Genomic DNA, 72,089 nt, shown 5'->3' with positions numbered 1-72,089 from the left:
CAGCAATGTTGAGCATTTTTTCAAATATCTCGGAATACACCTGACCAAGGAGGTAAAGGACCTATATGCCGAGAACTATAAAACTTTAATCAAAGAAATCAAAGAAGATGTAAAGAAATGGAAAGATATTCCATGTTCCTGGATTGGGAAAATCAATATTGTAAAAATGGCCATACTACCCAAAGCAATCTACAGATTCAATGCAATCCCTATCAAATTACCCAGGACATTTTTCACAGAACTAGAACAAACAATCCAAACATTTATATGGAACCACAAAAGACCCAGAATCGCCAAAGCAATCCTGAGAAACAAAAACCAAGCAGGAGGCATAACTCTCCCAGACTTCAAGAAATACTACAAAACCACAGTCATCAAAACAGTGTGGTACTGGTATCAAAACAGACAGACAGACCACTGGAACAGAATAGAGAATCCGGAAATAAACCCTGACACCTATGGTCAATTAATCTTTGACAAGGGAAGCAAGAACATCAAATGGGAAAAAGAAAGTCTATTCAGCAAGCATTGCTGGGAAACCTGGACAGCTGCATGCAAAGCAATGAAACGAGAACACACCCTCACACCATGCACAAACATAAACTCCAAATGGCTGAAAGACTTAAATATACGACAGGACACCATCAAACTCCTAGAAGAAAACATAGGCAAAACACTCTCTGACATCACATCATGAATATTTTCTCAGGTCAGTCCCCCAAAGCAATAGAAATTAGAGCAAAAAAACCCATGGGACCTCATCAACTGAAAAGCTTTTGCACAGCAAAGGAAACCAAAAAGAAAACAAAAAGACAACTTACAGAATGGGAGAAAATAGTTTCAAATGATGCAACTGACAAGGGCTTAATCTCTAGAATATATAAACAACTTATACAACCCAACAGCAAAAAAACCAATCAATCAATGGAAAAATGGGCAAAAGACCTGAATAGACATTTCTCCAAAGAAGATATACAGATGGCCAAAACAAACACATGAAAAAATGCTCAACATAGCTGATTATAAGAGAAATGCAAATCTAAACTAACAATTTTTTCATATATACTGCCTAAAAATACATTTATTGAATGGATATATGTATATGAATAACTGATTTACCTTGCTATACATTTAAACTAAAACAACTTTGTATATCAACTATACTTTAATAAAATTTTGAAAATAAAATAGGTAAGGTATGCAAATATTTGGTAAAGAACATTAAAAAAAGTACATTTTTCATAAAGTGCTAGGTGCTTTCAGAGCCACTTTACCTATAAGAGAACACTTGAGTTCTTGATAGCACATTGAAAAACTTTTGTTCTCTTATGTTATTCTTTTCTAAATGTCCTCATTGAACTTGCCCTTTCTTGACGCAGCCCATAAGATAGCATTTGTCTTGAATCCAAACCATATTATTGTTATTATGAGAACTGAGGCTACCTTACACCAGTCTTTTTCTCTTCTCTATGATTATGTGTATCTGCTCTATACAAAATACAATATATTTACCTAATTTTATATGTAAATATGAGACTAATTCTTCTGTAACCAGCATCTGAAGTGATATTTAAGGCTGTAGTGATGTTCCCAACTCTTGTCTATTTGGGAAATGAAGATGGAAGTAAAAATATTTTGAAGGATTTTGATACTTGATACATGTATAGGATATTATAATAGCAACTTCCTTTATTAGGCATATATTTCATTCCATAAGCTCTGACTTAGGTGATACCATAGGTGAATGAAGACAATCTGGTTTTGTTGCCTCTCTTTTCAGAGGCTTCAACCTAGACTTCTATTCTTCATGTATTTTCCTGGGACTTTTCAAAGTTAAGCTCTTCTGTTTTCAAAGGAGCAAGCCCCAAGCAACAGGGGACTAAAAAATGGAGCCCATTAGAATGGATGCTTTGGAGATATTCAAGTAAACTTATTGGAAAACTGACAAAAGAGATTTTAAGGCATTGTATAATCTTTAATAAAGTTTCACAAAATCTCTGTGCTAATTTGACATGAGGTAAACTAAAAATTAAAAGCTTTAAGTAGATTGATGTATTAAGTTTGTGTATTCTATGTATTGATATGCATAGAAGTAGAAATGCAAATATTATTATAGGAAAAGAAAGATATAAAATACTGTATAAAATAAATTCCATTTATGTAAATATCAATTTTTCTGAATAAAAACCATTGTAGAAGGATAAAAAATGAATAACCAAAGAGTGAAATACTTTGACTTTATCCTTTGTGGGTTTTTTTTTTGTCTCTGTTATTTGGATTTCCATTGTGAAGCAGAATTCAATTTAAAAGCAGAAAATCAAAAAAGAATTTCCACTTCAAAGAAAAAAATCCCTCTTCACATCTCAGGTTATGACCTGTCAGGGGGAACAAGAATCTGGTAGGAAGGGTCAGGAGGAGGTCTCCCCACATCTCCTTCTGGGCTCCCATGCACAGGGCATCTCCCAGATGTTCTTCCTAAGGACACTGTTGCTTCACAGTCTGCCCTGAGAACCATATGTCTGACTGAGAGTTACCTGGCCCCCAGTCTCATGAATGAGCATCCCTGGCTGTGGAGCTGGGATCTGCATCTTAACAACCTCCCTGGGTGATTCTACAGAACATCCAAGTTTAGGGACCACTGCCCTAGGGCATCTGTATTGGAGGCCTGAGGAGGAAAACTGAGTAATTATCACAGATTTAGTGCATGTCTCTTACCAAGAGCATGGTGCCCTGTCCCTGTGGGTCCTCTCCCTGTTGGGTAGAGCAAAGTCTCCACCTCTCCATTTCTGAAGGGGGTGAATTAACTGTGGAGTAAGCTTTAAGCTCATGACTTTTCTCTCTGAAGCTGGTGAAATGTTCAGGACCAAAAAGTTGTAGCTGCATCTGATCTCAAGGTGTCCTACAGAAAAGGTGAAAATCCAGTCCATACTCCTGGCAGCTAGATCACTTGAGCATAAATTTCAGAGGAGAACAGCATATCCTTCACCAGAATCATGTGTGTGTGTGTGTGTGTGTGTGTGTGTGTGTGTGTGTGTGTGTTTGTCTGCACATAGGTGCCCAATACCTCTCTTGCTCTTGCTTAAGCCACTTTTCATTTCTTGTTCCTAAAGGTGGGGAAGTGAACATAGCATGATTCTCTCTTTCAGCTTCCTTGACAACAACTCTTTTCTTTACAGATATTGGATGTTGACAGGCTCATGAGAGATTTATGAATCTGGAGGGGATTGGAGAATGATAAATATGAAGAGTAGTATAATATATAGCTGCCAGTAAAATCTGTAGCTTTTCAAGCAGTGACACTGCAAGACTGAGCTTTAAGACATTTTGGTTACATCAACAGATGTTTCTATTTCCTTCAATCTTTATACAAAATGGACATTCTGACTATTTATGATCTGCTTTGAGTGTATGTTGTTGAATCCTCCTCCATGTACTATTGATTAATTGGTTTCAGACTTAAAAGTTCAATAATTTACAGCAAGAAGGCCAACTCTTATGATTGTTTATTTTCATTTTTATTTCTTTGTTTTTTGGGGGCTGCCAGCCTACACTGCAGCCACAGAGATGGGGGATCTGAGTGGCATCTGTAAGCTATGCCAATCTCACAGCAATGCTGGATCCTTAACCCACTGATTGAGACCAGGGATTGAACCTGCGTCCTCATGGATACTAGTAAGTTTGGGTACCACTGAGCCACAACAGGAACACCTTATGATTGTCTTAAAATGTACAGAAACAGAATAGAAATTAGGGTCATTTTAATTTATGATTCCTCTGCTAAGACAGTGTGACACTTTCTCTTTACTGACTAGACACAGATGCAAATGACTTAGGGGCTGCCTCTCCCCTAGATGATGGAAAAATGCCACTAGTCCAGTTTCTCTTCTGTATCAAACTCTCTTCTCTGCTGGTACATTTGCTCATTTCACATGATGATACCATCCACTTTAAAAGATTTTTTCAGGGACAGGGCATTCATACATTGGCATATTCACCAGTAGAAAAGCCCCCCCTTTTTAATAGGCATGTTATAAATCAAAATATGTTGATTTCTGCTTCTCTTACTCTCCATCCTTCCCCAACAGACAGGAGAGGAACATGAGGAGGGAGAACCAGAGCCATGTGTCTGAGTTCCTCCTCCTGGGGCTTCCCATCTGGCCAGAACAGCAGGGTGTATTCTTTGTCCTGTTCCTGGGCATGTACCTGACCACAGTGCTGGGGAACCTGCTCATCATCCTGCTCATAAGACTGGACCCTCGCCTCCACACCCCCATGTACTTCTTCCTCAGCCACTTGGCCCTCACAGACATCTCCTTTTCATCTGTCACTGTCCCTAAGATGCTGATGAACATGCAGACTCTGGATCAATCTATTCCCTATGCAGAGTGTGTGACACAGATGTATTTCTTCCTATTTTTTTCTGGTCTGGATGATTTTCTTCTCACCTCCATGGCCTATGACAGGTATGTGGCCATATGTCACCCTCTCCACTACACCACCATCATGAGAGAGGGGCTATGTTCCTTACTAGTAAGTGTATCTTGGATTTTCTCCTTGGCCAATGCCCTTTGTCATACCCTCCTCTTGGCCCAGCTCTCTTTTTGTGCTGACTACACCATCCCCCATTTCTTCTGTGACCTTGGTGCCCTTCTCAAGCTCTCCTGTTCAGACACCTCCCTCAATGAGCTGGTCATTTTCACAGTAGGACTGGCAGTCATCACCCTCCCCCTCATGTGCATCTTGGTCTCTTATGGCCACATTGGAGCCACCATCCTCAAGGTTCCATCCACCAAGGGCATCTGCAAAGCCTTGTCCACATGTGGCTCCCACCTCTCTGTGGTTTCTCTGTATTATGGAACAATTATTGGGCTGTATTTTGTCCCCTCATCCAGCACCTCCAGTGACAAGGACATAGTTGCCTCTGTGATGTACACAGTGGTCACCCCATTGCTGAACCCCTTCATTTACAGCCTGAGGAACAGGGACATGAAGAGGGCCCTGGAGAAACTCTTCAAAAAGCCATCAGTCTTGTGTTAAAGATGTTTGCTTATCTTTATAACAGACACATATAGTCACATTGCCCAGTCCCTACACACCTTGTCTTGAGCCCAGCTGGTATAAAGGCTCAGTAAATATTTGGTAACTGAATTGCATTTTGCTACAGTTATTCTTTCTTTTCCTTGAAACTCATTAGTATAAATTGTGAATTCTTACTTGATATTATTTATTAAATCTCTTGTCTACAACATTTAGAAATTACATGCCTGATAGCACTTATGTCTTTTTATTTCCTGGAGTTTAATAGTTCTTTTATTATTATTTTTTATTACTCAAATGAATTTGTCATATCCGTAGTTGTATAATGATCATAACAATCCACTTTCATAGGATTATTAGTTCTTCATAAAAATATTTATTGAGGCAAAATTGCTCTAAATTCAGTACACATTTAAAGTGTTCTGATTCATATTCTGATATAGTATACACTGTGAAATAACCTCCACAATTGTTAATCAATATATTCATCACTTCCAATTTGTTACCATTTTAATTTATTGGTGTGTGAGGTGAGAGATCTTAAGATCCACTATACCAGAGAATTAAATATCAAGTGTACAATACAGTCTTCTTCACCAGAGTCATTGTGCTATGTGTTCAACCTCATAGAACCTATACCTCTTACATTATTGCATCTTTGTCCATTATGCTAGTGAAATGCCAAACTCAAAATAAGAAAATACTGCATAATCTCCCTTTTATGTGGAAACTAAAAGAGTCAGATTCATAGAGAAAAGGATAGGATTATGGTAACTAGGGGCTGGGGAGGAGGACATGAGAGTGCTTATGAATTGGTGGAAGGCCAAGGCTGACCAGGCTCCCATGGCATAGAAAGATGCCAGAACTGGGACTTGGTTAAATATGTCCTTTCCTTTCCTTTCTTTCCATTCAGTGTTCTTTTCATTTTTTTGCTTGTTGGTGGTAATGATGGTGGGTCAGGAGAAGAAATGGTATAGAAACTTTTATTGCTCCAGGAAACAATCCAGAACTATGAGTTCAGTTCCTCCACTTAGGGACTCAAGCCTTCTCCTGGATTTTAGAAACACTGTTCACTCTTAGACACCACTGTTCCCTTCCCTCTGCAGTCAACTCTCAGACTACTTGTCTCTGCAATGTTCTGGCAGCATTGTGAAATGCAGAAAATACTGGGTCCTTCCAGACTGGGAATGAGAAAGACAAAGAACACACCCATGGACTAGAGTCTTCTGTTGCCCTATTGAGTTTGGTGTCTGTCTCATTCAATGTCTTCATTATGAATCTCTGTGAAAGACATTTCTACTCAGCTTCATGATACCAGGTTTATGATAGGAGCCTAAGTAGTATCTCTTTTCTTCTACATCTATTGAAGGACCTCATAATTCTCCTTCTTCAGCCTATACTTAGTTATAGATGAATATATTCAAAACTGATTCTGAGGCTCTGCACCACATAGCTGTAAGAGATGAGTATTTGGGAAAACAGATCTCAATGGCAGGTTGAATCTGTCAGAGTGTGTGGCCCATGGCAACTCCCTTCCCTCCTCTGAATATACATTTCTTCTTCTGTGGAAATCAAAGACATTGCAAAACATCTAAAATATGTTTGATTTCAAAGAGATGTGCTAATAAATTTGGATTAACTTGAATGCTGACCAAGAATAATGAATATTTGCTTTCCCTGCCTGTCTATCTATATCATATTTGGCCCGTATACATGTTCATACTTATAGCTCTGCATCCAACTCTTTATGGCAAACCCTGTCTTTCCACAGGATTTTATTCCTTTTGCATAAAGTCCTAGGAGTGGAATTGTTGGATCGAGGGTTTGTTTAATTTTATGATAAATTGACCAACAATTTCTCAACAAGGCTCTATGTTGTGCTTTCCTTCCAACAATGTATGAGGGTTCCAGTTTCTAATAACATCTTCACTGCCTCTGGTATTGTCAGTCATCTGATTTTAGCCATTCTAGTGGGTATGTTGTGGTATCTTGCTGTGGTTTTCATTTCCATTTATCTAATGACAAATGATGTGTGTCTTTCCTCTGTCTTCTCTCATGAAATATCTTTTTAAATTTTTTTACACATGGTTTTAAATATAATTGCATTGCTTGTCTTTTATATATGTTCTGGATTCAGGTCTTTATCAGAATTATGTTTTACAAATATTTTAAGTCAGTCTGAAGCTAGTCTTTCCATTTTATTAAGACTTTCTTTTCAAGATAGGTGAATTTTATTTTTATAAAGTCCAAATCATAATTTTTTTTCTTTTCTAGTTCATGACTTTTGTGTCCCATTGAAGAAAATATTGTTTACCGCATATTTTCCAAGATCGTGTCCAATGAATTCTTCAAAATAGTTTTGTAGTTATAGGTTTTACACATTGGACCGATTTCTAGTTATGTTTTGCATGTGGTCCAATATAAGGGCCTGTTCATTTAAGATATATCGTTATTGACTCATGCTGGCACCATTTATTGAAAGAGTATCCTTTCCATATTCAACTGCCTCATTGCATTGGTGAAATATTAACTGACCTTATAGATACTGATCTATTTAAAAATTGTTCATTCTATTCAAATTATTCATTGATCTATATTTCTATCCTCACACAATTGTTGTTTTCATTGCTATGGTTTTATAAACAATTTTGCAATTAGATGAAGGAAATCTGGCAGTTCACTCTCTCTCTCTGTCTTTATTTTTTTTTTGATGGCTGCACCTGCAGCATATGTAAGTTCCCAATTTAGAGGTCTAAATGGAGCTGCATCTGCAGGCCTGAACCGGAGCCACACAACATGGGATCCAAGCTTCATCTATGACCTACATGGCAACTCATGGAAATGCTGGATCCTTAGTGATCCTTTTTAGAATTAGGCTGATGATATTTTTCCTTTGGTTGCATTGACTCTATAGATCAACTGAGGCAAGTTCTGGTTCCATAATTATATTGAGTTATCCAATTTACATGCAAGGTATATATCTATTTACATCCTCTTTAATTTCACCTGTGAAGCTTTGTGGCTTTTCACATAATTTTATTGCAAGTAAGTTCATACATATATATATATTTTTTTTTGTTTTTTTATGCTGATAATAGTACATAGAAATTCTCAGTTCTCAATGTTCACTGCGAGGTTATAGAAGTACCATTGATTTTTGGGTTTTGTGCATTAACTTTGTTTCCTGATAACTTGTTAAACTTTCTTAATTCCATGGGGAAGATTTTTTTCTTTTTGGATTCTCTCCCACCCTTTTTTGGCCTTTGTTTAGACAAAATTGGTTTGTATTATTCATTTTTTCTCTTTTATTGTGTTCTTAGGTATATGCTTTTTTTGAGCCGCAAGTGTTTACCTCTGTCTTTCTAGATTTTCATATTGTCTTGTTGTGTATGTGTGTCTGGCCATGCAGTAAGTTTACAAATTTTATACATAAATATAAGACTAGTACATAACTAGCATTTGGAGTGTCATTTAAGGCTGTGGTTATGTCCTAACTCTAGTCTGTTTGGGGTGTGAAGAAGGAAAAGAAAATTGTTGGAAGGAGTTTGATATGTGACACATAGGAAGAATATCACAATAGTGACTGCCTTTATTATACAATTACCAAATTCCATAAGCTCTGACTTAGGTGGCCCCATAGGTGAAGGAAGACAATCTGGCTTTGTTGCCTTTCTTTACATTATGTTCAAGTTGGATTTCCATTCATCATATATTTTTCTGGACATTTTCAATTGTAGGGTCTCCTTTCATGTACCACATCTTCTCCATTATTCAGCCCAGAAAAAAAAAATGAAATAATGCCATTTCCAGCAACATGGATGGACCTCGAGATTAGCATACTGAGTGAATTAAGTCAGACAAAGATAAATATCATGTGATACCATTAATGTGGAATCTAATAAAAATTTTACAAAGAAACATTTTCAAAACAGAAAAAAGCACACAGATTTCAAAAACCAAACTTCCGTTTACCCTAGGTGAAAACACTGTGGGGAGGGGAGAATTGGGAGATTGGAATAACATATACACACCACTGTATAAAGTAGATAATAAACTAGAACATACTGTTTAGCAGAGGAAAATCTACTCAATAGTTTGTAATAAACTTTATGGGAAAATAATGGACATATGAATATGTATGATGGAATCACTTGGCTGTACATCTGAAAGTAACACAATTCTGAAAGTCAACACTACTCCAAGAACATTAAATAAAAACAAACAAACCAAAGATCAAGCCACAGGAAGTCAGGCAGTAAGACAATGGAGCCAATTAAAATGGATTCTTTGGAGAGAGTCAAGTAAACTTCATCAAATAACTATCAAAAGGGATTTCAAGGCATAGTGTAAACTTCAGTAAAGTTTCATCATGAATCTTTGTGTTACTTCACCAAATGATCAGCTAAAAATTATAAGTAGACTGATGTACTGATATGCATTAAATTAGAAAGGCAAATGTTATTATAATAAATTATCATAGAAAAAAGGTATACAATAACATATAAGATAAATTCTGTTTATGGAAAATATAAAATTAATAAAAACAACTGTATGAAGATAAAAAATGAACAATGGAAGGGTGAAGTACATTGACTTCATTATTTGTTTTCTTGTCTGTTTTAATTGGATTTCCATCAGGAAGAAGAATTTATTTTATTTTATTTTTGCTCTTTAAAATTATTATTATTTTTTATTTCTATAATATGTTATTTTTTTTTCCTATGGTATAGCATGGTGAACCAGTTACACATACATGTATACATTCTTTTCTCTCATATTATCATGCTCCATCATAAGTAACTAGACATAGTTCCCAGTGCTACACAGCATTATCTCATTTCTTATCCATTCCAAAGGCAATAGTCTGCATCTATTAACCCCAAGATCCCAATCCATCCCATTCCCTCCCCCTCCCCTTGGCAACCACAAGTCTATTCTCCAAGTCCATGATTGCCTTTTTATGGAAAAGTTCATTTGTGCCATATATTATATTACAGATATAAGTGATATCATATAGTATTTGTCTTTCTCTTTCTGACTTTCCTCTGTCAGGGTGAGAATCTCTAGTTCCATCCATGTTTTTGCAAATGGCATTATTTTGTTCTTTTTTATGGCTGAGTAGTATTCCATTGCATATATATACCACCTCGTCCAAATCCAATTGTCTGTCAATGGACATTTGGGTGTTTACATGTCAGGCTACTGTGGATAGTGCTGCAATGAAAATGTATGTTCATGTGTCTTTTTCAAGGAAAGATTTGTCCAGATATATGCCAAAGTGTGGGATTTCTGGGCCTTATGGTAGATCTATGTATAGACTTCAAAAATACCTCCATACAGTTCTCTATAGTGGTTGTACCAGCTTCCATTCCCACCAACAGTTCAGGAGGATTCCCTTTTCTCCACAGCCCCTCCAGCACTTGTTATTTGTGGACTTAGTAATGTTGGCCATTCTGACTGGTGTGAGGTGGTATCTCATGGTAGGTTTGATTTGTATTCCTCTAATATTCAGTGATGTTGAATATTTTTTCATGTCCTTGTGGCCATCAGTGTATCTTCATTGGAGAAATGTCTATTCAGGTCTCTTGACCATTTTTCCATTGGGTTGTTGGCTTTTTTGATATTGAGTTGTATAATTTGTATATTTTAGAGATTAAGCCCTTTTCCATTGCATCGTTTGAAACTAAGTTCTCCCATTCTGTAAGTTATCTTGTTTTAATATTGGTTTCTTTGCTGTGCAAAAGCATGTCAGTTTGATTAGATTCCATTGGTTTACATTTGTTTTTTTTTTTGTTTGTTTGTTTTTTGGGGAGGCTGACCTGAGAAAATATTTGTAAGGTTGATGTCAGAGAATGTTTTTCCTATGTTCTCTTCCAGGAGTATGATTGTGTCTTGTCTTATACTTAAGTATTTCAGTCATTTTGAGTTTATTTTTGTGCATGGTGTAAGGGTGTGTTCTAGTTTCATCGCTTTGCATGCAGCTGTCCAGGTTTCCCAGCAATGCTTGCTGAAAAGACTGTCATTTTCCCATTTTATGGTCTTGCCTCCTTTGTCAAAGATTAATTGACCATAGGTGCCTGGGTTTATTTCTGGGTTCTCTATTCTGTTCCATTGGTCTGTCTGTCTGTTTTGGTACCAGTGCCACACTGTTTTGATGACTGTGGCTTTGTAATATTCCCTAAAGTCTGGGATAGTTATGCCTCTTGCTTGGTTTTTGTTCCTCAGAATTGCTTTGGCCATTCTGGGTCTTTTGTTGTTCCATATACATTTTTGTATTGTTTGTTTTAGTTTGTGAAAAATGTCTTGAGTATTTCAATAGGGATTGCATTGAATCTGTAGATTGCTTTGTGTAGTATGGCTGTATTTACAAAGTTAATTTTTCAAACCCAGGAACATGTAATATCTCTCCATTTCTTTATATCTTTTTAATTTCCTTTTGAATGTTTTAGAGTTCTCAGCAAAGTACTTTACCTCCTTGGTCAGGTGTACTCCAAGGTATTTGATTTTTTCAGGTGCAATTTCAAAAGGTATTGTATTTCTGTTTTCCTTTTCTTGTATTTCATTGTTAGTATAAAGAGATGCAACTGATTTCTGAATGTTAATCTTATATCCTGCTACTTTGCTGAATTTGTTAATCAGTTGAAGTAGTTTTTGTGTTGAGTTTTCATGGTTTTCTATATGTAGTTACATGTCATCTGCATACAGCAACAATTTTATCTCTTCTCTTCCTATTTGGATGACTTTTATTTCTTTTGCTTTTCTGATTGCTGTTGCTCAGAATTCCAGTACTATGTTGGATAAGAGTGGTGAGAGTGGGCATACTTGTCTTCTACCAGATTTTAGTGGGAAGGCTTTCAGCTTTTCTCTTTTGAGTATTTTATTTGCTGTGGGTTTAGCATAAATGGTTTTTATTGTGTTAATATATGTTCATTCTATACCCTCTTTGGTAAGAGTTTTGATCATGAATGGATGTTGGACTTTGTCAAATGCTTTTTCTGCAACTATTGAGATGATCATGTGATTTTTGTTAATGTGGTGAATGACATTGATTGATTTGCATATGTTGAAACATCCTTGTATAACTGTGATGAATCCCACCTGGACGTGGTGTATGATCTTTTTTATATGTTGTTGGATTCAGTTGGCTAAAATTTTGTTGAGAATTTTTGTTTCATTATTCATCAAAGATATTGCCCTATAGTTTTTTTTTTTTTTTTTGGTGGTATCTTTGGTTTTGGAAATAAGGTTGTGGTGGCATCATAGAATGTCTTTGGGAGTGTTCCTTCTTCTACTTTTTGGAAAATTTAAGGAGAATGGGTATAAGTTCCTCTTTCTATGTTTGGTAGAATTAGCCTGTGAAGCCATCTGGTCCTGGACTTTTATTTGTTGGGACTGTTTTTATGACATATTCAATTTCATTTCTAGTGAAATTGGTCATTCAGTTGATCTATTTATTCTTGATTCAGTTTTGGCAGGTTCTATGTCTCTAGTAAATTGTTCATTTCTTCTAGCTTTTCAATTTTTTTGGCATATAGTTTTTCATAATATTCTATCATGGTTTTTTGTTTATATAGTATCTGTTGTGACTTCTCCTTTTTCATTTCTTATTTTGTTTATTTGGGTTTTTCTCTCTTCTTCTTGGTGAGTCTATCCAGAGGTTTGTCTATTTTCTTTACCTTTTCAAAGAACCAGATCTTGGTTTAATTGATTTTGTCTATTGCTTTTTGAATCTCTATTTTATTGGTTTCCTTTTTGATCTTTATGATTTCCCTCCTTGTGCTGACTTTAGGTTTTGGTTGTTGTTCTTTTTTTCTAATTCATCTAGCTGGTGGGTTAAGTTGTCAAGTTGAGATCTTTATTCTTTATTGAGGAAGGCCTGTAATGCTATGACCTTCCCTCTGAGCATTGCTTTTGTGGCATCCCATAGATTTTGAGTGGATGTGTCTTCATTATCATTTATCTGTAGTTATTTTTAATTTCCTTCTAGATATCCTCATTGACCCATTTGTTTTTTAGTAGGATGTTTTTTAGTCTTCATGCAGTCAGTTTTTTCTCCTTTCTTTTCCTGTGGTTGATTTCTAGTTTCATGGCGTTGTGGTCAGGGAAGATACTTGGAATAATTTCTATACTCTTAAATTTGTTGAGGTTAGCTTTGTTCCCCAGTATGTGATCAATTCTTGAGAATGTTCCATGTGCCCTTGAGAAGAATGTATATTCTGATATTTTTGGATGTAATGTCCTGAAAATGTTGAGTAGGTCTTATGTTTCTGCAGGAGCCGAGGAGATGCAGGGACTCAAAAAAAGGACCTTGCCTGATGGCAGAAAAACCTGAAGGCAGGTTCCTAACCAAGGAAGGGAGCTTACCTGAACGGTACATGTCAAAGGTGGGCCTCTGGACAGGATAAAAGCTTGCCTGAATGATACATGCCGAAGGTGGGTTTCTGGTCAGGTTGAAAGCCTGTCTGTATGGTACAAGCCAAGAGCAGACCTAAGGTTATATAGCTCTCATTTTGATGTTTATGAGGAAGAATTGGGGCTTTTCTGGGAAAACTATTTCCATGTTTGTGCTGGAGAACATGATTTTTTCTTGGGTGACCTAATCTTTCCTGCTGTTTTATTTGTTATTCAGTTTTCCTCAGTCTTTCCTGATTATTTGCTTATTATTCTTATTTCCCATTCTTATTTTCCTGTGGTGATTTGTGATTTAACAAAATTACAATAATAATATAATAAGAATTTCATTCTAAAGGACTTTCCCCTATTTAAAACCAACTTAATTAAAAACATAGTGTTTATCTACTAAATAGTTACACAGTAAACTTTAGAGTTAGGATTTTAATAAAGTCTATAAAAGTTAGACATATTATTCTTGATCAAAAGAAACCCAGCTATGAGTTTTGTCCTTGATTTTAGAAACTTTTAGTGGTAACTAGCTAAGTTGATTTATATTTTCTCACACTGTCTCTCTGCCAAGGACGTTTTGAAGATAGACACTAGTCTGAAGATGATATTTTTTGTGTTTGTAACTTATTCAGCTTGTGGGAATTGGCTGGCCATGAGATGGTTTGTGCTGGGTCTCCTCTTTCCCACATGATATGCTGTGCCTCTTTGTCCTTGAATTGTACTCACTAAATTTACTTAAGTTGAAGATTTTAGAACATGATGTATTGCTACTGTACCATGTGATCAAAAAACAAAGCCTAATAGTTAAGCAATGTACTTTTAACACTGTGATGTAATCTGTAGTAAAAAACTGTCTATATAATTAACCACTTATGACAATAAAGTTTGAGCAGTCCAGTGCACTGAAAGAAGGGACAAAGAGGCTGTCTCCATTCTTTCACCAATGCAGTCCATCTCCTATCGGGATGTATACCCTGGCTCCAGGACCCAGTTGTTGGAGCTGTCCTCTGGAATGTTTCTATTGTTTACTTTAGTATCTCTATTGCCTTATTGTTTTTCTGTCTAAAAGATGTCACCCATAGATGTGGGTGTGGTGTTAAAGTCTCCTACTATTATTCTATTCCCATCAATTTCTCCTTTTATGCCTATTAGTATTTCTTGTAGGTACCTGGATGCTCCTATATTAAGGGTGTATATATTGATTATTGTAATAACCTCTTCTTGAATGGATCCTTTAGCCATTAAATACTGTCCTTCTTTGTCTTTCTTAATGGCCTTTGTTTTAAAGTCTATTTTGTCTGATATGAGTATTGAAACTCCTGCTTTCCTGTCTTGTCCATTGGCATGAAACATCTTTTCCAATACCCTCACTCTTAATGTATATGTTTCCTTTTCTCTAAAGTGAGTTTCTTGTAGATAGCAGATTGAAGTTTTTTTGCTTTTTTATCCAATCTGCCACTCTGCATCTTTTTATTGGAGCATTCATTCTATTGACATTTAAGGTGATTATTGATAGATTGTATTTATTGACATTTTAAAACTTCTTTTCCAGTTGATTCTATATTTCTCTTCTTTTCTTTTTGGAAGGTTTACTTTCATTTTATGCTTGAGTACTTTTTATTTCTTTTTTTTAAATGTAATGTTTGGTTTTGATTTGTAGTTGCTCTGTTTTTTAAGTATGTTAACCCCTTCCTATGTCTAATTGCTGGATAGTCATAAAGGCTCAATCATGTTATTACAATAAAAATTTATATATTCTTACTTTCCTTCCCCACTTTTTATGATTTTGATTACTTTTTAACATCTTCATATTTAGATATGTGTGCTGGCTTCTTTAAGTGATTGCTTTCCTTTTTTTTATTTAAAAAAAGCCCTTTCAGTATTTCTTTTAGAATGCATTTAGTATTGCCATAATCTTTTAGCTTTTGTTGGAGAAATTCTTTATTTCCTATTCTATTTTAGATTATATTCTTGCTGGATAGAGTATTTTAGATTGCAATTTTTTTTTTCCTTTCAGCATTCTATATATATCTTGTCACTCCCTTCTAGCCTGCAGTGTTTCTGTGTGAAATCAGCTGATAGATTTATGGAGATTCCCTTATGATTAACATTTTGCTTTTCTCTTGTTGCCTTAGAATCCTCTGTTTAACTTTTTCCATTTTTATTATAATATGTCTTGGTGTGGGCCTGTTTGGGTTCAGCTTGTTTGGGGCCCTCTGTGCTTCCTGTATCTTGAAATCAATATCCTTTAGATGTAGAAAGTTTCCAGCAATCATTTCTTCAAATATATTTTCCAATGCCTTTTCTTTTTCTTCTCCTTCTGGAATTCCCATTATGCATAGATTGGCCTGCTTTATATTATCCCATAGGTCTCTTATATTGCTTTCCTGTTTTTTTCATTTGGTTTTCTGTCTGCTGCCCTGATTGTTTGATTTCCATTATTCTATCTTCCCTTGTCACTAATTCGTTCCTCTGCATTATTCATTCTGCTCTTTATTGCCTTAAGCTCAGTTTGCATCACTGAAAATGATTTTTTTAGCTTTTCTTGGCTCCTTGTTATTTTTTCTAGCTCCTTTCTGAGGGAATCTGCATTACTGTTCATATCCTCTCTGAATTCCTTCAGTATTTTCACTATCTGCCTTTTGAACTCAATGTCTGTCGGACTGTAGAGGTCTGTTTCATTGTTGAATGCTTTAGGTGAATTTTCCTATTCCTTTAACTGGGAATGGTTTCTGAGCTTCTTCATCTTGCCCTTTTCTTCTTCTGTGAGTTTGGGGATGCCAATCTGTAGTCTTATAAGGCTATTTCCATGCAAGAATGAACCTTTGTATTTTTGTGGGAATTACGATTTATTTTTGGTGTGGGTATTTTAGTCTTTGCTCTCTCCTTCTACAGTGTGAGCAGGCTGTTATTCCCAGGATGCTCAGTGTGTCTTCAAGGAGAAGAGTCAGTGGGTGGGGACAGCTGTCAGTGCCTTCTCATTGGGCTCTGAACAGCAGCAAGGACAGGCAGGAAGGTGGCACAGACTACTCCTTGTTTCAGTGCCCTGGGAAGTGTTAATGAGCTCTAGGCAGATCTACAAAGTGACCAGAGCATTTGACAGTAGCAGCACCAAGCTGTGTTTTCCCAAGGCAGTGAAAGAAACAATAGCTAGTGTTTGATTTCAATGCCCTCCTCTGTGGTGATTGGAACAGCAGGTGGTGACTGTTCAGGGATCTTTAGTCATAGTGGGCCACAGCCATCTCTGGAGTCAGTGATAACTGTGGTGGTTTTCCTACTCCACCTTGCATGATGCAATCTTTCTCATTTATCCCACATAGGAGGTGCTGTACAGGTTGCTTCTAGTTCCAGGATCCTGGGAAGTGACAGAGATCAGGTGTGTGGGTACTGCCTAGAGCTCAGTGACAGTAGCAGGGCAGGTGTGTTCCAAGGGATGCTAGAGCACCAACAGGTGGCATTGGTCACAATGCCCTCCTCTGTGATGCCCTTGAGGTGAATGGAGATGCAAGTGGTATCTGTTCATGAACCCCTAGTGGTGGCAAACCACTCCCAACTCTGGAACCAGAGATAACTGCAGTGGTTTGCCCTCACCTCCTGTAGACCAGACAAGAAGCACCTCTTCCAGCTTAGCCCCCAGAGGAGGTGCTGCACAAGCTGCTACTAGTTTCAGGTTTCTGGAAAGTGACAGTGATCAAATGTCTGGGCACTGCCCAGAGTGTTTGGCAGTGGCAACAGCAGGGTGGGTGTGTTCCCAGGGGAGTGAGAGCAACAACAGGCGGTGTTCCATCACAATGTCCTTCTCTGTGGTGCCCTTGGAGGTGGTTGGGGTTGCAAGTGATTTTGGTTCAAGTATCTCCAGTGGCAGTGGCCCATGCCTACCTCAGGAGCCAGAGATAACTGCAGCAGTTTTCTCCCACCACCTTCAGACCATAGAAGAAGCAACCTGTCCCACTTAGCACATACAGAAAGTGCTTCACCAGCTGCTCCTAGCTGTAGGGGCTTGGGAAAGGACATTGACCAAGTGTCTGGGTGCTGCCCAGAATGTTTGGCAGTGGCAGCTGCAGGGCAGATGTGTTCCCAGGGGAGTGTGAGCAATAGTGGATGGTGCTTGGTTGTAGTGCCTTCTTTTTTTTTTTCTTTTTTTGCCAAGACCTGAGGTGACTGAGGTCACTGATGGAGCCCACTCACAGGCCCTCAGTGGTGTCATGCCATGCCACTCTCTGGTCTCTGAGACAACCAACACAGTCTGTCCCTGCCAGCTGTAGGTAATGCAAGAGGCACCACCTCACATTTAGCCCCCAAATGCCCTTAGCCCACACAAGAGGTGCCTGGCCACTGGTAGCCTACACAAGCAGTGCCCAGTTGCCCCTAAATGGTCCAGAGTCTTATCACCATGGGTAGCCTGCACTAGAGCCACCTTTCCCAGAGAGCCTGAGGGCATGTATGCTCCACGCAGGGAGTTTCCTATGGCATCTGCTCCTCCTCCTCTTCCCATCACAACAATGGTGACTTCCCTCTCCTGTGGTTCTGAACTTAATCCTGAGTTCCCTCTGCCTTGGCATTCCCTTCCTCAGCATGTGGTGTAGCGCTCCCCCACCCATGTGCACTGCTCCTTAGTCCTTCAGGCTGTCCCCAAAGAGCCAGCCCCAGTCCTCTCCCAGGACTGACCTCCAGGGCCTGAGTCTCAGTGCACAGCCCCAGCCTGAGTGTCTCAGGCTGTGGTGTCCAGCTGGTGGTTCAGATGATCTATGTGGCTCTCACTGTGCTTTGCTGTTCTCAGTCCAGCTGCTGCATTTTTGTTGGCGACTTTGAAGTCCCTCTGACTTGGCTGATCTTTCCATCAGTTAGGTGGCTTCCCAGGGTGTGGGTTCCTTTCTTCCTTCACAGATCCCTCTCAGGAACGCTAGTCCCATCCTGATTCCTTTTCTCTCTCTTTTTTTCTTTTGTTCTTCCCAGTTATGTCAAGAGTTTCTTGCCATTTTTGGATGTTTAAGTTCTTCTGCCAGCATTCTGTTGATGTTCTATAAGAATCATTTTACATTTAGATTTTTTTATCAATGTGTTTGAGGGAGAAGGTGAGCATGACCTCTTACTCCACTGCCATCTTGCTCCACCCCATCATGGTCTCTAAATGATCATTGCTATTGGAAATATCTCTTTCTCTATAGTCATATCTCTTGTCCATTTATCCTTTCATAACCCTAAATATGACATTACCCAAAACACACATTCAACTTGTGGTCCTTAGAGCCCTAAATTCCTTTGTGTGAATGTACTTAAAATTTTTTTCTTTCAATGAGTTATATTATTATTGAATTTGGCTTTTACATAGCTTTATATATATATATATATATATATATATATATATATATATATAAAATTAACTTATTAGGTCATATCAGGCATCAGTTGTCAAATTTTTAATTGATTAATTCATAAGTTAATTTGAAGTATAGTTGACTTATAATGTTGTGTTAGTTGCAGGTGTAGATCAAAGTGATTCAGTTTTAAATATACTATATACCTTGCATATTTCTCAGATGGTTTTCCCTTATATTACAAAATATTGAGTACAGGTCCAAGTTCCATACAATTTGTACTTGTTAGTTATCTGTTTTATATATACAGTGTTTATATGTTAACCCCAAACTCCAAATTTGTACATCCCTCCTTTCTTTTTTTGGTAACCATAAGTTTGTTTCTATGTATGTGGGTCTCTTTGTTTTTTGTGTATAAGTTCATTTGTGTCTCTTTTAGATAACACACAGAAGCAATATCATATGATATATGTTTTTCTCTATCTGGTTTACTTTATTTAGGGTGATAATCTATAGCTCCATCTATGTTGATATAAATGGCATGTTTTAATATTTGTAAGGCTGAGTAATATTCTATTAAGTACAAGTACCACATTTTCTTTATCATTCATCTGTTGATGGATGTTTTCATTGCATCCATGTCTTGGACCCTTGCCTTCCAAAGCTACGAATATTCAGTTACGATTACAATGTTTACTTGTAGTTGAGTCCAAAATACTTATCTTTGCAAGGCAGCATCAAGTTAATAATATACTTTTGATGGTTTGCTGTTTTGTGATTCCACCTCTTGCACTTAATTGTTTGTGTCATTGCTCAATTAAATAATATATACTTTTGTTTTCTTCTGGTTAAAATGTGTGGAAGAATGTTTATTTGAGTCACTGGAAAGTTATTTTTAAAGTGCATGTAAAATACTTGGAACAGTCCTGGAACTATTGACATTGGCTTTGAACCCTGGATTAGACATTTCTTATAACAGGGGAGTTTTTTTTTGTTTTTTTTTTTGTTTTTTTTTTTGTCTTTTTGCCTTTTCTAGGGCCACCCCTGCAGCATATGGAGGTTCCCTGGGTAGGGGTCCAATCAGAGCTGTAGCTGCCAGCCTACACCAGAGCCACAGAAACATGGGATCCAAGCCCCATCTGCAACCTACACCACAGCTCATGGCAACACCGGATCCCCAACCCACTGGGCAAGGCCAGGGATCGAAACCACAACCTATGGTTCCTAGTCAGATTTGTTAACCACAGCGCCATGATGGGAACTCCCATAAGAGGAGATTTTAAGTGATTCAATTCAGGCCAGATCCTGTGAACTATACCAAAAGCCCATGATATAGCTTCAGAAACTCTTCAAATGTAAAGCATTTCATATCCTTTTTAAGAGGAAATGAATGATTGATACCTCTTTCCTGGTGCCCTTTTCACATTTCGATCTTAGCAAATTATAGAGGTTTGAACCTGGCTTGATGTAAAGATGTAAACTTGAACATAGTGACTTCTCAGTTCTTATTGACACCTATGTACTCATTATGGGACAAAGCTGTTGTTCAATAATTATTTATTGAATGAAGAATAAATGTCTATTGGTTTCTTTGGAAGAAGACTTGGTTAATGTGAGCATTTGATGTATTATTGGAGCCAGAATTGGAAAGACTGATTCATTCACCAATAACTAAGAGAAATAAAGGAAAAGGTAGCAAAAATAAGACTCTTCATGATACAAAGGACACAACTATAATATTATGACATGTTCATTGACATATCCTATTTGCCCTAATTCCCAGCTGAGGCAAGAAAAACATGAGGAGGGCGAACCAGAGCCCCATGTCTGAGTTCCTCCTCCTGGGGCTCCCCATCTAGCCAGAACAGCAGGGCAAGTACTTTGGCCTGATCCTGGGCATGTACTTGACCACTGTTCTGGGGAACCTACTCATCATCCTGCTCATCAGGCTGGACCCTCACCTCTACACCCCCATGTACTTCTTCTTTAGCCAATTGGCCTTCACAGGATTCTCCCTTTCATCTATCACTGTTCCAAAGATGCTGATAAATATGTAGACTCAGCAAAAATCCATCCTCTTTGCAGGGCGCACTTCCCAGATGTGTTTTTTCTCAATTTTTGGGAATGTCTTAAGAAGTTACTTCTCACAGTGATGGCCTATGACATGTATGTGGCCAAGTGTCAGCCCCTCCACTACAGCACCAGTATGAGGAAGAAACTCTGTGTCTCTTTAGTAGCTGGGTCCTGGTTCCTCTGTTGTATCCATGCTCTGTTGCACACTCTCCTCTTGGTCCAACTGTCCTTCTGTATGGGCAGTACCATTAATCACTTCTGTGACCTCACTGCCCTCCTGAAGTTGAGCTGTTCAGACACCTCCCTCAATGAGCTGGCCATATTTCCTGTGGGAGGAACACTTTTCATCCTGCCATTGTGTAGTATCCTGGGCTCATATCCATATAGGGAGCACAGTTCTGAGTGTCTCTTCCACCATCGGACTCTTTAAAGTTTGTTCGACCTGCAACACCCATCTCTTTGTGCTGTCTGTATACTACAGGACCCTTGATAGTGTTTCCTTTTTCTCCTCAGCATGGGACTCCAATAACAAAGACATAAATGCTTCTGTTGTGTATGCAGTAGTTACACCCATGCTGAATCCCTTCATCTACAGCCTCAGGAACAGAGACATAAAACAGGCCCTAGACATATTTGTCAATAGGTCTGACTTCTTGAAGTTACATTCCCTAAATCCTCTTATTGCAGTTATGAACACATTGAGATGTATCTCCTAAAGTAATTTTATGCTTGGCAACTCTGTAACTTCAAATGAATTTGCATTCAGCCATCATATATAGTGTTAATATGTCAATAAGGTCCAGTTTGTTACTTTGATTTTTAAACAGTCTTGATTTGTAATTGTTCTTCTTCTTCATCATCTCTTACAAATATGTGAAAAATCCCATGCAAAATACATCAGACAATTTTGATGGGATTCTGTCTTTTTCTCATTTTAGATATGTCAATTTCTGCTTATTTATTTTTTATACTATGTTACTGAGAACATGCCAATTTAGCTTCATTTTCTGCTCCTTGTGAAATGATTCTTCTCTGTAAGATGTGCTGAAATTGGTGTTCATTGGCTTCAAGCTATTTGTGAACATCTCTTTTGAACTCCAAAGTCAATGACACCATGATTGTTGATTGAAATCATCCATGATGGGCATAATTACACTTTGGAAATTGGTAAATGTTACTAAGTAGTGATCTCCTATGATAGGGAGCTTTTTATTATTCATTGAACAGCACACAATTGCATTTATAAGGAGGGGGATTTCTCTTTATCCGTCACTTCTACCCTCATATCTCATTGACTTCTGATATTAGTTTGTATTTACCAGCTTTTTTTGTTTGTGTTTGCATGTATTTCTTTTTCATCACTTTAAACATTCTTATGTCCTTATATCTGGAAAGTGTTAGTTCTTAACATATAAAGTTGTGTTTTGCTCTATTTATGTAGTTTGACCATCATTGTATTTCTGGGTAATTTGATCTATTAACATCCAATATTATCAGAAAGTAATTGAATTTATGTTTTCCATGTCATTTTTTTCTAATTGAGACAACTGATTTCATGTTTATTCTCACTTCACCTTATATTTTATTATACCATGTCCCCTCCATTAACTTATTAATCTTACATTATTATTATTCTATTATTCTTTTCTGTGCTTTATGTAAACATTATGACTTACATTTTCTTTAAAAATTTCTATCATGGTATAATTTACTACACAGCATGAAATTTAATATTTTAACAATTTGAAGTATATGATTAGGTGGCATTTAGTACATTCATCATGGTTATTCTAGTCTAGGGCTTCCAAAGATAACTATGGAACATCAATGCAATTGAGTACTTCACAGCTATGAAAAAATAATTGCAAAGATATCTGTGAGTCAATATGGAGGGATATCCAAGATATGTTATCAAATGGAAAAAAAGAAATGTATAAAATAGCATCTATAGCATGCTCCTTCCTATGTGAAAAAGAAGGGAAAATAATATATACATATATCTTCCCATTGAGCAAGAAGATATACCTGAGGAATCAGAGACTTCTTACCGGCAAGGGGTGGGGTGAGAATAGGATAGAAAAGATGGAGGGATGAGTACATTTATTTATATACCATTGACTAGATTAACTTTTACCTACTAAAATAAAGAGAAAGTGAGGGAAAATTAAAGAAATAGAATAAGAGAAAAAATTAGCCAAGATATATATTGAGTTAATAACATAATCAGTCTAAGGGGAAAATAAGGTAATTAAGTAATTATTGAACACAAGATTTTCTTTATATACTACTCTCATAACAATTAAAAAACTGTAAGCACATTTTAAAATTTTATTTTATTTTCCAACTGTACAGCAAGGGGATCAAGTTATCCTTACATGTATACATTACAATTACATTTTCCCCCCACCCTTTGTTCTGTTTCAACATGAGTATCTAGACAAAGTTCTCAATGCTACTCAGCAGGATCTCCCTGTAAATCTATTCTAAGTTGTGTCTGATAAGCCCAAGCTCCCGATCCCTCCCACTCCCTCCCCCTCCCATCAGGCAGCCACAAGACTTTTCTCCAAGTCCATGATTTTCTTTTCTGAGGAGATGTTCATTTGTGCTGGATATTAGATTCCAGTTATAAGTGATATCATATGGTATTTGTCTTTGTCTTTCTGGCTCATTTCACTCAGGATGAGAGTCTCTAGTTCCATCCATGTTGCTGCAAATGGCATTATGTCATCCTTTTTTATGGCTGAGTAGTATTCCATTGTGTATATAAACCACATCTTCTTAATCCAATCCTCTGTTGATGGAGATTTGGGTTGTTTCCATGTCCTGGCTATTGTGAATAGTGCAAGCACATTTTTTTGTGAGCAATTTTTTTTGTGCTGAATTTAATTTGTCACTAAGAATGTTTTGGGTTCAAGATTCTGAAATTACAAGTATTCAAAGATTTAATATATTAGTAAACTTGTCCTGGAAAAGGGACTGACTACTCACTGGGAAAAAGTGATATGTATATGGAAAAAGAGAGGCTAGAAAGAACTGTATGGTGTCAAACTGAATTGAAAATACCAGTTGGAACTCATGGGTTATAGTGTGCACAAACAGATTGAAATTATATATCATTATCAGTCTGATTCCATCTCCCATTCATTCTGTCCCATGCCTGACCCATCTCCTATGGGTAAATATTCCTTTAGTTTGCTTTTTAAAATTTTCTACATCTTATGTTTATTTTATATGTTTCCTGGCTGTATTCTCTGAGATCACTTAGAATCCTTGTAATGAACAAACATACATATTGCTAAATTTGTTTGAATATTAGTCTCCTCTGAGAGGAACCAAAGTGACTTAGAAAAATGTCTGGTTCTAGGGTTGGGGCCAAAACATCAAGGCCAGGGACAAATTGCTGAGCTTGAAAATCAAAAATGCCTCAGTGAATCATGGGGACAAAGGAGCCAGCTCGATGGGGCTTCCATTGGCCAAATCTGGAATAATTAGAGCTTCAAAATAAATAACATCATTAGTGGGTTACAACTCAGTGAAAAAATAAGAATTCATGAGTCCATGATGATATAAATAAATCAATGAAAAGAGAACAAATGAATGTGGAGTAGGGGAACTTCCTTCTTATGAGAGTACAGCTATTAAACATAGAGGAAATGATGGAATTAGAAAATCATCATGTGGCCAACACATTACAATCGTATTTTCAAAATAAGTGTCATCAAAGATGTTTGATATAGTTGGTGAAATTGAGTTAAGAAAAGTCTACTGGTTATATAGTCTCAAAATATCTACCAAATTGTACTGTTTATTACAAAGATTAAAAGAGTAACTTACTCTAGAGAACATGGCAAACACTACCTTAAACTATTGATAAAGGATAAAATCACTAGTAATTTGAAATTTTTTTTTTCTTTTTAGGGCTGCACCTATTGCATATGGAAGTTCCCAGACTAGGGGTAGAATCAGAGCTGTAGCTGCCAGCCTACGCCACAGCCACAGCAACAAGGGATCCAAGTGGCATCTATGGCCTACAGTGAAGCTTGAGGCAATGCTGGATCCTTAACACAATGAGCAAGACCAGGGATACCAGCTGGGTTCACAACCTGCTGAGCCACAAAGGGAACTCCAAAGAACACAAATTCTCAATGAAGCTTCTGCAATTTTTAAAAAAATCTGGGAATGTACAACTGATGTTTGGTATTAATTAAGAAACATCTGTAAACCCTTAGCCTATGACCCAAATGTTAATGAAAATATTAAAACTTTTGAACAATAGTCTGAGGACAATTCTAGCACCAAACAGCTTTACTTATTTCTTCATTGAATTATAATTTGCAGGGCCTGGGTAGGTCAGTCTTTAGAGCACCAGACTTTTAATGTGAGGGTCCAGGTTCAAGTCCTTGTCCAGGCACTGTGGGAACTATTGTTTGTAAACAATATTATGTTACTTTCAGGTGTATTACATGGTGATTTGATATTTTCATACATTATGTAATGAACACCACAATAATTAGTAAATATCTGTCCCTATATGCTTTGACAGTATTATTGATCATGTTCTTTTTCTGTATATTACAGACCATTTTTTGGTCTTTTTGTCTTTTTTTATGGCTGCACCCACAGCATACAGAAGTTCCCAGGTAAGGGGTCTAATCAGTGCTACAGCTGCCACCCTACACCATAGTCACAGCAATGCCAGATCTGAGCTGCATCTGCAACCTACACCACAGCTCAAGGCAAAGCCAGATCCTCAACCCACTGAGTGAGGCCAGGGAACAAACCTGCAACCTCATGGTTCCTAGTCAGATTTGTTTCTGATGTGCCATGACGGGAACTCCCTACATGCCATGGCTTTTTATTTTATAAATGGAGGTTTGTTCCTCTTAATCCACATCACCTACTTCATCCCTCTCCCCCAGATACTGTCACCTCTGGCAACCACCAATTCTTCTATGTATTTATGAGTCTGTTCTCATTTTTTGTTGATTTGTTGTTTTTATTTTTAGGCTCCAGATATAAGTGAGATACCATGATATTTATCATTATCTCTCTGCATTATTTCACAAGGCATAATACATTCTAGATCCATCCAAGTTGTTGGAACATGGCTGTGAACTGTGAGATGCACTTGAATCATGGCTACCTTATGGCCATGTTGTTGACAAGATAGTGGGAAACATTTTTGTTCCCGTAATGGGATGGTACAGACCATTATTTTCACTGTTAAAGATTCATTTTCATGCTTTTGTGTGTGGATGACCAGTTTCCTGAAAGCATTTATTGAAGAGACTCAGCTTTCCCTATTGTGTGTTTTTGGCTCCCTTTTCAAAGATCAGTTGATCATATATGTGTGGGTTTCTTACTGGGCTCTATATTCTGTTCCATTTTTTTATATCTCTGTTTTTATGTCAGTAGCATACTGTGTTGATTTCCAAAGTATTTTAGTATAGTTTGCAATCAGGAAGTGTGATGCCTAGAGTTTTGTCCATTTTGCTCAAGATGGCTTTGGATTTTATGAGTCTTTTGTTGTTTCATATGGATGGAATAAATGATGGTGATGGGATGTGAGCTCCAACACACTTCAGGGTCAGTTGTGTGGGAATCTCTAGATCTGATACTACTCTGTTTTTTCCTTTCTGCAGTGAATGGAGTGACAGATTCCACTGTAGGTTCTTCAGAGGTCAAGGGTGTTCATGGCCTCTCCTCCTCATGAGTACGTAGAGGGAAGACTAATGTCTCACTGACATTAGAGACAACTTCTGGGAGACCTGTAGTTCAGTCCCTTTGGTCCCTGCACTGGATCTGTCTCCAGAGGAAGGCAAGAAATTGGGCAATTAACTCAGTTGTCTTCTTCTCTAAGCAGAAACTTGGGGGTGTGCTCCCTGGGGTCTCAGTCCTGTTGGTAAATGTGCATCTTCCCTTCTCATTGTTCTCATTCTTGTAAACAGCTGGGGAAGTGCTAAATATCTGCGGGCCATGGAGGAATAAGAGATGAGTCCTCAGGTCGTAGCCTGGATGTGCAGAGATCAGAGCATGGTGGGGAAGCATCCCTTGGCCTAGATGTGCATGTTGATGTGAGGACCAGAAAGAAGAATCTGTTTACATTGCTTGTATAACCATATGATTTTAGTGACTGAATCACATGCTGACCTACATTGTGCTACCAGCCTCAAATGGCCATAACATTAAAATTAATTAAAATGACCTGAAATTAAAATTTTGGTTCCTCATTTGCACTAGCTATATTTCTAATCTCCAGTAGTCACAGGATACTGGTGCTGCTGTATTGGACAACACAGTTCTATAGTATTTACATCCTTTTGGAAAGTCCTATTGTACAGTGCTAATAATAGACCATGGAGGCTGGAAATCTGCAATACACATGTGTGTTCTTGGGTTTCTGTGTGCATTTTGATTCTTTTTACGTTATTTGTGTGTTGTTGAGTTTGACCACACATGATTCTTAGTGTCTGTCAGGGAGTTTCTGTGTGTACGTGTATATGGATTGTGAGTTGAGTGGGTGACTGGATGTAGTCTTTGCATGTTTCTTAAACAGCTTGTGAGGTTTAACTAACATACAAAAATCTGCACATACTTAATGTACAACTTTTTATTTTTGTCTTTTGTCTTTATAGGGCTGCATCCACATCATATGGATGTTCCCAGGCTAGGGTTTTAATTGGAGTTGTAGCTGCTGGTCTATACCAGAGCCAGAGCAACATCAGATCTGAGCCACTTCTGCAACCTAAACCACAGGTAATGGCAATGCTGGATCCTTAACCCACTGAGCAAGGCCAGGGATCAAACCCACAACCTCATGTTTCCCAGTTGCATTCATTTATGCTGCACCTAGACAGGAACTCCTAATCTACAAAATTGTGAGGAGTTTGGACATGTGCATACACTTGTGAAGCTACCACCACAATCAAGGTTATAAACATATCTGTATCATCTCAAAATGTCCCTCTGTCCTTTTTATGTGGTAAGAAAACTTAACATGAGTTTTACCCTTTTAAGGAATTTTTAGGTGTACAGCACAGTCTTTTTGACTCTAGGCATTATTCTGTATAGCAGGTCTCTAGAACTAATTCATCTTGCATTCTGACACTTTATTTTAATTAAATAACAACACTGCATTTCCCCCAACCCTAGCCCTTGATGACTGCCAGTTATTCTCTGCTTCTATGAGTTTTCCAAAGTGAAGTTTTGCAATATTTGTCTTTGTAGGACTGGCTTCTTTCACTTATCATAACATCCTCCTGGTTCTTCCTTGTCAGAAATGTCAGGATTAACATTCTTAAAGGCAAAATTATAGTCCATTGTGTGTATATGCCACGTTTATCCATTCATCTGTTGATGGAAATGCTGCTTGTTTCCATAGCTTATCTGTTGTGCACAGAGCTGCAATGCACATGGGAGAGTAGATACATCTCTGTGCTCCTAATTCCAGTCCTTACTGGTATACACCCAGAAGTGAAATTGCTGGGTCCTGTGGTAGTTCTATTTTGAATATCTTGGGGATTTTCCATACTGTTTCCCACATTGGTGTCACCATTTTATATCCCCACCATAACTGTAGAAGTGTTCTTGTTTGTATGTTTTTAAAGTTGTGAGTTGGAGTTCCCTTTGTGCCTCAGTGGTTACCAAATCCATCCAGGAACCATGAGGTTGCAGGTTCAATCCATGGCCTTGCTCAGTAGGTTAAAGATCCAGTGTTGCCATGAGCTCTGATTAGACCCCTAGCCTGGGAACATCCCTAGAAAATCAAAAAGTGAAAATAAATTTTAAAAAAGTTTCAAGTGACAAAAGTTTTCATTTGAAAGTTGTAAATCAGTTGGTATGAATCTGTACAAAACTTACTTCCAAATAGAATGAGTATAGGTTGGAGGGGGACAAAAAAAAAGAAGCAGCACCTGGGTTTTTGTTCTTTTGTCACTATGTGTCATGCTGAGTGTCTGTTTCTGTGTATAAGGCACTCACAATCTCCTTGTCCTCTCCTTGGATGGCTGTAGAGCAGAGGGGGCCATGTGAGGGCCTGGGAAATATGTATATGCATTTGACCTGGTCAGTCAGCCTCACAGCCTGAGTCTTCCTTTGTCTCAGCTCTAGACATAAACAGGCAGCAAACTAAGTCTTCTTTATGCTATGTTGGTGGTAATTTGTTCAAGTGGCTTGAAGGCTGCTGAACTTCTTGCTATGTTCCTCATTGATGTTTAATGATTTCCACATTTCCACTCCTGGGAATAAGTTTGGGTCAATTTTAGAAGCTTGTTTAGTTAATCAGATGACTGTGAATTCTGATATAGGTCTTGGTATTCCAGCATCTGTAATATCTTGGCTCTCTGGTATTTAATCAATCAAATTCTCATGTCACTTGCATTACATGTATGCTCAGAACTGACCCATTTAAAGCTCTGGTGATGGAAGGGGAGAAAGAGACAAGGGCAGTTATGAAGGAAGCTATTTATTGGAAAATTTATGCAAAATGCAATGAGTCATGTGCTGTGGAGCTACTAAACTTCAAGGGCTATCCATGGGCTGGGCCTGTACCATTTCCTGGATGTGAAAGCAAGACCTCAGAAGTAAACACACATTTTCAGGAAGCTACTTGATATTGCTTGAGGGGCTCCTGTGTCTGCCATTTTTAGCTCCTGATGTCTGTTTACTCATCCTTCCCAAATAATGAGCTGGTTTATTTAATTTTGGGGTCAGTCTCCTTTTGATTGCTATTTTTGTCTATATTTGCTGACTCGTGATATATGTTCTAAATTAAAAAAATTGTATTGTGATAAAATTTTGTAACCAAATTTAACATTTCAGTAATTATTGTGTACATGTCTGTGGAAGTAAGTAAGCCCCGCTGTTGCACAACCATCACCACCATCCACCTCCAGAATTCTTAATCTTCCCAAATGGAATCTCTTTACCCACTGAACAATAACTCCTCCTTTTCCCCCCTGGATCAGCCCTGGGAAGTCTCCATTCTGTTTTTTGTCTCTATTAACTTGACTCTTCCAGGAATTTCATATTAATGGCATCTTACAATACTTATGCTTTTGTGATGAATGATTTTACTTAGCATAATGTCTTCCAGGGTCACTTATTTTGTGGCTGTATCAGGATTTCTTTCCTTTTTAAGGCTGAATAGTATTCCACTGTATGTATAGAGCACATTTTATTTATTCAATCATTTGCATCATTTGCTAAAGGACATAGTTTGTTTTCATCTTTTGGCTACTGTGAATAATGCTGTTTTAAATATGGGTGTAGAAATGTCACTTTGGCCCCTGCTTTCAAATATTTTGGGTATACAAGCAGAAGTAGAATTCCTTAATCATGCAGAAATTCTTTTTAATTTTTGATGAACTTTCTTTTTTATTTATATTTTCTTTGTCTTTTATTTATTTATTTTAATGGTTATTTCCCCAATACAATTTTTTATACTATACAGCATGGTGACACAGTTATGATTACATGTATACATTCTTTTTTCTCACTTTCTCATGCTCCATCATAAGTTATTAGACATAGTTCCCAGTGCTACACAGCATAATCTCATTGCTAATCCATTCCAAAGTCAATATTTTTTCATCTATTAACTCCAAGCTCTCAATCCATCCCACTCCCTCCTCCTCCCCTGTGGCTACCACAAGTCTATTTTCAAAGTCCATGATTTTCTTTTCTGTGTAAAGTTTCAGTGGAACTTCCTTAATGTTTGTCTTTTCTTTACTTCCTTCCTCATACCCTCTCTTCCTTGATTCCTTTAATTCTTTCCTTCCTTCCTTTATTTCTTCCTCTTTCTTTCTATCTTTCTTTCCTTCCTTCTTTCTTTCTTTGTTTCTTTTTCCTTTTGTTACTTTCTTTTGTATTTATTATATATATATTAATGATAAAAAGTAAGTATTTTGTTGAGCACATTATTTTCTAGATGGTACATTAATCTACATTAATCTCCCATATAATGCTTTAAGTGGTGTGTGTGTGTGTGTGTGTGTGTGTGTGTGTGTGTGTGTGTAGAATGTTGATGTGTGTAAGAGAGACATGAGCACATAAGCTTTCTAAGAGTAGAGCCATGGAAGGAACTGTTCTTATTTATTACTGTCTCCCTACTGTCTATCAAAATATCTACACTCTGTAAAAAAGATTATGAGTTTCTCTCTATTTCCACTGAAGGTTTTGATTGAACTCATAGACTTTCTTCATGTGACTGTGTCAAGTTCAGACAAATCAAGATGTATTCCTCTCATCATAGTGGATGAGGCATCAGTGTGTGAATGCAGTGCAGTGACACCTGTTTGTACACTGACACCGTCACTCTGAGAAAACCTGTAACCACAAGGTAACTGCTATGCTCATTATTTATAAGTTACATGAGTTTCTGATTTCTCTTCATTCCCAAAATAGTGAAAAGCAGCATGAGGCAGGACAACCATAGCCAATTTCATCCTCCTGGGGCTTCCCATCCAGACAGAGCAGCAGGGCCTCTTCTTCACCCTGTTCCAGAGCAGGTACCTGACCACAGTGCTGGGGAACCTGCTCATCATCCTGCTTATCAGGCTGGACCCTCGCCTCCACACCCCCATGTACTTCTTCATCAGCCACTTGGGCCTCACAGATGTCTCCTTTTCATCTCTCACTGCCCCTAAGATGCTGATGGACATGCAAACTCAGGATCAATCCATTTCCTATGCAGGGTGTGTAACACAGATATATTTTTTCATATTTTTGTTTGCATTGATAAACTTCTTGCAGTGATGGCCTATGACAGGTATGTGGCCATTTGTCACCCTCTACACTACACCATCATCATGAGGGAAGAGCTTTGTCTTTGTCTTTCGGCTGGATCCTGGCTCTTCTCCGGTGCCAGTGCCCTGACCCACACCCTCCTCCTGGCTCAACTGTCCTTCTGAGCTGACAACGTCTTCCCCCACTTCTTCTGCAACCTTGCTGCCCTGCTTAAGCTGTTCTCAGACACCTCTCTCAATAAGATGGTCATATTCATTGTAGGGCCTGCAGTTGTCATTTTTCCTTTGAGTACCATTCTGGTCTCTTATGGTTGCATTGGGGTCTCCATCCTGAGTGTCCCCTCTATGAAAGGGATCTGCAAAGCCTTGTCCAATTTTGGCTCCCACCTCTCTGTGGTGTCTCTATTCTGTGGGACAGTTATGGCACTGTACTTTTCCTCCTCATCCAGCCAGTCTCAAAACAAAGACATCATTGCTTCCATGATGTACACAGTGGTCACCCCCATGCTGAACCCTTTCATCTACAGCCTGAGAAACAGAGACATGACATTGGCTCTGGAGAGTATCTTCAGAAACAATAATCATTTTTGCCAAGTGAGAATCACCTACCCATGTGCTTATTTACCCTCTGACCTTCTCAGAAATGCCTTAAAAATTTGTGTATTGATAACCCATATCTCTAGCAATTTCCTAATTGTCCTTTAAATAGTCATTCTGATTGGATCAATTTATTTCCCTTTAGTAATATATCTTCTGCATTTATTCCTCAAAAACCCTAAATATATCCTTACTAACAACACATTTTTAATTTTGGGGTATAGAAACATCAAACTTCTCTGTTTGCATGTGCATGTGTTTTTAAATTTTGTGTTATTTTTCCATGTGTCATATTATTATTACATTTGGTTTTTTACACCATTTTTAAGTGTGTGTGTATATATATATATATATATGTATATATGTATACATATGCATATGTATATACATATTTTTAAGTCATATTATGGTCATATATTTGCCATTGTTTTTTAAATTTTTAGTTGATTTATTAATTATTTTGATGTATAGTTGACTACAATGTTGTGTTAATTTCAGGTATAGAGTGAAGAGATTCAATTTAATTATATAGTATACATTTTTTCCTATTGTTTTCCCTTACATGTTATTACAAAATATTGAGTATATTTCCATGGGCTTTAGTTGAGTTCTCTCTCTCCTCTTCTTAGTGAGTCTAGCCAGGGGTTTGTCAATTTTGTTTACCTTTTCAAAGAACCAGCTCTTAGTTATATTAATTTTCTCTGTTGTTTTTTTGAATCTCTAATTTATGGATTTCCTCTTTGATCTTTATAATTTCCTTCTGCTGACTTTAGGTCTTTTTGGTTCTTCTTTTTCTAATTCGTTTAGATGGAGGGTTAAGTTGTCAATTTGGGATCTTCCTTCTTTTTTGAGAAAGGCCTGTATTGCTATAAATTTCCCTCTGAGCACTGCTTTTGCAGCATCCCATAGATTTTGAGAGGTTGTGTCTTCATTATCATTTGTTTCAAGGTAGTTTTTTTAAGTTCCTTCTTGATTTCCTCATTGACCCATTGTTTTTTTTTTTTTGTTTTGTTTTTTTGTTTTTTTTAGTAGCATGTTGTTTGTCTCCATGTAGGAGGTTTTTTCTCATTGCTTTTCCCATGGTTGATATCTAATTTCATGCCATTGTGGTCATAGAAGATACTTGAGATAATTTCTATGCTCTTCAATTTGTTGAGGTTAGCTTTGTGTCCCAATATGTGGTCGATTCTTGAGAATGTTCCATGTGCACTTAAGAATGTGTATTCTGCTTTTTTGGATGTAGTGTCCTGAAGATATCAATTAAGTCTAACTTTTCTATTGTTTCCTTTAGGATCTCTGTTGCTTTATTGGTTTTCTGTCTAGAGGATCTGTCCATTGGTGTGAGAGGTGTGTTAAAATGTCCTACCATGATCATATTCCCATCAATTTCTCCCTTTATGTATGTTAATATTTGTTGTATGTATCTGGGTGCTTCTGTATTTGGGGCATATATGTTGATGATAGTAACATCCTCTCCTTGGTTAGATCTGTTAATCATTAAGTAGTGTCCTTCTTTGTCTTTCTTATGTCTTTTGTTTTAAAGTCTATTTTGTCTGATATGAGTCTTGCAACTCCTGCTTTCTTGTCATGTCTATTGGCATGAAGTATTTTTCCCACCCCTTCACTTTCAATCTATATGTATCCTTTGTCCTAAGGTGAGTTTCTTGTAGGCAGCATATTGAAGGTTTTTGCCTTTTTATCCACTCAGCCACTCTGTGTCTTTTGATTGGAGCATTCATTCCATTGACATTTAAGGTGATAAGTGATAGATGATTATTTATTGCCATTTTGAACCTCGTGTTCAAGTTGATTCTATGGTTCTCCATTCTTTCTTTTTTTGGTTGGGTGGTCTCTGGTTATTTTCTGCTTGAGTGTTTTTTTTTCTTTCATTTTTTTGCAAATGCAATATTTGGTTTTGGTTTGTGGTTGCCCTGTTTTTTAAGTATGCTAACCCCTTCCTATAATTGTGTTTTAGCCTGATGATCCTATAAGTTCAAACACTTCATTACTATATTAAAATTAAGAAGAGAAACAAACAGCAAAAAAAGGGTCTATTTATTTCCTAACATCCCTTGCCCACATTTATGGTTTCTATGACTCTTTTTTTGTTTTTAATTTTGTTTTGTTTGAAATATGTTCATGATTAAATCTGTATGCTGGCTTATTTGAGTGACTGCTCTCTGATTGTGGTCTTCTCAGTCCTAGTTCTTCCTCTTCTTTTTTTTCTTTTTTCTTCCCTTTCTTTTCTTCCTTTCTTTTTGGTTTAGAGAAGACCTTTCAGTATTTCTTTTAGCCTGGGTTTTGTATTGCTGTATTCTTTTAGCTTTGGTTTGTTGGAAAAAAAAATTTATTTCTCCTTCTATCTTAAATGATATTCCTGTTGGATAGAGTATTCTAGGTTGCATATTTTTTTCCTTTTAGCACTTTCAATATCTCTTGCCACTCCCTCCTGGCCTGCAGTGTTTCTGTAGAGAAATCAGCTGATAACCTTATGGGGGTTCCCTTGTAGGTAACATTCTGTTTTTCTCTTGCTGCCTTTAGGATCCTCTCTTTATCACTAACTTTTGCCGTTTTTATTATAATGTGTCTTGGTGTGGGTCTATTTGGGTTCAATTTGTTTGGGGCCCTCTGTGCTTCCTGTATCTTGAACTCAGTGTCCTTTAGATTTGGGACGTTTCCAGCGATAATTTCTTCAAATATATTTTCCATCCCCTTATCTTTTTCTACTCCTTCTGGAATTCCTATTATGCATAGATTGGCCTGCTTTATATTATCCCATAGGTCTCTTATATTGCTTTCCTGTTTTTTGATTCGGTTTTCTGTCTGTTGACCTGATTGGGTGATTTCCATTATTCTATCTTCCATATCACTGATTCGTTCTTCTGCATTATTCATTCTGGTTTTTACTGCCCTTAGTTGAATTTGTATCTCTGCAAATGAATTTTCTAGTTTTTCTTGGCTCCTCCTTATATTTTCTAGTTCCTTTCTGAGGGTATCTGCATTACTGTTCATATCTTCTCTTAATTCCTTCAGTATTTTCACTATTTCTCTTTTGAACTCCAGGTCTGTCTGACTGCAGAGATCTGTTTCATTGTTGAATGTTTTAGGTGAGTTCTCCTGTTGGTTTGACTGGGGGTGGTTTCTCAGCTTCTTCATCTTCCTTGTTGTTTTCTTTTTCCTGGTGGAGTTATACCCTCCATGGCTGGGCAGAGTTTGCCTTGTCACTGCTGTGGTATGTTTCCTGAGGGCTGGCATTGTTGGTCAGTCTTCTTTGAGGCAGCATGGCTTTTCCAGAGGGTGGGTCTGCACTGCAATGGAATAGATTTCATTCATCTGGGCAGAGCTTGCTCTAGTGTTTTTGGGCTGTGGGTATCTTGCAGGGGGCTTGCGGTGCTGGGCAGCTGTTCCACAGGAGTTCAGAACCCCCTGAGGCCTGGAGCAGCTAGCTGGGCAGCCTGACTTGGAAGGACTGCCTGAGAATTTAGGCAGATTTTTCACGGCCTGGCAGAACTTGTTCTAGCTTTTATGGGCTGCAGGAGCACTTGCAGTGGGCTGGTGGTGCTGAGAAGTTGTTCTGTGGGAGTGCAGCACCCCCTGAGGCCTGGAGCAGCTAGCTGGGGCACTGAGAACCCAAGAGGCTCTTTCCCTGGGCAACCTACCTTGGAAGTACTCTCTGAGAATGGAGGCAGATTTTTCATGGCCCAGCCAAGCTTGTTCTACTTTTTCTGGGCCCCAGGGGCTCTTGCAGGGGGCTGGCAGTGCTGGGCAGCTGTTCCACAGGTGTGCAGCTCCCCCCGAGTGCTGGAGCAGCTAGCTGGGCCACTGAGAACCCAAGAGGCTCCTGACTTCCCCAGGGAAGCCTGACTTGGAAGGACTGCCTGAGAATGGAGGCAGATTTTTCATGGCCTGGCTGAGCTTGTTCTAGCTTTTCTAGGCTGCAGGCCTTTTCCTGGTCGCTGGCAGTGTTGGGTGCTCCTCCACAGGGTTGTAGCCCCTCCAGAGGACAAGCAGGCAAAGGTAGGGAAAGCCCCTGTGGTGGTAGGCTTCTGGAAAATGTTGAGGCCTGCCCCTCAGGATAGCAGGCAGCCCAGGATCCACCAAGTGCATGAGGGGTAGGGGGAGGGGGATGCACTGGGAAGCACAGCTTTCTGATAGCTGGTAGGCCAGTGACTTTGCTGTGGCATGGGGAATATTCTATGGTGGCCCACCCCTTCTTCTCTCCCCTCCCCAACACTAGTGCCTTTTCTCTCCTGCAGATCCAGTTCTTTTCCTGGATTCCTCTGATGTGGCTTTCCACTTCCCAGCCCTTAGCCTATTGCTCCCCCCCATATTGCTCTGCTTTCTAGTCTTCCAGGCAGTCTCTGCCCCATCAAACCTGACAGACCAGTTCCTAGACCCCCCATGCAGTCTCTGCTCTGCCCACCCCAGCCTATTCCGGGGGACTAACCTCCAGAGCCGAGGTTTCAGTGCACAGCCCCCAACCAAGCATCTCAATTTTTGGTGACTGTGCCAGTAGTTCAGATGATCTCTTCAGTTCTCACTCTGCTTTTCAGAACTCTGACTTACAGCTGCAATCTTCTCTGCATCTGGAGATTCCTCCAATTCAGTTGATCTTTCCACTGAGTAGGTTACTTTCCAGGGTTTGGGATCCCTTTCTCCTCCACAGTTCCCTTTCGGGAGCTCCTGTCCAGCTTGGATTTCCCTTCTCTCACTCTCCTCTTTTCTCTTGTTTTACCCAGTTATGTCATGAGATTCTTGCCATTATTGGAGCTTAGGTTCTTCTGCCAGCAATTGATTGCTGTTCTTTGTGAGTCATTTAACCTGTAGATGTGTTTGTGTGTGCGTGTGTGTGTTTGTGGGAGAGGGTGAGCATGTCCCCCTACTCTTCCACCATCTTGCCTCCTCTCTTCATCTGTGTTCTTGAAAAAGAATCTTGTAACACTGGGTAATTTGTGAAATAGCTCCATGCATGATTTTCATCATTCTGCAGCACTTGTCACCATCCACATGCCATTCCTTTCGCATAAATAATATTTAATGCACCCCCCTCACTCTTGGATTTGTTTTCCAAGACAGGGATTTTTCTTGATATTATAAACTGTTATGAAGGATTTCTCTTGATATTATGAACTGTTATGAGGGATTTCTCTTGATATTATGAACAGTTATGGCTCTAGAGAATATATCAGTATTACATTTGTGGGGACCATAATGATTATTTAAGGGAAGGAATGAATGAATGAGCTAATTAATTCATTCAGAAATTAAAAATCACAATTACCTATTGTGAGCCATAGCTGAGCTCTAGTGATACAAAGACATGACAATAAACCTTAACATTTAGTAAGATTTCATTAGGTGCTCATTTAACCATCCTTCAAATTCAAATGAAGAGAACAAATATTATTTCCACTTTGAATAAATTGAGTCTCAGTGGTCTTTGATAAATTGCTCAAGTATCCTCTCTTAGTAGGAGAAGAAAACAGTCTTTTTTTCCAGAGTTTTATATTCAATTCCCCTTCTCCTGAACAAGGCATAGACACTGCCCTAAAAAACCTTCCAATGGAGTATGAAGATGGGCACATTTTAAGGGGATTTGTTCTAATGAAAGCCTGTGTCAGTGTTGGGGAAGCTTCAAAGCCTGTAGAAGACCTTCCACTGCATATGACATACACTACACTTGGGAGAAGCTCTACTCATGAAACAAAGGACAGGTGGAACAGGGCAATCCTCCTTCTCATCAGAGACCTAATGAGAAGCCCAAGGTACCACTCATATCAGGGACAGTTTCTACTCTGAAAACATGTGCAGCTCAGCCCCTCTGGACCCTAATCATCCTCCTTCCCAAGGGGGCAGGATGAAGATCAGCAATTGCCCCAGTGGACTGCTTCTCTAGTCGGGGCTCATGCTGGATTCCCCCCCTGGGTCTGTTTTGAATGTAGAAAAAGAGGTATCCTTGTTCATCATTTTGAAGGTGGAGAACCAACAGGAGAGACTGTAAGGTCTTCAGGCCACTGATATTTGCTCATTTTCTTTGGATCCTGGGTCTTCTGGAGAGAAAGTGAAGATTCAGGTGCCAGAATGAAATAGAGGGTATTTGAACCCAGAGTCCATGTACAGCTCAGAAGGAACCCAGAAACACTGATAGTCATTCAGGGCTGAGATGATAGTTAAGTTCCTCAGGGCCAAAAGTTAATGAGGAATGTAGCCCAGACCCAGTTCTTCTGAGTCCAAGACCAAGGACTCAGTCTATTTCATCTACCATTTCCTGGAAAAGGTTTCTGGAAAAGCTTTGTGTTTACTGGTTCATGTGTGTTTTCATGTATCAATCTCTATTCAAAGTCTGAGTTCATATATCAAATATGTGATTTTAGGTGTTTCTGGTGGTTTTTTTTTGAGATTATACAAAGTTGTTTGTTCATAGCTATGTGGATTATTTTGTGTGTGCACAATCTTTTGCATTATTTAAGAATATTTTTTGTGAGTGTTTGGGTAACTGAGCCACGAGCCATTGTTACTGTCCTTTAGATCACGGTGCTAATAAATTACAAATCAGTAATTTAAATGTGCACATTAGTGTGCGTTTCATATTCAAGTTTTAGGGTCTTCTGTTTTAATGTATATGAGGCAAAATAATCCTTTACCTATTGTTCAGCAGTGGCTGTAACACTCCATTGGTGGGCAGGTTCACATGCATTTCCACCCCTGGGTAGATGTCATATACTAACGGATATGAGCTCAGTGTCTGCACTGTCTCAGACTGGGGCCCAATCCTCAGTCTGGTCCTTAAAAGTTTTTGTGATCTTAGGAAGTGACTTCAATTTTCTGAGGGTCACAAATCTTCACAGGTGCAAAAGAAGTAACTCTTCCTACATCTCAGTGTTATTTTGAGGGTTAAGTGAGGAAAGCATACATTTTTTTTTTTCAGCATAAAGGCTGACACATAATTGGTGCTCAGTATGAAGGAGGTATTTTTATTATCTTCCTCTAAACTCCATATTTCTGTCATGGAGGTTCCTCTTTCACTCTTGTCTGGGGCAGGAAATATAGAGGTCTGTGAAAACAGGTCCATCTAAATGTTCCTTCTCAAACTTCAAAGTCACAGTCTGACCTACTTTTCAGGGCTCACAGCCTAGCTGCCTCCTTCACAAGGTCCTACCTGAATCAAGGTTAAATATTGCTTCTGCTTGTCTTGTTCTTTTTTGATTTCTCTTTGAGGGCCAACAAAATGTATGTCACTGAGTAAACATGCTTCTATAAATGGTCGTCATTGTCCTTCTTGAATGACATGAACTGAAATAACCAGTGACCAAGCAACTCCATCTTATTACTGAGTCCAAACTTGTATTTATGGCTGCATGCCAGGCCATTAAGTTGAGAAGCAATTTCTTCCAGCAAGAAATAGTGAATTTATTTGGAAAGCCAGCAGCTGGAGAAGAGTGGTATCATAAAAAAAAATCTTCCCTGAGTTAGAAATCAGGCTTCTCTTATACTAAAGTGGGCAAGGTTATGTTTGGTTGCTGAAAACTTCTTGGTGTTGGAATGTTTTCTTCTTGCAGCTGTCCACATAGGTCAGATCACAGTGCTCCTGAAAACCTCCAAAGAGACAAATGTTATTTTTTGTTCTGTAACTTATTATCTCCATATGAATGGGAAGTGTTATACCTTTAAAGATCAGAGGCTTGTGAATGGGCTCTTCTGTATACTTCAGGCTAGAGGCATCATTCCCACCTGTAGCAAACATAATGGAATACAAAGGTTAAAGTAAAAGAAACAGGTCCAATACAAAGTTAACTTTGTTATTCTATTTCAGTCTCAGAGATGAACTTGCTATCCCTCCCCTATACTTGAGTGAGAATGCCTATCATGAGTCTTTCTTCAGAGCTATGTGGTTTGTAATCCATACTTCTAACCTAACTTCTAAAGAAATATTAACCTGGAATTGACCATCAAAAAGCCAAGTCACCTGAGGTTAGCTACATTTTCCACATTTATTAAATGTAGACATAAGATTTGCCTTGTGTACCAAAGAGTCATAACATGTAATTATTGCTTTGAGAGATTAAAACATGTGAAAATCCTTTGTACGATATATAATAGGAGTTGTAAACGTTCCTTAGAGAGAGTTGGAATATTTTGGAGAAAGGTAGCTGACATAATATAGCTTCTCTGAACATTTTAACTACTGAGTATGTAATTTCCATACTGAGTAGTTAAGAGCATGGATCGTGGTCAGACAGAACTGTGTTGTGATTCCACCTGTTGCACTTAATTGTGTGTATCATTGCACATTTAAATAATGTATGCTTTTGTTTTCTTCTGGTTAAAATGTGTGTAATAATATTTATTAGGTTTACTGGGAAGATTTAACTTGAACAAGCATGTAAAACACTTGGAACACTGCCTGGAACTCTTGACATTGGTTTGTAAGCCTGGATTGGACATTTTTGATAACAGGGGATTTTAAGTGACTCAAAACAGATAGGATGCAGCAAACTATAATAAAATCCCATGACATAGCTTTAGTAATTGTCTTCAAATGTAATGAGTTTAATGTTCTTTTTAAGAGGAAATGAATGATTAGGACATCTTCCCTTATACCTTTTTCCTATTTTCATCTTAGCATATTACAGAGTTTTGAACCTGGCTTAATGTAAAGATGTAAACATGAACACAAAGACTTCTCAGTTCTTGTTGACTCCTACGTACTCACTATGGGAGAGAGCAGTGGTTCAGTAGTTCTTTATTAAACAAAAAAATAAATCTCCATGGTTTCATTGGGAAAAGATTTGGCTATTGTGAGGGTCTGATATATTATTGATGCTAGAATTTGAAGGACTGATTCATTCACCAAAATTAAGAGAATTATAGGGAAAGGTAAAAAAATTAAGTCTTTTCATAGTACAAAGGACATGACTATAATATTATGGCATGTTCATTGACATTTCCCACTTTCACCTTTTCCCAGCAGAGGCAAGAACAGCATAAGGAGGGAGAACCAGAGCAGCATGTCTGAGTTCCTCCTCCTGGGGCTCCCCATTGGGCCAGAGCAGTAGGGCATGTTCTTTGCCCTGTTCATGGACATGTACCTGACCACAGTTCTGGGGAACCTGCTCATCATGCTGCTCATCAGGCTGCACTCTCACCTCCACACCCCCATGCACTTCTTCCTCAGCCACCTAGCCTTCATGGACATCTCATTTTCAACTGTCACTGTTCTGAAGATGCTAATGGACATGTACACTGTGTACAAATCCATCCCCTATACTGGGTGCATAGCATAGATGTATTTTTTCATGTTTTTACTGATCTAGACAATTTCCTTCTCACCTCAATAACATATGATCAGTACATGGTCATATGTCACCATCTCCACCATACCACTATCATGAGAGAGGGACTATGTACCTTACTTGTAACTGTATCTTGGATTCTGTCCTGTGCCAATGTCCTTTGTCACACTCTCCTCCTAGCCCAGCTGTCTTTTGTGCTGACAACACCATTCCCCATTTCTTCTGTGACTTTGGTGCCCTGCTCAAGCTCTTCTGCTCAGACACAACCCTCAATGAGCTGGTCATTTTCACAGTAGGACTGGCAGTCATCACCCTCCCACTAACATGCTTCTTGGTCTCTTATGGCCACATCAGGGCCACCATCCTCAAGGTTTCACCCACCATGGGGATCTACAAAACCTTGTTCACATGTGGCTCCCACCTCTCTGTGGTTTCCCTCTATGATGGAACAATTATTGCACTGTATTTTGTCCCTTCATCAAACACCTCCAGTAACAAATACATAGTTGCCTCTGTGATGTACAGAGTGTTCACCCCTTTGCTGAACCCCTTAATTTACAGACTGAGGAACAGGGACATGAAGAGGGCCCTGGAGATACTCTTCAAAAAGGCAGAAATTTTGTCTCAATGACATTTTCTCATGTTTACAACAGACACACCTAGTCACATAACCCCATCTCCTACAAGTCTAATCTTGTGCCCAGCCTGGAATGAATACTTAGTAAATATTTGGTAACTTGAATTGCAGTATATATTTAATTTGTTACAGTTATTTGTCTTTTCCTATCAACTCCTTAGTATAAATTGTGGATTCTGAATTGACATTATTGATTTTTGCTCTTTTCTACAACACCGGGTAATTACATACCTGATAGTACTTATGTCTCTCTTCATATATCACAGGAAATTATTAGTTTGTTATTAAACCTCTTTATTGAGGTAAATTGTTCTATAAATGTAGTATGCATTTAAAGTGTTCAGATTAGGATTTCCCATTGTAGTGCAGCAGAAATGAATCCAACTAGGGACCATGAGGTTGCGGGTTCAATCTCTGCCCTTGATCAGTGGTTAAGGAGCTGGCATTGCAGTGAACTCTGTTGTAGGTCACAGATGTGGCTTGGATCTGGTGTTGCTGTGACTGTGGTGTAGGCTGGTGGCTATAGCTCTGATTCAACCCCTAGCCTGGGAACCTCCATATGCCGCAAGTGTGGCCCTAAAAAAGACAAAAGACAAAAAAAGTGTTCAGATTAGTATTTTGGCATGTATACATTGTGAAATAGCCTCCAGAATCAGGTTAATTAATATATTCATCATCTCCACTTAGTGACCATTTTAATTTATTCATATGTGGTGTGAGAGAACATAAACCACATGCATATTCTTATTCCACATACATCTGCTGCTTGTGTGCTATACGTAAGACTGTGTACTGCTTGTGATTCAAATATGAATCACTTGTGTCAAAAACGCCTCTGGTCTAGGATGCTTGACAGTTCTGTGTGTGTAACTGTGTTGCACATGTGTATTTTGTTTCTGAGTTTTGCACAGATTTGTGTGAAGCTGACTCACATCCTGACTATATTTATATAGTGAGATTATAAGCCAGAGAAATCTATATATCTCCAATTTGCAAGTATGTGTCTGTGATAATGAGTGAGTTCTTTTGTGTAAAAAAAACCCCATACCTTGACTACCTTCATTCTGAATATATAAGCATCTGTGTATGTGTGTTTATGTGTGACATTCTCACATTTTTTACTCTCCACCTGCCTGAGACCAGAAACTACACAGGCAGCTCCGTAGGAAACAAATCTTGCAGAGATATTGTCATCCATTTTTCTGTGTTCAGACTCCTCCAGCAGGAACACTGGGAGCCCAATGTTTTGACACTCTGCTTCAATTTTGGTCAATGCATTTAGAAATGACAGGCTTATTTCTAGAATCATGTCCTTCAACACCCATATTTTTATCATTTCCCCACTTAATAGCTTGGTGGCCTTGGATTTGTCCATGGTTATTTTCAGCATCCAGTGCTCTCAAAATGTGATCATGCTATTTGCTGACAGATCATTTCTGTAAGGTGCTTAGGAACCTAAGCATATCATAATCACTTAGCAAATTGTAGCCTTGTGGAGACCCAAACCCCTGACTCTCCATGTCCTGATTGTGCAGGGGACAGTATTTGGTATGAATACAGGAAAATCAAGCCCATCCATAGTCTCTCTCTCTCAATGCCCACCCCCTAGGTCACACACTGTCTCCTCTTCACTCCTGAGCAATTTCCCAGCCACCTCTTTGCACACAGTGCTGATTGAATCAAAGTACCACATCCATATTTTTCCCTTCTGTTCACATTTCAGCTCCTGGTATCTTTAGGATCTCTGGTTCTCCTGCAGGAAACCTGTGAGATCCTGGGCTATGTCTGACCTAGAGCTTTCAGTGAGAAGCCAACACTTGGCAGGAGGGTCAAGTGCTTGGTTTCTCCTTGTGCCCCATGAATTGAGTCAGTTTATAACCCTGAGCAACTCCCTAGTCAGGAGGAAACATCTACTGACAAACTCTTACACAGTGTTAATGTCAGTTTCCTCTCCCAGGCATATTTTAACATTCACATTTTCACTTTTAGCATTTCACCTTAGCCTCTCTACCCCCCATAAAAAGAAATGGGTGGATTTTCTGTAGTGAAAAATGATCAGAAAATCCATGTTTGAGAACAGGTTCCACCATGCAATAACTATGTGAGATTGTTTAAGTGATTTTACTACTACTCCTGTTGGTAAAACACAGGAAAAAAAACACTGTTATCTGCTTCCCAGCCAGAAATAAAAGGCGTTGGATTGAATGATATTGAAGGCATAAAAAGCCTTTAGCAAATTGGCAAACTGAACATCTGTGGGATTATGAGTGCAGACAGTTATCTGAGCCAGAGGACTTCTTCTAATCCAGAAATATTTCTTATTAAGATCTCACCCATTTGTCTAACTAAAGAGAAGGAGGAACAGTAGAGTCATGGAAGCAAAGATTCCAGTATATATTTAAAAGCTCAGGAGAGAAATGTGACTAGATCTGTTACTAATTCTATGATAATGCTCAGTTCCTACTCCTTCTAAGTATGCTGATAGTGAAGTTTTATATTTTTTCAATTTTTAATTTTTTTTAAGTCTGTGCCTGTGTCATATAGCAGTTGCCACACTAGGGGTCGAATCAGAGCTGCATCTGCTGGCCTACACCACAGCCACAGCAATGCCAGATCTGAGCCCTTTCTGCAAACTACACTGCAGCTCATGGTATCACTGTATCCTTAGGCAGCTGAGTGAGGCCAGTGTTTGAACCAGTATCCTCATGGATACCTGTCATGTTCTTAACCAGCTGGGCTGCAATGGGAACTCCCAAAAGTGAAGTTTTAACACAATCCCTCCTAGGACTCTTGAAATGTTCAGTGAGGCAATCATGGAAAGATGTATTTGTCTTCCATTGTATTCATTAACTTTCAGTTACTGTCAGTGTAAAGATTAATATTAGGAAATAGTGCTGGTCAACCCAGTAACTGACTTCTAAGAGATACCCCAATCCTTCAGTATCTCTCAGTTCTCAGACCCAATCTCAGATCTCAGGTGTCTTCCTAACAATGCATATTGAGATCTGAGCCAACCTAGAGGATCAGATGTAGATGGAAATGAATAGAGGTACATGCACTGAATTGAGGTTTATTTTTTGGCAAGAAGATAAACATGCATTAAGACAAGTTCGAGTGGGGAACTTACCCCAGTGATAGGATAAGAGCTCAGAAACTCACCTTTAGAGTGTGAGAACTCAGATAAGTTAACATAAATTTTAGGTCTGCTTCTTGGTACTTTATGGGGACCACATCATAATACTGTTTATTAAATGCCTGAACTTGATATTTTTGGGGGAGTATAAAATACTCTAATAAAAACAATGTATGCAATTTTTGGTGTTTATTTTATAGCGGAAAGTGTTCTTAGATATTAATGCCTGAAGAATTAGAATCCTTTCTCTTAACTCTATGAAGGTGAGATACTGGCATAGTCACATAATAGAGGCACAACCTGAAGCCAAGAGAGATTTAGAAATCCAAGTTCTACAGTGAGAAAGTGGTGGGACCAGATTGTAACACAGGGAATATGGCTTCAAGTTCCCAACTTAGTTACTCCATGGTCAGGTGTGACCTTGAGGGATAGTCTCCAGAGGGAAGAGGTCCTGTATGCTGTATTTATTGTTCTAAGTCCAATTCATAGCTTAGCGTCAGAAACATGGTTGATAAAAAGGAAACAAATGAATTGTCTGGTTTTCATTGAAAGGTATAGTGGTGAAAGTTTAGGGTTTGTCACTTGCTTTGGCAATACTAGGTGATAAAAGAAATGCAGACAGTTTTTTTTTTTAATCCATAAGAAGGTGAGGGACCTAGCCTTGTAGCCATAATTGGAACTTCAATGTCTCTGATATTTCCCACTCTCCTCCTTCCCCATCAGTCAGGGGAGGAGCATGAGGAGGGAGAACCAGAGCTGTATGTCCAAGTTCCTCCTCCTGAGGCTTCCCAACTGGCCAGAGCAGCAGGGCATGTTCTTTGCCCTGTTCCTTGGCATGTACCTGACCATGGTGCTGGGGAACCTGCCCATCATCCTGCTCATCAGGCTGGACCCTCACCTCCACACCCCCATGTACTTCTTCCTCAGCCACTTGGCCCTCACGGACATCTCCTTTTCATCTGTCACTGTCCCTAAGATGCTGATGAATATGCAGAATCAGGATCAATCCATTCCCTTTGCAGGGTATATAATACAGATGTATTTTTTCATATATTTTTCTAGCATTGATAACCTTCTTCTTTCAGTGATGGCCTATGACAGGTATGTGGCTATTTGTTACCCTGTACACTATGCCATCATCATGAGGGAATAACTGTGTTTATTTCTGTTGGCTGGATCCTGGCTCCTCTACTGTGCCAGTGCCCTGACCCACACACTCCTCCTGGCTCAAATGTCTTTCTATGCTGACAACATCATACCCCACTTTTTCTGTGAGCTTGCTGCTGTGCTTAAGCTCTCCTGCTCAGACACCTCTCTCAATGAGCTCATCATATTCACTCTAGGGTCTGTGGGTCTCATTTTTCCATTGATAGGCATCCTTGTCTCTTATGCTCACATTGGGCTCTCCATCCAGAGGGTCCCCTCTACTAAAGGGATCTGCAAAGCCTTGTCCACCTGTGGCTCCCACCTCTCTGTGGTGTCTCTATTCTATGGAACAATGATGGCCCTGTACTTTTCCTCCTCATCAGGCCAGTCCCATAACAAAGACATCATTGCTTCTGTGATGCACACAGCAGTCACCCCCATGCTGAACACTTTCATCTACAGCCTGAGAAACAGAGACATGACATTGGCTCTGGGGGTACTTTTCAGAAACCATAACTGTTTCACTAAGTTAGAATCACCTAACCATGTACTTATATACTCACTTACCTTGTCAGAGATGCCTTAACAAGTGTGTTGGTCACTAATGTCTCTAGGGCTTTCCTAATTGTCCTTTAAGTGGTCATTGTTATTGGATTAATCTCTTTCACTTTAGTCATATCTCTTGTCCTTTATTATTAATTTTTTTTATTTTCCCACTGTACAGCAAGGGGGTCAGGTTATCTTACATGTATGCATTGCAATTACAGTTTTTCCCCCACTCTTTCTTCTGTTGCAACATGAGTATCTAAACATAGTTCTCAATGCTACTCAGCAGGATCTCCTTGTAAATCTATTCTAGGTTGTGTCTGATAAGCCCAAGCTCCCGATCCCTCCCACTCCCTCCCCCTCCCATCAGGCAACCACAAGTCTCTTCTCCAAGTCCATGATTTTCTTTTCTGAGGAGATGTTCATTTGTGCTGGATATTAGATTCCAGTTATAAGTGATATCATATGGTATTTGCCTTTGTCTTTCTGGCTCATTTCACTCAGGATGAGATTCTCTAGTCCATCCACATTGCTGCAAATGGCATGATGCCAATCTTTTTTATGGCTGAGTAGTATTCCATTGTGTATATATACCACCTCTTCCTAATCCAATCCTCTGTCGATGGACATTTGGGTTGTTTCCATGTCCTGGCTATTGTGAATAGTGCTGCAATGAACATGCGGGTGCATGTGTCTCTTTTAAGTAGAGTTTTGTCCGGATAGATGCCCAAGAGTGGGATTGCAGGGTCATACGGAAGTTCTATGTATAGATTTCTAAGGTATCTCCAAACTGTTCTCCATAGTGGCTGTACCAGGTTCCATTCCCACCAACAGTGCAGGAGGGTTCCCTTTTCTCCAGAGCCCCTCCAGCACTTGTTATTTGTGGATTTATTAATGATGTATTATATACAGTATATTTTTCAGGTTGTTTTCCCATATATGTTATTACAAAATATTTAGTATAGTTCCATGTGCTATACATTTGGTTCTGGTTCATTATCTATTTTATATATTGTAGTATGCATATGTTATCCACAAACTCCTAATTTGTCCCTCCCCCCTTTCTCCTTTGGGAACCCTTTTCTATATCTCAGGATCTATTTTCATTTTGTGTGTAAATTCATTTGTGTCATTTTTTTATATACCACATATAAGCAATATCTTATGATATATGATATTCTCTGGTTTACTTCATTTAGTATGATAATCTCTAATCTCATCCATATGGTCTCAAATGGCATTATTTTCTTCTTTATATGGCCAAGTAATATTCTATTATATTATGTACCACAGCTTCTTTATCATTCATGTGTTGATGGACATTGAGATCCCTTCTATGTCTTGGCTTCCAAAGGTACAACCATTCAGTTAAGAATCCTGTAACACTGGGTATTTTATGAAATATCTCCTTGCATGATTTTCATCATTCAGCAGCACTTGTCACCATTTACATGCCATTCATTTTGCATAAATAATATTTTATGCACCCCCCACTTGCTTGTGTTTTCTAAGAGAGAGATTTATATTTGTATTATTAACTGTTATGTCTCTAGATAATACATCACTATTACATTTGTGGGAAACTTAATCTTAATGGTTGTTTAAGTGAATAAGTGAATGAATGAGCTGATGAATTCATTCAACAGTTACCAATCACATTCACCTGTTGTGAGCCATAGATGTTCACTATTGATACACAGACATTGACAATAAACCATAACATTTAGTAAGCTTTCATTAGGTACTCATTTAACTACCCTTCAAATTCAAATGAAGGGAAAAATTATTATTTCCACTTTGAAGAAATTGAGTCTCAGTGGCCTTTGGTAATTGTCCAAATATGCTCTTTTAGTAGGCAAGAACACAGAGTCTTTTTTCCAGAGTTTTATATTCCATCCCCCTTCTCCTGAACAAGGCATAGACTGTGCCATAAAAATCCTTCCATTGGAGTTCAGAGACATGCACATTTTAATGAAAGCCTGTGTCTGGGTTGGGGAACTTTCAGAAGCTCTTCCAATGCCTATGACATAGACTACCTTTGGGGGAAGGTGTGCTCATGAAACAGAGGACACAGGGAATGTGGGAATTCCCACGTCTCATTAGAGACTTGACCAGAAGCCCAAGGTGCTATTGATAGCAGGGACACTATCTCCTGTGAAACCAGGTGCAACTTAGCCTAATCATTCTTCTGGCCAAGGGAGCAGGAGGAATTTGGACAATTGCCCCAGTGGACTCCTTCTCTAGTTGTGGCTGGTGCTGAATTCACTGCAGGGTCTCCTTTGGATGGAGAAAATGAGATCTTGCATGTTTTTTGAAGCTAGAGAACTGACAGGAGAGACTGTAAGGTCCTAAGGCCACCAAGGTTTGCTCTTTTTCATTGGATCCTGGGTATTCTGGACAGAAAGTGAGGATTCATGTAACAGAATGAAGCAGAAGGTATTTGAACCCAGAGCCCAGGTACAGCTCAGGAGGAGCCAAGAAACCTATATAGTTCATGCAGGGCTGAGAGAATAGTTAGGTTCCTCAGGGCTAACAGTTAACAAGGAGCATAGCTCAGACTCAATTCTTTTGAGTCTGAACCAAGGAGTCAATCAATTTCATGTACCATTTCCTGGAAAAGTTTTCTGGAAAACCTTTGTGTTTACTGGTTAATGTGTGTTGGAAGGAACAGTCTCTACTCTGAGTCGGAGTTCATACATCTGATATGTGATTTTTTAAGTGTTGCTGGTGGTTTTATGTTTGTTGAGGTTATACAAGAGTTGTTTGTTCATAGTTATTTGGATTTTTTGTGTGTGTCATCTTGTGTGTTATTTAGAAATTTATTTTTGTGTATTTTTGGGTAACTGAGCCATGAGCCATGGTTACTGTAATGGAGATACATGTGGTGAAAAATTACAAATTGGTCATTTAAGTGTGCATATTAGTGTGTGTTTCAAGTTTAGAGGCTTCTGTTTTAATGCCTATGAGCCCAAATAATCCTTTCATTATCTTTCAACAGTTGCTCTATCATGGCATTAGTGGGTAAGTTCACTTGCATTTCTACCCCTGTAGAGCTGCCAGGTACTAATGGATATGAGCTCAGTGTATGCAGTGTGTCAGACTAGGTCCCAATCCTCAGGCTGGTCCTTAAGATTTTTTGAGATTTTAGGAAGTGACTTCAAATATCTAAGGGTCACAAATCCTCAGAGGTGCAGAAGAAGTAACTCTTCCTATGTGTCAGTGTTATTTTGAGGGTTAAGTGAGGAAAGAATACAAATTATTCAGCATGAAGCCTGACACATAATTGGTGCTCAGTATAAAGGAGGTATTTTTATTATCTTGCTCCAGACTCAATGTTACCATCATGGAGGTTCCTCTTTCACTCTTATCTGGGGCAGGGCATGTAGAGGTCTGAGAAAACAGGTCCATCCAAGGGTTCCTTCTCAATCTTCAAGTTACAGTCTGACCTATTTTCCAGGGCTCATGGCCCAGCTGCCTCCTTCACAATGTTCTATCTGAATCAAGGTTACTTCTTGCTTACAGTCATCTTGTTCTCTTCTGTTTCTCTATGAGGACCAACACAGTGTATGTCAGGAGTAGCCTTGCCTCTATAAGTGGTCATCTTTGTCCTCCCTGGTGGCCATGAACTGAAATAACCAGTGACCCAAGCAAGATCCTGGTCCTGTTACTCTGCCCAAACTTGTAGTTCATGCTTAATGACAGGCCAGTAAACTGAAAAAAAACATTTCTTCAGACAAGGAAGAGTGAATGTATTTGGAAAGCCAGCAGATGGAGAAGATGGTTCCCAAGGTACCATCTACCCTGAATTAGAATTCAGGCCTCTCTTCTCTTAAAGGGGATAAGTGTAAAGTGGTTTCTTCAAACTTCTTGGTGTTGGAATATTTTCTTCTTACAGTTGTCTACACAGGTCAGGTCACAATGCTCCTATCAATTTTCAAAGAGGCAAATGTTATTCTTAGTTATGCAGCTTTGTATGTCCCTATGAATGTGAAAGTGCTACACCATTAAAGATCAGAGGTTGTGAATGGGCCCTCCTGTATATTTCAGGCTAGAGGCAATAGAATACAAAGGTGAAAGTAAAAGGAACAAATTCAACATGGAGTCAGATTTGTTCCTTTATTTCAGTCTCTGAGTGTACTTGCTGTCCTGCCACTATACTTGAGTGAGAATGACCATCTTGACTTTCTTCAGGACTCTGTGTTTGGTAATCCTTACCTCTAACCTAACTTCTAAAGAAATGCTAGCCTTGGAACCACCAAAAAAATCCAAGTCACCTGAGGTAAGTAATTTATCTCCTAGCTACACTTTCCACCTTTATAAAATGAAGACAAAAGATTCACCTTGTGTACCAAGCAGTCCAAAAATATAATTACTGTTTTGAGAGGTTAAAGCATGTGAAAATCCCTTGTATGATATATAAATAAGAGTTGTAAATTTTTCTTAGAGGGAGTTAGGAACATTTTGGAGAAAGATAGCTGACATAATATAGCTTCTCTGGACATTTTACTGAGGGCGTAATTTCCATAGTGAGTGGTTAAGAGCATTGCTCTTGGTCAGACTTGTGTTGTGATTCCATCTGATGCACTTAACTGTGTCTATCTTTGCACACTTAAATAATACATACTTTTGTTTTCTTCTGTTTAAAATATATGTAAGAATATTTATTATGGCTATTTTGATGATTTAATTTGAAAGTGCTTGTGAAACATTTGGAACAGTGCCTGGAAATGTTGACATTGGCTTGGAAGCCTGGACATTTTTATAACAGGGGATTTTAAGTGACTCAAAACAGGTAGGATGGTGCAAAGTACCATGAAAGCCCATGACACAGCTTTAGTAAGTCTACTCTTATGCAAAGAGTTTCATATACTTTTTAAGAGGATATGAATGAATGATAACTCTTATCTGGTGCCTTTTCACATTTTCATCTTAGAAAATTACAGAGGTTTAAACTTCTCTTGATGTAAAGATATAAATTTGAACACAGAGACCTCTCACTTCTTGTTGCCTCCTCTGCACTCAATATGGGAGACAGCTGTTATACAATAAATATTTATGGCATGAAGAATAAATGGCCATTAGTTTCATTCGGAAAAAACATGGTTAATGTGAAGGTTCGATGTATTATTGAGGCCAGAATTGGAAAGGCTGATACATTCACTAACATTTAAGAAAAACAAAGGGCAATGTAGCCAAAATTAAGATTTTTTTTATAGTACAAAGTACATGCCTAAAATATTATGGTGTGTTCATTGACATTTTCCACTTTTGCCTTTTCCCAGCTGAGGCAAGAACAGCATGAGGAGGGAGGACCAGAAGAGCATGTCTGAGTTCTTCCTCTTGGGGCTCCCATTGGGCCAGAGCAGCAGGGCATGTTTGCCCTGTTCCTGGGCATGTACTAAAACATGGTGCTGGGGAACCTATTCATTATCATGCTCATCAGGCTGGACATTCACCCCCACACCTCCAGGTACTAATTCCTTAGCCACTGGGCCCTCATAGATGTCTCTGATTCCTCTGTTCCTGTTCCAAAGTTACTGATGGACATGTACACTGAGTAAAAAAAAATCCATCCCCATGCCAGGTGCATAGCAAAGAAGTATTTTTTCATATTTTTACTGATCTAGACAATTTCCTTATCACCTCAATGGCCTGTGACAGGTAGTCTATGATTTTCTTTTTTGTGGAAAGATTCATTTGTCCCATATATTAGATTCCAGATATGTGATATCATATAATATTTTTCTTTCTCTTTCTGACTAACTTCACTCAGGATGAGAGTCTCTAGTTCCATCCATGTTGCTGCAAATGTCATTCTTTTGTTCTTTTTTATGGCTGAGAAGTATTTCATTGTGTATATATACCACATATTCCCAATCCAGTCATCTGTCGATGGACATGTGGGTTGTTTCCATGTCTTGGTGATTCTGAATAGTGCTGCAATGAACATGAGGGTGCATGTGTCTTTTTAAGGAAAGTTTTGCCTCGCAGCAGTCAGAGTGGCTATCATTACTATGTCTACAAATAACAAGTGCTGGAGAGGGTGTGGAGAAAAGGGAACCCTCCTGCACTGTTGGTGGGAATGTAAGCTGGTATAACCACTACGGAGAACAGTATGGAGGTACCTTAGAAAATTATACATAGAACTACTATATGACCTATAATTCCCACCCTTGGGCATATATCCTAACCCTGTTCTAACCACAACCACAATTTTGACTCTTCCTTAACTTCTACCAGAGCCCTGAAGTAATCTAACCTTGATCAAATTCTAATCCATTTGTTAGAATTTTAGGAATGAGCTCATGTATGTTTTGGTGCTGCTTAGTATCTGAGAGATGGAATATGTAGCCTAATGGGGACATTGGCCTCACCCAGTTCTGTCCCATTCTTTGGCATAAGAGGGTCTGAGAATGCTCTCTTGGAGTCAAGGTTAGCAGGAGTAGTCTCACTGGTCATGAAGAACCATAAAAGGGCAAAAATCTGGAGGCAATTGAGGCCACAAAACTCTTACCTGGTATATCTGTGAATCAGCCTCTTAGAAGTACAGGTGGGAGCAGTTCCCTTGCAGTTCAGTGTGTTAAGGATCTGGGGTTGTCACTGTAAAGGCACAGGTTGGACTCTGGGCCCAGGAACTTGCATATTCAGCAGAGGTGGCCAAAATAAAAAGAAAAAAGAAAAAAAAAGAAGAAAATTACAAAAGGCAGGTAAACCGAGTATTGCACCTGGAAACAAGTGGGAGCCTGCATTTTATGAACATTGAGGGACCTAAGGCAATTTAACAGGAAATTAATTTTTGTTCTGTTGCTAGGTCTAGAATACTCCAGGTTCCTGCCTCCTGTCTGTAATCTTTGGTTTTTCCCCCTTTTCAGCCCCTCAAACAATTTAAGACATCCAGCCAGAGGAACATCCATCTTTACCCACAGTGAAAGGGGCCAGGGTGGTCATCCTCATTTCTTCAGGGTCAGTCCTAACCAGCCTGCTGGGACCTCTCATCCCTCCACCTGGCATGGACAGCAGCACTGGCTCCTGGCCCTTCTGAGCTCCTCCTTGACTTCGTTGTTGCAGAGGCTGTTATATGAGTGCTTGAGGGCTGGGATGACAAAGGTATAGAACACAGGTGACATCTTGTTGCTGTCCAGGGTGTAGCTGGAGCTGGGATGCATGTACATGAAAATGAGTGTCCCACACAGCATGGCCATGGCCATGAGGTGGGATCCACAGGTAGAAGCTGCTCACCAGAGGCCCTGGACCGAGTGCATGTGCATCACAGCACTGGCAATGAACCCATAGGACACAGCGATAGCCAACACCATGGCTGTCTGGATGAAGCTGCAGATAGCAAAGAGCAGGAGTTCACTGAGACTAGTGTCATTGCAGCAGATGGCCAGCAGTGGAGGGATATTGTAGAAGAAGCTGCTCACCTCCTGGGAGCTGCAGAAGCTCAGGGGGAAGGTGAAAGTTATGTGGACCATGGTAATCACTGCCCTGCCCAGGCCTGATACTCCCAGCAAGGCCAGGAAGAGATTCAGTGACGTGGCCATGGTGTAGACAAGAGGGTTTCTGATGGCCATGTAGTGGCCATGGCTGCCAACAGGCAATACTCAGCATCCCCAGCCCTGCAAATGTAAACATCTGGAGGGCACAGGCTACATAGGGGATGGTGGCAAGGGGCAGCGGCAGGTCCACCATCATCTTGGGGCCGCTGGCTGAGGAATAGCAGGCATCCCGCAGGGAGAGGTTGGCCAGGAAGAAATACATGGGTGTGTAGAGCTGGGCATCCATGCATATAAGTGGCATCATGCCCACATTTCCCAGCAGGCTCACCAGGTAGATGGGCAGGAAGACCAGAAAGAGGGTGACTCACAGGTCCCAGCAATCTGTGATGCCCAGAAAAATGAATTCAGGAGGGGCACCCCTGGTCCAGGTTAAGTTCTCTGGCCTCATCCTGCTGAACAGACACTGAGGAGAGACAAAGCAGTGGGAGGTAAGGGAAAAGTCATGACCATCATGGGGGACAAAATGCTTTGTACTGGTATCAGGAATTGGGTGTTAGTCCTACCTGGTTAAAAAAAAAAAATTGCTGTATGACTTTTAACAAGCCATAGCATTCTTCAAAACTTTGTTTCTAATGCTGAGAAGTCACTGCCATTTAACCTTCAGGAGGAAGGAAATCATGCCTGTCTTAATTTCATATCCACAGAACTGAGAACATAGCCAGGCACATAGTAAGTGATCAATTGTTTTATTGTAATTTAGTGAATTTTGATTTATCATGCTTTACTGATAGAGCATTTTTTTTTTTACAAATTAAAATCTCATGGCACCATTTTTCTTTTTTTATATTTAATTTTAAAAAAGTTTTATTGAAGTATATTTGGTTTCTACTACACAACAAGGTGATTCAGTTATACATATATATACATCCATTCCCTTTCAGTTTCTTTAGTCTTATAGATTATCACAGGATACTGGGTAGAGTTCCCTGTGATGTATTGGTCTCCATTGGTGTGGCACCATTGTTCCAACAGCATTTGCTTACTTTGAGTCTCTGTGTCACATTTTGGTAATTCTCACACTATTTCTTTATTGTTATCTTTGTTATTAATGATTTATGATAAGTGATCTCTGATGAACCACCTTCTCTGGTTCCCGGAAGCCTTAAATGATGGGTAGTATTAGTATTTTATTTTTTAGCAATCAAGTATTTTTTTAATTTATGAATTTATTTATTTATTTATTTACTTGCTTTTTAAGGCCAAATCCTTGGCATATGGAGGTTTCCAGGTTCCAGGCTGAACTGGAGCTACAGCTGCTGGCCTATGCCACAGATCTGAGATCTGAGCTGCATCTGTGACCTATGCTGTAGCTGTGGAAATGCTGGATCCTTAACACAAAGAGCAAGGCCAGTGATCAAACCTGCATCCTCATGGAGTCTATGTTGGGTCCTTAAACTGCTGAGCCACAGGGGAACTCCCAAACCTCATGATTCTGTGTGCCTCCTCCTCTCCAGTTTCCCAAGGAGGAAAAGAGGCAATGAAATGTACAGACTGTCCATATAAAGTAAATAGCTACAGGTCTTGAATTTGACTGGGAGGACATCTTACCATTGGAGTAAGAGCTGGGAAGGGATAGTGCAGCAGTGGCTGGCCTCTAGGGGAGATAGTCAGGAGGGGAAAGAATAGATTTGAAAGTATTCCAGGACTGGACTCTTCTTCTCTCCAAGCCTCGGTTTTCTCATGTATTTAATCAGAAATAAAAAGCTGCAAGGATTCAATGAGATGATGCATGTAAAGCGTTTCACACAAAGCCTGGCACACAGCAGGCTTTTAATGAAGGATCAGTTAAATGAATTAAATTGAGCTAGATGTCTTTTCTTGATCCTGGAATGAAGCAACTTTATGGAAACCAGGGATACTGTAGTTTCCAGAAAATATAACATTGCTTCACCCTCCTGTGCCTTTTAACTTTTTCCTTTTGCCTGTAACCCATTTCCTCTTTTTTTTTTTTTTTTGTCTTTTTGCCTTTTCTTGAGCTGCTCGCACTGCATATGGAGGTTCCCAGGCTAGGCGTCAAATCAGAGCTGTAGCCACTGGCCTACACCAGAGCCACAGCAACGTGGGATCTGAGCTGCATCTGTGACCTACACCACAGATCACGGAAACGCCGAATCCTTAACCCACTGGACAAGGCCAGGGATCGAACCCACAACCTCATGGTTCCTAGTCGAATTCGTTACCCTTGCGCCACAATGGGAACTCCCCATTTCCTCTTTTTGTGTTTGACAAAAAAACTATCTCAAATGTAAATCCTTCCTTCAAATGACTCAGAGGAAAGTAAACTTCTCCCTTCTGTGTTCTGGCTGTGCTGGAGTTTAATTCTATTACTGTGTTTCCTCGTTCTATTGCACATATTACTTATGTGACTGTCCTGTGGGCTTTGAGCTCTTTGGTCCAATATTCATTCAATAAATGTTTATTGAGTCCTTGTATGTGCTAAATATGGCCCTGTGATTTATTTTTGTCCCTCCAAAGTCTGGTGTGTAATCAGTGCTCAATAGACTTTAGTTGAATATATGAAATGGAAAACAATGTGAACATTAATAGCATGCAGATTTGGCTTTAAGTCTGGGCTCCACCACTTTCTGGTGCATATGTGCATACGTGACATATGGAAGTTCCCAGGCCAGGGCTCTTATCTGAGCTGTACCTGCCAGCCTACACCACAGACACAGCAATGCCAGATCATTAACCTACTGAGCAAGGCCAGGGACCAAACCTGAATCCTTATGGATACTAGTCAGCTTCATAACCTGCTGAGCTACAATGGGAACTCCAATGATGTGTTCATTTCTACTGTACAGCAAACTGATTCAGTTATACATATATACACATTCTACTTCATATTATTTTCCATTATTTTATCACAGCATATTGAACATAGTTCCCTGTGCTATACTGTAGGACCTTGTTATTTATCTATTTTATGTATGATTGTTTACATCTGCTAATCCCAAATTCCCAATCCATCTCTCCTCCACCCACTTCACCCTTAGCAACCAAAAGTCTGTTCTCTATGTCTGTGAGTCTGTTTCTGTTTTGTAGACTAGTTCATTTATGTCATATTTTAGGTTCCACATATGAGTGATATCATATGTTTTTTGCCTTTCACTTTAATCCTACTATTGATCCATTTGCTATTACCAGTACTGATCCAGAAACCTGGCCTGGGGTACACACAATCAATAACATTAGGCATGAATATTCTTTTTATGTTAATCACAGTATACAGACAATCCACCAAACTGCTGACTTGGGAAGTTCCGTGGTGGTTCGTCACGTTAAGCAACTTTCTTTGTCACTGCTGTGGCATATTCCTGGGCTGTGGCTCTAAAAAAAAAAAAAAAAAGGATGGCCTGGACAACATTATCACTGCCTTGCAAGGAGGTGCTTGTGCCATTATCCACAGTGTTGTGTGTTCTTACCTGATGAGTCTATGAATGTATCATTTTATTAAATCACATGAGGGCACAAGTGACTGTCCTCAGTCCCCAGCCTAGGAGATTTAATAAATGATTCAGATCATGGGCTTGTGGTGGAAAAATTTGTTACTTATTTTGGAAATCATTATCCTAAACTGTGTTTTTCTTGGAGCCTACACTGTTGCTGTGATACCAGACTCCAAATGCATCCAGATACCATCCAATGAGCAACCTCCAAGCCAGTGACACCCCTTGCTGGCCATTCAGGGCATGTTGCAGAAGAGGGAGACAAGTGAGAGCATCTGAGCTGGTCACCAGAGTGTTGGTTTCAGCAAGCCAAATTTTGGTCTGTTCACCTGCGTGCAGTAAAGCCTCTCCTGACTCTGGGTGGCAGTGAAGGAAAGGGCAGCATTTGTTGCAGGGCTTCAAGATGGCTAATGCTCAGAACACTCAATGGCATTCAGGGGAAATGTTTTTAAAGACAGAGTGAGGGAGAGGGTTGCAGGTGCAGGACCAGCTGGTGGACATTCCTCTGACTGGTTGGTGGTGAGGTAATCAGGAGTCAACATCATTAAACTTTGGGTTCCAACCAGTCCATGTGCTTATGGTTAGCAAGTAGTTAATTTTTTCCCAGGTGGTAGGGCTTTCAGTGTCTGCCAAACAGCTCAGAGGAAACAGCTCAGAATATTACCTTTATCCCCTGACAAGGAACTAAAAGTCTTTGACTTTGTTTTGTGGCTACATTCTTTTTTTTTTTTTTTTTTAATCTGGCTTGATTGTTTCCCTCTTTCTATATTTTTCTCACTTCTCTGATTAAGTATATTCTTTGGAACTCAGGGAAGGCCTAGGAGGCTAACGTTTGTCTACAAACCAGCAGCAGACCAAGGACACTGGGTGGAGCAGGGGAAGGGAGCTAGTTTCCGAGGAAGACCCTCTAGAGTCCTGTTCAGTTACATCCGGAGAGGACACAGAGAGGACAGAGAAGAGGTCACTGCTAATTGACCTGCAAGTGGGACTTGGCTGATTGGAGGTGCCTTGACCCACCTCTGTCCTTGAAATGTACCCTCTGCCCTCAGTTCCCAGCCTGGGAGCCATTTTCAAGGAGGCAGCCTTGAAGGAACTGTGTGTTGCTGAGACTCTCTGGACAACATGCGAGTCTAAACCCACTGAGGGCCTCTGTAAAAGCTTTCAAGATCCTGGCCAGCGGGGGTGGAGAGCTGCTTTTGGCTTCAAAGACAAGCCTTGTAAGTAAGTTCCCTTGCTTATGAGAACTGCCTCCTACCATTCTGGGGTGGGGGGATGGTGGCTGGCTCTTTTTTCAGGGGCCAGTGTGAGAACAGACAGCTGGGTTTCCTGCCCCCTCCTCCATGGCAACTGGATTACACTTTATGTGAATGGAGGGGTTTGTGTGTGGGTGTCTTTCCTATCCTCTTTATCTTTCAAAAGCATCTTCCCTAATATGTTTTTCCCCTAATCAGGTTTTGGCTTTTGTTTATTGTGGGCCTGAACTGATACTACAGTTAACAAAAAATTTTCAACAATTGTGTGCTTTACTGGGTGGTTTCCACTCTTTGGTTCTTATGAATAGTGGTGCTATGAACACTCGTGTACAGGCTTTTACGTGGATGTAGGTTTTCTTAGTTATATTCCTAGGAATGGAATTCCCGGGTGGTATGGTAATTCTTTGTTTGAAAATTTTGATAAACTGGCCATGTTTTCCAAATTGGCTGCATTATTTGATGGTCTTACTACCAATAGAGAAGAGTTCACCTGACTCTAATTCCTTGCTAACATTTTGATTATTGTCCATTTTTTTAAAAATATTAACCATCCCAGTGGAAGTGAAGTGGTATCTCATTGTGATTTTGATTTGTATTTCCTGATGATTAATGATGAGTATTTTTCATGTGCTAATTGGCCATTTGTATTTTTTCATTTGGAAAGATATCTATTTAAATCCTTTGCACATTTTAAAATTGAGTTATTAGTCTTTTTGCTGAAGTGTGAGATTTCTTTATATATTCTTTACAAGTATCTTATCAACAATATGATTTCATATATTTATACCTTTCCATGGGTTTTCTATTCACTCTCCTGATGGTATCTTTTGAGGTACAACTTGGTGATTTTAATGAATTCCTGTTGATCCTTTTTTTTTCTATTACTGCTTGTGCAAACAAGTAGTTTGGTGTCATATCTAAGAAACAATTGCCTAATCTAAGGTCACAAAGCATCTCACTCACATGCTTTTCTCCAAGTGTCTTGTGGTTTAAGCTCTTGAATTGAGCCCTATCATCCTTTTGAGTTAATTTTTGCATGAAGTGTGAGGTGAAGGTCCAGCTTCATTCTTTTGCATCTGGCTATTCATTTGTCTCAGCAGGCTTTGTTGAAAGCACTATTCTTTCCCCCTTGAATTTCCCTGGAAACCTTATTGAAAATAAATTGCTCATAAATGTGAAGGTTTATTTGTGGACTCTCAATTGTATTCCTTTGTTTATCATTATGCTAGTATGGCAATGTACTTTTTAATTGAATTTAATTTAGTACAGTTTTTTAATTGAATTTAATTGAATTTAATTGAATTTAATTTAGTACAGTTTCTGTATTAAAATTATATAACTTACAGGTGTACTATATAGTGATTGATAATTTTTAAATGTTATACTCCCTTTATAGTTATTATAAAATATTGGCTATATTCCCCCTGCTGTACAATGTATCCATGTGGCTTACTTTATACCTAATAGTGTGTCCCTCTTAATCTTTTGAACTGATCTTGCCCCTCCCCTCTTCCCTCTCCTCACTGGTGACCACTAATTTGTTCTCTGTATCTGTGAATCTCCTTGTTTTTTGTTATGTTCACTAGTTTAATGTACTTTTAAGATTCCATATATAAGTGATGTCAGAGTTCTGGTCACAGCACAGTGGTTAACGAATCTGACTAGGAACCATGAGGTTGTGGGTTCGATCCCTGGCCTTCCTCAGTGGATTAAGGATCTGGCGTTGCCATGAGCTGTGGTGTAGGTCGCAGACATGGCTCGGATTCTGCATTGCTGTGACTCTGGCATAGGCCGGTGGCTACGGCTCCGATTGGACCCCTAGCCTGGGAACCTCCATATGCTGTGGAGAGCAGCCCTAGAAAAGGCAAAAAGACCAAAAAAAAAAAAAAAGATTCCATATATAAGTGATGTCATATATTTGTCTTTTTCTGACTTTTTTCACTTAGCATAATGCCCTTCAGAACCACCCATGGTGCTGCAAATGGCAAAATTTCATTTTCTTTACAGCTGATTAGTAGGTCATTGTGTATATATGTATATGTATATATCTGTGTGTGTGTATATTTATACACACACACATTCACATTCATCTGTTGATGGACACAGGTTGCTTCCATATCTTGGCAATTGTAACTAATGCTGCTATGAATATTGGGGTGCATGTATCTTTTTGAATTAGTGTTTTATTTGTGATTTTTTATTTTTATTGGGGGGGTTTATACACCCAAGTGTGGAATTGTTGGGTCATAGGGTAGTTCTATTTTAGTTTTTGGAGAAACTACTATACTGTTTTCCATAATGGCTGCACCAATTTACAGTCCCACCAACAGAGCACCAGGTTTTCTTTTCTCCATGTCCTTGCCAACATTTGTCATCTATGTTCTTTTTGATGATGGCCATTCTCACAGGTGTGAAGTGATACCTCATCGCAGTTTGATTTGCATTTCTCTGATGATTAGTGATGTTGAGCATCTTTTCATGTGAAGTACTAAGCATGAATTAGTAATTAGTTACTTTGTGTTAAGTTTTGAAATCAGGAAGTGTGAGTCTATCAACATTCATCTTCTTTTTCAAGAATGTATTGGCTGTTCTGGTTATATTGCATTTATTGAATTTGAGCATAACCTTAGGTAAATAGGCTCTCAAATTACAGAGTCCAAGGACTTTGATCTATTTTCCTCTATCCCTTGAAAACATCACTAAGATTCACTAGTATGTCTAAATGCTGATTTGCAAAATGTACAAATAGGGCACCGTGGCCTCTAATAAGGAGGCATCATGCTATAGTATAGTTTGAGGTCTGGACTCCTGTAATGTGGCAAGTTTTCCCCATGGATGTTCTGAATGAGAGTGGACTGGGGTTCATCTGGAAAAATGTTTCCAAGTTTGGTTTCCTTAAAAAAACCTGTAGAACACTCATTTCAATTTCTTATCTTATTGTTGTGCTCACTTGAGGTTCATGTATATACTAGGGTTTATTGGTCAAAATCAAGAGCTGTGTGTGTATGTGTGTGTATGTCTGAGTGTGTGTGCACAAGCACACATATCGAGAGAGATGGAAGCAGGAATGGTTTCTTCAGAGAGGAGCCAGCTGTACCTTAGGTCTCTCTAGCTCTGCTGGGAATGCTCTGGCCCCTTTTGCTTTGAAGACCCTTCCCATGAATTAATGTGGATAAGAGAACACCACAAACTGAAAATCAACTTTATTAAGAAGGGCACACCATTTGCATTTTAATCATCAGCTTCCTCCTCCTCACCTTTTGTTTGAATACCTGGGCTTTGGCCTCTGGAGATGGGGTGGGAATCAGTTATGTTCCTTATATTCACTGTCTTTGGTTAATTACTTCCCACCAAATCTCTGATTCTGGTTTTATACCATGTGTATCTACCTCATGGACTCAGTGCCATCATTCCTGAGATAACATATGTAGAGGGAAGGCTGCTAGCAAGGGCAGTGATGTTACTGCCATTGTTAGTTGCAGGTGATGACGTGTGAACATGGGACACAGGATGTGGTGACAAAGCTCTGGGTGATGTGCTTTACTGCTCTGTTCCTCATGTGCCTTTTCAATTGGGGGGAATTTTTAGTCCCTTTGAGCTTTGCTTTTCTCCTCTGTAAGATGAACATGACTCCCCTCCTGAGCTTACACTTTCTTGGTCCATAAACACAGAAATTATGAAATTTACCTTCTGATACCATTCTGTTTTGGACAGGGTTTCTCTCTTTCTGGTTTCCTAAGCATGAGTATCAGAATATCTTGGAGTTCCCATGGTGGCTCCGTGGAAATGAATAACTAGTATCTATGAGGACACAGGTTTGATCCCTGGCCTTACTCAGTTGGTTAAGGATCCAGTATTATTGTGAGCTGTGGTATAGGCTGGCAGCTACAGCTCTGATTTGACTCCTAGACTTGGAACCTCCATATGCCATGGGTGTGGCCCTAAAAAAAAATATATTAACTTCTCCATGCGATGTTAAGAGTTGGTGGTCCTTGGAGTTCCCATTGTGGCTAAGTGGTTAACAAATCAGAATAGGAACTATGAGGTTTCAGGTTTTATTCCCTAGCCTTTCATAGTGGGCTAAGGATACATTGTTGCCCTGAGCTGTGGTGTAGGTCACAGACATGACTCAGATCCTGCATTGCTATGGCTCTGGTGTAGGCCATTGCCTACGGTTCCAATTAGACCCCTAGCCTGGAACCTCCAGAGGCCACAGTGTGGCCCTGGAAAAGACAAAAAAAAAAAAAAAAAAAAAAAGGAGTTGGTATTCCTAGCTCCAGTCTTTTGGGGAAAAAAATGTGGGATGCATTTGGGACTTTGGGTAACAATTATATCAGGGATTCCATGAAAGTGCAAAGTCACCCTCCAGAAAGTGAAACTGTTTAAGGTGTAAGGTCTGAGGACAATACAGCTTTCTAGAACTGTGTAGCAGAGTGCAGACCACTTTCTGGCAGCAGGAGAGATTCTGCCTGGTTTGGTTAAACTTTTTATTTTATGCAGGTAGGTGGTATTAAGAATGGCATTACAGGATTTCTCTCTGTGGTGCAGCAGGTTAAGGATACAGCATTGTCTCTGTAGTAGCACCGGTTTGATGCCCAGCACAGTAGGTTAAGGATCCAGCTTTGCCACAGCAGTGGCTTGGATTTAATTCCCAGCTTGGGAACTTCCTTATGCCTTGGGTGTGGCTGAAAAAAAAAATGAGTGGCACCAAAGAAGTAACAGGTGCAGGTCTTGACAGTAGATTAGAGTTAAGTCCTAGGTGGTCATTTGAGCAGGAGAACTTTATAAGAGGTGCAGATATGCTGAAACATAACAGAGAGGACTAGATAGCAAAGTTCTTGGCTTCAGGAGCTGGATTCTTATCCTGGAAATGGGCACAGAGAAGCAAGACCTAGAAAGAACAAAGCAGGACTCCCGTCTGGAAGGAATTGTCACTCTGCTCAGAAATTTATAAAGGCAGAGACTTAGCTGCCATGGAACATGATCAGAAATCAGTGACCTTCTCTCACAGAAGACTGAAGTAATCAATGTGCATGACATTTCATTTAAGCATGATGATTAAGCTCTGGGGATTTGCTGCGCAGCACTGTACCTCTAGTTAAAAATACACTTAAACGTTTGCTAGGAGAGTAGATCTCGCATTAGGTGTTCCTACCACAATAAAATAAAATAATGTAATTGCAGACACTACTGAATCAAGTTTAGTGGTCAGGATTGAGGGCTCTGAGATTAGTCCAGTATTTGAGTCCTAGCCTTCCTAATACTTGGAAGAGTGACTTAGGTGTGCTGCTTTAGCATTATCTCTTAGTTTTCTTATTTACAAAGAAATGAATTAAAGAGTATCTGCTTCCAAGTAGTTATAAGGGGAGTTCCAGCTGTGGCACAGTGGGTTAAGAATCCGATGGCAGTGGCTCAGGTCAATATGGAGGTGTGGGTTTGATCCCTAACCTGAGGCAGTGGATGAAAGGATCCAGCATTGCCAAGTAGGTCAGTGCTATGGCTTGGATTTAGTCTCTGGCCCAGGAACTTCCATATGCTAGGAGTGCAGCCATTAAAAAAAAAAAGGAGTTAGGATCATCATAATATGCCTGCAAATCAGCTAGTAATTTAGGCGGCACAGAATAAGCTTCTGATAAATGCCCATTTTAATTATTTTTGCTCTTTAACATCATTAATTAACAGATTTGTGTATATAAACCTTACAAAGCTGGCACATAATAGATGTTCAGACAGTGCCTGAAGAAATGTGAATAGACCTGAATAATCTCAGAGCCAGAAGAAAACTCAGAGATCATCCTTTCCAAACCATCACCCAGAGCAGGAACCCTAGAGTAGCCTTGATAGTGGTCACCTGGCTTGAATACATCTAGAGACAGAGAACTCACTGCCTTCTAACTTCATGGAATCGCAAGGAGCCACATCTATATTTTTTGGTGTTAAAGCCAGGAGTCAAGCATTCTAAACCTCACACTTCTAATAGCCTTCCTTTTGGTGTTTTTTAGTATTTCAAAAATTATAGTTGATTTACAGCATTGTGCAATTTCTGCTGTGCAGTAAAGTGACCTAATCATATATATATATATATATATATATATATTTATTTATTTATTTTTCTTATATTATCTTCCATCATGGTCTCTTCCAAGAGATGAGGTAGAGTTCCCTGTGATATTCAGTAGGACTTTATTGCTTATCCATTCTAAACCAATAGACTTTCTTAACTGTCTTCAGTTGTGACAAATGACCACAATTTTGCTTTTCTCCCTCCTGTGGAATTATTGATTTGTTAAGTATTCAGCAAGCACTTCCTGAGTGCCAGCAGTCATGAGAGGTCCTGGGGACATATAGGTGAGGAGACACCAAGTCACTCTGCAGGTGTTTAAGGACAATGACCACATATTCCTGAGCCTTCACTTTTCCATGTCATCTGTCTCCTGCCTTCAGTGTCACCTGTCCCCCTGCCCCCAGGACAGAGCTTCAAATCTTCCCATATCTCTTGTCCCATTCTTCCTCTAACTCATAGTTGACACTCCTGTGTGATAGACATAGTGTGAATAGCAAGACTTAGGAGTCCCAGAATTCTTCCTTTTTATCCAGAAAAAATCTGCCTTCATGAGTCTTACAGATTTTGTTTTAAAGGATAGTTTTGAAGACAAGCTTTCAGTGCTAAAGAAAATATCCAAACCTAAATTCTTATCTAGATCATCTATTTGCAGAGGGTCAGTCTAGGCCTCAAGGAGGAGGTATTGGGGACATTCTGGGATGACAGAAGCTGGACTTTTATGCATCAGCATCCTCGAGCTACACTCTTCCTATGAAAGGGTTAATCCCTTTGGAGTTTCACCCACTCAGAGCCAATCCTCCCTCAATTTTGTGATTGGAGAAGGGAAACAAGGTGTGTGGAGGAGCTTGAAACACTCAAAGAAATATAGGAGGTAGGGTGGGAAGGACTAGATAACCTCTCTTTTAGCCCAACCCTGACATTTAGTTCTGCACGTAATCAGACCACTAGTTTTCCTTCTTGGTAAAAATGAATGTATTAGATAGGAAGGTTTGAAAGTTTCTCACACTCCAGGTTAGAAATACTCTAGTTATAGAGTTGAGGATACCAGCTACTTACTCAGGTAAGTGATGGTGACAGCCAGAGTCACCTTCTCCTCAGCCGTACTGGCCTGGTGTCTAGAGGAGGACTGGAGGGTTTAGGGCACAGATGGAATATTCCGAGAAGGCCAATAAAGTGCTCCAGAGGCAGGTGTCAAGACCTGCATATTGAGTGTCTGTGATTGTTGCCTCAGCCTAAAAATAAGGTTATCAATTCCTGAAGTGGCCACTTTTCTTCTCCATCCTGAGAGATGACCCCTCCACATAGCCCCTGGCACTGGAATCATGAGCCGTCCATCCATCCCCAACAATCCACCACCTGCCACATTCAGGCTCCATCAGGTGTTGATGGATTGGGTGGGGGCTTGGAAATACCTGACTGTCCTGCATGTGACTTCATGCCAATGAGACATGAAGCCTCCCCAGGTGCCAACACCTAGGGAGCTCATTAAACAATTTGCTTGGAGAGAAGTAGAGACCTTTCCATAGAGGCAGTTCCCTGGTGGTCTAGAGGTTAGGATTTGGCACTTTCACTGCTGTGGCCCAGGTCCAATCCCTGATCTGGGAACTGGGGCCTCTCAATAGAGACCAATGAAACCCAGGCTGCCATAGCATTGGTTTTCTTAGCACCCCAGACAATTAGGCTTTGTTAGTAATTTCTAAAGAGACAGAGGCAAATGCATAGATAAAGCCTGGGGCTTCTACCAAGAGGTGGGTGAGAATGAAAAGGATCAAGAGAAGATTCCAGGTCTTCACACGAAAGTTCTTTGGTGAAACTTAAAAAATGTTCTTTGTTGATTAGTTGGTGCTGATATAGCCACACCTATCAATCCATCCATTAAAAGAAAACTATTTTAAAAAACTACACCTTACATGAATTTTAACATTTTAACCATTTTTAAATGTATAGTTCAGTGACATTAAGTACATTCACATGGTTGTGCAACCATTACCTCCAGAGTTTTTCTATCATCTTATTACTGGAACTCTAGACCTACAAACCATTTGTATATATGTATGTATGTATGTATGTATGTATCTATCTATCTATCTATCTATCTATCTATCTATCTATCATCTATCTACACACACACTACTTTTTCTATATCTGTTAATCAGTTGATGGACACAGGTTTTCATCCATATCTTGGCTTGGAGAACAATGCTGCAACATTCCATTGTATATGGCAGGGATGGTGGGGGCAACAGAGAGGGACTCAAGTGGCTGGCATCCAGAAGTGCAAATACATGTGGGGCAAAATCTGCAGGGGATCTTAATGGATGTGCCAGCTATGGATTTTTTCAGTGGAGAGAGCTGCTGGGGTCACTGGCAAAGCAGGTCCCTGGGAACTGTGGTCTCTCTTACTGCATGGCTGATACTGCAAGCCTCAATATTTCTTCCTTCTTCCTAGAAATCTCTATGTCTCATCTTTGCAGGTCTCTGGGTTGGTTGAAGCTGGACCCTCAGCTGATGTCCCCAAAGGCTTGAGAAGCTATTTTCTCACTTACTACTCTTCCTTTTCCTGAGAGGGGAACTCCTCCGAGTGGGAAGGAGTTCCACTTTGGCACCAAGCAGTGCCAGCCTGGAGTATGGGCTGATGCAAGCAAAATGAAGCTGTTTGTCCTTCCCTTTTTGTGTTTTTATTCTCAAGGGTATATTTTTTGTCATTGTGTTTTTGAAGTACCCACACCCATCTCTCTCTCTTTTTGGCTGCACCCATGGCACATGAAAGTTCCCAGGTCAGGGATCAAACCCATGCCACAGCAGCTTCAGTGTCAATGCCAGATCCTTAACTCGCTGAGCTGCAGGAGAACTCCTGAAGTCTCTTAAGTAGATTTGGGAGCTCTCCCAGAGCTGTTTTTGTTGATGGAGAGCTGTCTAGTTTCTCATCTTTGTGGGTGAGGGGTAGATGCTGGGATCTGCTTCTCCACCATCTTGGTGACATCACTCCATTTAGTACTAGTTCTACAGGTAAACATGCTTGCTGTTTGTCACCTGTTGTTAAGTTGCTGTCTGGTGAGTCATCGTGGTTCCTGAAACTTGTGCTGTAGTAGGTTCCTCAGGAGAACTTTAATAGTGAAAGAGGCTTTCATACTGAAAGTAAATTTGATTGGGTATGAAACCTTAGCTCATACATTCTTTCTTATCTCAATATGTTTTTGTGTTATTAGCTGTTGTTTTCATAACATTTTCAAAGATAGAGTCTTGTACTTTGTGAGCCATCTGGTTCTGTTCCTTTTTTCTACTTTTGTTAGACCTCTTTTTTTCCCCTTGTATCATTATATTTTATTTTTTTTAATTTTTTTATTTATATATATATTTTTATTTTCCCACTGTACAGCAAGGGGGTCAGGTTATCCTTACATGTATACATTACAATTACATTTTTCCCCCACCCTTTCTTCTGTTGCAACATGAGTATCTAGACAAAGTTCTCAATGCTATTCAGCAGGATCTCCTTGTAAACTAGAGAAGTTGCCTGGTGGCTTAGTGGGTTAAGGACCCAGAGTTGTCACTGCTGCAGTTTGGGTCATTATATTTTAAAATTGTGTTTAAAACTTATGTTTACCAAAGGGGAAATGTGGTGGTGGATTAAAGGGGTGGGGATCAATATATACACACACTACTGTATATAAAATAGATGGGGAACAAGGACCTACTGTATAGCACAGGGAAAGTTGCTCTATGGGAAAAGAATAACCTACGGGAAAAGAATCTGAAAAGAAGTGGATATATGTATAATTTATTTACTCTGATCAATGCCTGAATTGACACAACTTTGTAAGGGAACTACATTCCAATAAAATAAAAATAATTGGTTAAAAAACCTGTAACATGAGATCTCCCTTCTTACATGTTTTCAATTGCAAGGTACAGTATTAATGATAAGCACAATTGTTGTACAGCAAGTGTCCATAACTTCTTTCATGTTATATGACAAACTCTTTACCAACTGAACAGCAATTCCCCATTGCCCTTCTTCCCACCCCTAGGGGCAACCATTCTAATTTCTCTTTCTATGAATGTGCCTGTTTCAGCTACTTCACATTAATGGAGTCATGCAGTATTTGTCCTTCTGTCACTGGCTTATTTCACTTAGCATGACATCTTCCATGTTTACCATAGGGTCATATATTGCTGGATTTCCTTGGTTTTTAATGGCCAAGTAGTTTTTCATTGTAGGTATACACCATATTTTCTTTATCCATTCGTTAAGGTATAATTAGGTTGTCTGCCTATGTTGGACATTGTGAAAAATGCTGCATGAACATGGGATTGCAAATATATCCTTGGGATCCTGGTTTCAGTTCTTTTGGACTAATACCCAGGAGCTGGATTGTTGGATAATATGGTAGTTCTGTTTTTAAGACTTTGAGGAAACTCTATCCTGTTTTCCATAGTGTCTGTTTCATTTTGCAATCCCATCAATAGTGTACAAGGGTTCCAGTTTCTCCACATCCTCATCAATGCTTGTTATTTTGTTTTGTTTTGCTTTGTTTATTGGTAATGACCATTCTAACAGGTGTGAAGTGTTATCTCATATTTATTTTAATTTGCATTTCCCTGATTGATTACTAACATTGAGTATCTTTTCATATACTCATTGGCCATTTGTATGTCTTCTTGAGAGAAATGTCTATTCAAGTCCTTTGCCCCTTTAAAAAATAAGATTATTTGCGTGCTTTTTTTTGCTACTGAGTTGTAGGAGTTGCTTCTATTTTTTGTAGATTAACATCATATCACATATTTTTTCTGGTAAATAGTTTCTCCTATTCCCTAGAGCCTTTTTCACTCTGTTGTTTCATTTGCTTTGCAGAAATTTTTAGTTTTATATATTCCCACTTGTCTGTTTTTGATTTTGCTACCTATGCTTGTGGCATCATGTACAAGAACTTGTTGCCAGGACCAATGTCAAGGAACTTTTCTTCCAAGAGTTTTATATTTTTAGATCAAATATGTAAATCTGTATCAATTTCAAAATGATTTTTGTAAATGGTTTAAAATAATGGTCCAAATTAATTCTTCTGCATGTGGATATCCATTTTTCCCAACACCATTTATTGAAGAGACTCTACTATCTTCATTGTATATTCTATTTTCTTTTTATTTCTTTGTTCATGGCTATAGATGTTCCTGGGACAGGGATCAAACCTCCACCATAGCAGCAATCTGAGCCACGTCAGTGAAAATGCTGGATCCGTAACTGGCTGGGCAACCAGGAAATGTTTGATTGTATATTTTTGATACCTTTGAAAATTAGTGGTGGAGTTCCCAACATGACTCACTTGTAACAAACCCAACTAGTACCCATGAGGGTGTGGGTTTGATCCCTAGCCTTGCTTATGGGTTAATGATCTGGTGTTGTTGTGAGCTGTGGTGTAGTTTGCAGATGTGGCTCAGATCTGGCATTGTTGTGGCTGTGGTGTAGTCCAGCAGCTGCAGCTTTGATTCTACCCATTGCCAGGGAAATATGCTACAGGTGCCACCTTAAAAAGAATAATAAAAAAAGAAAATTAGGTGATGGTATGTATTTGTTTTTAATCTGGGTTCTTTGTCCTGTCCCATTGGTCTTTATGCCAATACCATACTATTTTGATTACTGTCACTTTGTAATACACATTATTAAGCCTCCAGCTTTGTTTTTTATTCTCAAGATTGTTTTTGACACTTTGGATCCTTTATAATTCTATATGAGTTTTACCATTTCTTTTAAAAAGAAAATTGGGATTTGAGGATTTTCTATAAATTGCATTGAATCTGTGGATCACTTTGTATATTATGGACATTTTAATAATGCATAATCTTCCTATTCACGAAGTCTTTCCATGTATTTGGGTCTTTAATTTCTTTTATCCAATATTTTTGTTTTACAATGGATAAGTCTTTCACCTCCTTGGTTAAGTTTATTCCTAAGTAATTTATTCTTTTTTTTTGTCTTTTCATCTTTTCTAGGGCCATAGTCAAAGCATATGGAGGTTCCCAGGCTAGAGGTCTAAATGGAGCTGTAGTAGCCACAGCAACGTGGGATCCGAGCCACATCTGCAGCCTATACCACAGCTCACAGCAATCCTGGAAACTTAACCCACTGAGTGAGGCCAGGGATTGAACCCACAACCTCATGGTTCCTAGTCAGATTCTTTAACCACTGAGCTACAACAGGAACTACTAAGCAATTTATTCTTTTGATGCTACTGATAGGATTGTGTTTTTAAATTTACTTTTCAGATTGTTCATTGTTAATGTACAGAATCACAAGTGATTTTTTAACCCAGTACACTCTGGTTCCTTTTACATTCCTCCATTGAAACCTCATTATCAATGTCACCTTGTCTTTAAAGCCTAAATGTCACCTTGTCATTACCTAAAATCTCATTACCAATGACCTCCTTGTCATTAAAGCTGATGGACAATCTTCCAGGCTTATTTTGCTTAAACTTTCACCATATTTTGATGTGGATTAATAGCTTCTGCCCCTTGAAACTTCTTCTGTTCTTGGCTTATACGACTCCTTCTTTTCAGTCTTCTTGGCTAATACCTCCTCTATCAGCCTCTTCAATGTCAGAAGTACTCAGCCCACTTCCCTAGGCCATCCTCAGCTTTTATATGAGCCTCCTTCTTCATGTCATTCACTCTGATCAACAGGCACAATAGGTTCAAATAACTGGATTTTTCTTAGTTCAATATTAGGAAAATTGTCAACATTTACATATATGTGAGCCTACAGCAAAAGGACCCCAATCCATTTCCCTTCACTATATTCTCATCCAAGGATGTGATTACAGTGTCTTATTCCATTG

General features: G+C 39.2%; 1 protein-coding gene and 4 pseudogenes across 1 annotated transcript; 4 read left to right on the top strand and 1 right to left on the bottom strand.

Moving 5' to 3' along the window:
- On the top strand, window positions 4,099–5,037 carry LOC100520823 (olfactory receptor 1J4-like). The gene has a single exon (XM_013993821.2). It carries the CDS (start codon window positions 4,099–4,101, stop codon window positions 5,035–5,037), a length of 939 nt encoding a protein of 312 aa, XP_013849275.1.
- Window positions 31,404–35,619, top strand: LOC100520476 (annotated as a pseudogene).
- LOC106504192 lies at window positions 41,233–42,097 on the top strand (annotated as a pseudogene).
- On the top strand, window positions 46,144–53,857 carry LOC102157598 (annotated as a pseudogene).
- Window positions 53,921–54,935, bottom strand: LOC106509253 (annotated as a pseudogene).

This window comes from Sus scrofa, chromosome 1, assembly GCF_000003025.6.
Source record: "Sus scrofa isolate TJ Tabasco breed Duroc chromosome 1, Sscrofa11.1, whole genome shotgun sequence".
Taxonomy (NCBI): Eukaryota; Metazoa; Chordata; class Mammalia; order Artiodactyla; family Suidae; genus Sus; species Sus scrofa.
Note: the sequence above shows the minus strand (reverse complement) of the source record. Positions and strands in the feature narration are given on the sequence as shown.

Coding starts and splice junctions, on each gene's coding strand:
- LOC100520823 (XM_013993821.2), top strand. CDS start 4,099: ATGAGGAGGGAGAACCAGAGCCATGTGTCTGAGTTCCTCCTCCTGGGG.